We start from the raw sequence: 72,089 nt of genomic DNA, 5'->3' as shown, positions 1-72,089 counted from the left end.
TGGGTACATTGTGAGTTATATTTTTTGATTGCATAACTTAGTTATTAATAAGATTTACACAAGTGTGGGAGAGAAAGTGATTTAAAATATATCGCTTAAAAACTTAATATTCCATCTATAACCGAAAGCACAAAATTTATTCATAAATAATAATTTCTCAGTTTCTTCCTTTTGCACCCATTTCTCGTAGCACATCAAACAGAATCGCGCGTTTTGTACCTACTTAATTATGACAAGAACATCGCTTTGCTTAGCCCTTTTCACTGCAACTGCTGATAAAAAGCTAGGTAGGTACTCGTACTTAAATAAAGTTAATTATATTAATGCTTGGGAAAATGCTTCAGTTGCTGGCAAAGCAATTTTAAAACAGCTCTCCAATCGCTGCTTTTCTAGGTACCTACATTGTAACAGACTCTCCAAACATCCCTAATTCCCCATCTTCTAGGCTGACCCCTGCGCCGCCTTACCCCGGCCTCTAAACGTATACTACGCACTCTGCGACAACATGACCTGGGAGTACAAGACGACCAAGCATATCCGCGACCGCGAGACCGACATCAATGGCTACCTACGGCAACGGCACAAGGAGCTGACGGAGCCGATGCTGTATGTGGCGCTGTTTGATACCGAGAGAAACGAGGCGGCGAAGAAGGGATGGAAGGAACAGGTGAGGCATTACTGCTTACTATACTTTACAGCACGTAAAGATACAAATTCTACAACCAACCTATGGCCAATGATATCTAGATAGCGTGGGGAACGTAGGCCAAATCCTCCATTTCCTCTGATAAATTAGATAAGGTCGTGGTGTTGTACTGAAGACGTGTGGAAGAATGAGCTGAGATGATGATTTTCATAAAAGCTCGGTAAAACCGAATTAAATAGTATTCGTCTGTGAACGCCAATAAACTAAGTAAATACTAACGGCACCTTTAATAGTTCCGTAGTTGGCGTGGATTAGATTTTTTAAGCATCCTGCTAATCATGGTCAATACCTAATATTCTTATATTTGAAGTATGTTTTTCACTAATCACTGGACTAAAATGGTGAACACATTCTCGCGAATCCCAAACCTTTGGTTTTTGGTCAGAATCAAACAGTTTGGTTCAAACTTCTCCATTATCATATTGCCTTTTGCCTGATTCTAGGAAACCCAAAAAGCCGAAGTGACTGAACGAGAGAAGGAGGCCGAAATAGATCCTCTGGCACCGTACCTCGCTCGCATGTTCGGAACTGGCCGCGGCACCGGCGCTCCGCTCACCGTCAAGGAGGCAACCCTGGTCAGGGAGCAGTGCATCAACGACTTTAAGGCCAAACAGCTGGTTCGACAGAACTTGGTGCAGGAGAGGTTTGATAAGGTACGTAACTGCTTTTGTTGGGAAGAACAATAATGTTGCTTAATTCTGTGGTCTTATAGTGTGTTTTTGTGTCTCCCAGTAGTGCGCCTAGTCCTTACTCCCTAAAACACTAAGTAGTCCCTAGAGCCCTAGCCATCGTCAGCCACGATCGTACACAGACAGCACACGATAAACGATAAATACAGTGTGAGTCTTGATAAAGTGCACATATGAAAATAGGTATGTCTAGTTTCACCTATTTTCATATGCGCACTTTATTAAGAATAAGTTAAGTTATTTTCTAGTTTATTCATGGATCATGTTTTCTTTAACCACCTTTCCAAGATACCACGGGCATTTTTCTCACCAGTGGAAGGGTAAAAAGACACGGATGAAAACTTATTCTTAATACTTTCAGCTCAATTCGGAGTACAAGGCGAAGAGGCTGTGGTACCTAGCCAACCAGTTCATACTTACGCCTGAAAAGGAGAGCGCCTACTTCGCGGCCAGGTAATACCTACTTTCATAGCTATAATCAGCTCAACTAGTCAATAAGAATAGCCACTATTATGGTTCAGCGAAACATTCTCCTTGGTTTTGACTGAACGCCTTAAGCTTCAACCACACTTGGTGTGATTGAAGCATTAGTTTGGCTGAAGCTTTAACACGTTTAACGCTGCGCCATGCTTAATTTGATTATTCGCTATTTGTTAGCATTCACTCTCAATTTTTTTGCAGTGCTTATTCTTCTTGTCGTGTTAACAACAAACCTATAAGGTATCAGCCCAAAACTCTGCTACAAAAGTGGCGTTATCAGTTGCATTCTTTAAAATTTCCTGCGTGCAGTTGTTTTGGGCACGCAGGACACGACATTATGTGCCTGCCAGATTGTCAGGATAAGTTAACACACATAATAACGAACAAAATAAAATAAAATAAATAAATATTTTTTTCTTTATCAGTGCCGAACTGGCGTTCAGCGTCCACACGCTAGAGGTGCGGCTGACGAGGCACAAGGACCTGTCAGGCCCCAGGTTCAAGATGCTGGAAGAGTATCTGGACAAGCACCCGTTGCTGCGAGACTACAACCGCATGAGGCACTATTACAAGTACAAATAATTTGTATTGATAGACTGATATAAGCTGGCTTTTGTAAGGACGCCAGCACTTTTCATCAATCGAACCTAAATGTTTAAATTCTATTGGGGAAATTGATCGTATTTTGAACTTAGCTCTTGTAAGTACCTATCCCAAATTTTTTACTAAAAATTCTAGTACGTTATTTAATTATGTAATCACACATAAAATAATATGCTTTATAATTGTGTATTTTGTTAAAACGTGCAATATGATGAGAACATTTTAGAGGTTTAATAATATTGTTATTCTACATTTTATGCTGTTAGTATTAACTATAGCAAAATAAAACTCTTAAAACGTTTTAAATATTTATTTTATTGTTAGTATTTCGTCTTTATTTCTTTGAAATTAAAAGATGTAAAGTACAGTTCCATTAAAAAAAAACTGTTGAAGATCTGTCCCAACGAATTTCATTGCTTTCAATTCTCTGCGGTTTGTGTATATTTTTTTAACACGTCACTTTTCATCTTAACCCTTTCACAGACACAAATGAGATTCAACTTATTACAGCCCGCGAGCTTGTGCTTGGGCAGTGTTGAGGACTACGGATGGTGCCAAGTCGGGAGTTTTTGTTTTAACACTTCTTCAGTTTAAGCCTTTCGTACTGCGGGGCGTACGTGGGGCGTACAAGAGGCTATTGCTTGGGCAGCAGCTAGGAGGATAGAGTCGCAGGAGTAGCAGTATATAGTATATTCACATCACTGCGGGGCGTACGACAGTCCCATACTTCGGGGCGTACGTGGTGCGTGCGACACATGGAGCGCAACAGCTACAGCCTGAAGGACAGTGTCAAAGGAGTCGCAGTTGTATATTGTATTTCACATCACTGCGGGGCGTACGACAGTCCCATACTGTGGGACGTACGTGGGGCGTGCGACACTGGCTAGTGCTTGGTCAGCAGCCGGGGGGCTGCAGGTGGCCAGGAGGCTTTTGTTTATTTTTTTAACACTTCACTTTTCAACCTTTCATCAACCACATTGCAGCCATTATAGTATAATAGCAGTGTCGATGAATTCGCAGTATATTCACATCACGGGGCGTACATAGGTCGTACGTGAGACGTGCGACACAGCAGGCTAGTGCTTGGGAGGCTGCAGGTGGCTACGAGGTTTTTCTTTATTCTTTTAACACTTCACTTTTCAACCTTTCATCCGCCATTGCAGTTTCAAGGATAGTGTCGCAAGAGTAGCAATAAATTGTATATTCACATCACTGTGGGGCGTATTACAGTCCCATATTGCGGGGTGAACGTGGGTCGTACGTGGGGCGTATGACACACGGGCTAGTGCTTGGGCAGCAGCCAGGAGGGCTGCGGGTGGCTGAGGTCGGTGTTCCAGTCGCCGGCGCCGCCCAGCAGGTTGCCGCGCCCGTCGTGCGTGGCCAGCGCCAGCCGCGATAGTTTGTTAGCTAGTCGCCGTTGAGGTGAGTCCGGCCGGGAGAGCGGCGGGAGAGAGATGCTTCCAGAATCTGGAGGACATTAAAATTTAGTCAGAGTTGCCCTTTACGACCTTTGCATCTCATTTTATAAGCAAACCAGACTAGCTATTCAAATTATTTGGATAGTGCTGGAGGAAGAGTCGTCAAAAAGGTCACGAAGCGGCATTCTTAGAATTACCAAGCTATAGTAGAACAATATGTTTCGGTAACACTGATCTAGACTAGTGATAATAAATAAAATTATAGTACTGTCGCAGGTGTAAGTGCCACTGACCTGAGTGATAATCGTAGTTGGCGTGGTCGCTAGGCGTGTCCTGTCCAAGCCGCTTGCGGTACTCGCCCGCGAAGTGCTCGATCAAGGTGTCCATCATTATCGCTTGCTTTGAGAATACCTGCAGTAAAGATAATGTTTTTGTAATATTTTTAAGATATGTGTTAGGAGTACCTAAACAATACTTATTAAATAATAATGAATGAAAATAAGTTAAAAATAAAAAAATATTGAAATGAAATTGTACGGCGCGACGCCCCGCCCGCATCCAAAGTGTTAACAGCGAACACTTGCAATGCATTTGCAGTTGTTGTAATAAATGCTTTGAAACAAATATACTTTCGTGTTATCATACTTAAGGTTCTTCTAAGACTGACCTGTAGAATTTTGGAGACCCTGAGTCCGTTTTCAACAACCATGAACTGAAGGAAGAGGCACGGTAGACAGTCTTCGTTGTCGTCAGACGGCAGTCCGATGTCCCAGGATAACTCCTCGTAGAGCAGTCCCAGTAACACAGTCTGAGGAAAATTTAGGATCTTCCATCATACATTCCATGCTTGCAAACATTAAAATGGCCTTATCGACACTTCAACAGTTAAGATGTTGTCCAACTGTCGGACACGACGCAACGGTACTCTGAACTGTCTCCATATGTTACATGAACCAGAAATGAGGAGATCCGTAAACGAACTAAAGTCGCTAACATAGCCCAACGGATTAGCAAGCTGAAGTGGCAATGGGCAGGGCACATAGTACGCAGAACTAACGGCCGTATGGTTCTGGAGTAGAGGCTACATAACAACGTGGGACGTCCACTCAGAAGGTGGATCGACTTCCTCATAAAGGTAACAAGAAGGCGCTAGATGCAGGCTTCTACCAACTGGGTGATGAGGAAATCATTGAGGCCTGTGTTCAGCAGTGGACGTCCTGTGGCTGAAATGATGATGATGATGGCACTATGGTCACACTCGTGCGTGAATAGGCTGCTGAGACTTCTGGCTGCTCGATGTGTCTAGGAGCCCTGTACTGTGAGTACTGTGACGTCACACTCACGCTCTCGGTGTCGTCGATGACGTAGACANAATTATTATTATTATTATTACTAATAGTCCCGTTAGCCCCTCGTACTAAGCTAAATATGCTTGCTTGTATCTCGAGTGAGCTCACCACAATAGTCGAGCGGCGGCGTCGACCGAACCCGCGTTCCCCGGATCACGAATCGGCCAGTCCGACCCCTTCACCGTTCGGCTATCGTGGCTTCAAATTTCTCTGATCCATGTCCCTTCTCATAGTCAATTCTCCCCCATCTGGGGGTTTACACCACAAAAACGGTACTTCGCGTCGAGCTGTTAACGTTGTTTTGATAACCAGTGACTAAAGAAAAATGTTCATCTACCTACAGGGCATCGACGAGCTCCCCGAGCAAGTGTCATCGCTACTGCGGCTGGCGACGCGAGCGCCACCTATCGCGCGCGCCGCGCTCGCGTGGGGACTTTCCGCGCTTGGAGCGTTACTTATACTCCTAGCGGTCACCTGCCTCATACGGTGAGTAGTTAGTTAGGTTGTTGGTTAATAGATGACGCTAGTTCAAGTGTCTAACTGGACAATAGCACAGAATAAGTAATAGTACAGGTACAGAAGGATTACTCCGCAAGACGATTTAAATAAATGCGAGTCTTGCTACGACGCGATACAGTAGAATTCAGCTCGCACAGCACTACNAGTTTGTTATTGTTTAATAAAGCGAAAATTACTCTTAAAAAAAAAAAAAAAAAAAACTTTTTTTGTAAATACATATATTATACATAGTAACACCCAGCCCCATCACAGAAATTAAATAAAATTCATCATTTCAATTTCTGCCCGTCCGGGAATCGAACCTGGGACCTCTCGGATTAGTAGTCCGTTCCGAACCACTACACCAAACGGCCGACCTCTTTCTTAGAAAGATTACGCACTGTATTCAAATCTGTAAAAGGAACAAATGATATCAATTACATTCTGCTACTTCAGGACATTCTCAGAATTGAACCGGATGTAATACGTAGATGATGTGCTATCTTTTATGGGATTTTCTCGCCTTTTTGGTAGATCCTTTGATGTGGAAAATTTATGAAAAGCTTCTCTATTCTACGCAATCTATGTTGTCCAGTGTGTATATCTTATATCCATGCCTCTATGTAGCTTAATACAACCAAATATCCGCGATAAAAATGTCCGCACACCTAAGAATTACTCACGTTGCCATTAAAAAGGACATAGTACTAACACTGTCGTAAATGGCCGATCGTAAAACGGCCTTTAACATAAAGCCTACATGTGTTATAAATGTCGCAGGCAAATTGTATGACTCCGCATTTTACAAACGGCGTCGTCAGTTCACAAACGCTCGCTGTTCTATGAAATGCCGAAGGCAAAATGTAAATTGCCTTGGCACTTTATAATATGCCACAAAATTTGATAGCCAATTCAATTGCCGTTTACAAAATGCCGTGGCAAATTGAAGTATTTAGTTCTTTTTCTTACCACGCGAGGCGCTGCTTATCAAAACAATAAAAATGGCGTCGAGTAGTGATATTGTGATACAGAAAAAAGTGCAAATTCTACGTATTCAAAGGACTTTTCACAAAAAAGTATTGTTTTAAAGACATTAACTTTAGTGAATTGAGGAAATTTTACGATTCACAAATAGGAGCAGTGAAAAAGCCGTGGACAAATGAAAAAGTTTTTGAGGTTATCTTGCACGTAAAAAACGCTAAGGTGACAATGGAATCTGGTGCGCGGAGGACTGCTGCGGTATAAAAAATATGGTGTTATGGCTTCTTCTAGGTATAATTAAAATGTTTTTTTTTTTATGCTTAACAAGGCAGGTATTTGACCACAATCGCACCTGATGTTAAGTGGGATGCAGTCTTGGACTTTTAAGAACTGATTATCGTAACTTATTTTTAATTTTATGTCATAGTTTTATGTACCTAACTATCCGTTTGTCTTTAATCGAAAGTATCATATTATTCATAAAAGTTGTGTTATTGTTACTTAGGTACGTCATCAATTTAAATTAGTTTAGTGTTGTTTTTGTTACGAAAATATTTAATTTACTTGTAGCACGAATTTTAAGTTTGTTCTATTTGAATACATAGATTTCTGGTTTCTGAAATAAAGTCTAAATTGTCCAACATGTGTTTTATGATGGTCACCCTAATGCAACAATCATAGTCGAAATTTTATCAATTGAACGAGTCGCCAATTTGCCTTCGGCATTTCATAGAACAGCGAGCGTTTGTAAACTGACGACGCCGTTTGTAAAATGCGGAATCATACAATTTGCCTGCGACATAAATACCACGAATAATGATATTTCTGTAATAATAACATCGCATGAGTTCCGTCAATATAGGTAGTACTTTTAAACGAAAAATTGCGTAGGTAGCCTTAGTTTGTTCATTTGCCACAGGTCACAGGTTCTGTTAAAGGTAATATGGAAAATCTAAACAGATACTCAGAACCTAAATTTCATTATAATATCCCTCTATAAAATCCGTCTTATCTTACCCGTATTTTTAAGATACGCACAAGAATATTTGATCTAGTAAGTGAATGAGTGTGTATCAAAATTCAACGAAACTGGGTTTTCGTTTCATCTTACTAGAGCATTTTTGAAACGTCTTTTAGCTCGTTTTCGAGTGTACGTACACAAGCTTGTTTTGTGCTAGCTACACGCTCGTGCCCATGCAAGCGTAGAAGCGTAGACGGTCTAACTAGCTCGTAACGCGCGAACGCCTACGAAGCTACGCCGGATAGTGCTACGCGGAACGCTAATCTGAAAGAGCCTTCTAACTTTGATTCTATTTAACTTTCGAGATTAAAGCCCGTATTGAAACGGATCTAGAAACTTATTTCACATGTAAAAAGCATTAGTTTTGAGTGTGCTTGAATTTTGAATTTGAATATTTTTCAAATGTCTGTATACTTTATTTCCAGCATATAAAAAACCGAATTACGTGAGTGGAGCGGCTGGAATAGGCTATAATAATATCTAAATATTAATTTGAGACACGTATGTGACCAAAACAAGAACGTAATACGTGCTTCATCTGGATAAGAAGTCACAGGCTTCTTCTATCTTCGAGAATGCTATTATTAAATCAAGTCCCATAAGAATAAAATGCTACATTGAGCATTTAAGAAATTATCTTCAATAAAGGCACAATTACATTACGAATCCGACTCGGGGGACCGTGGTAAATTCTTATGCATTATTCTTTTAATGTGTTCAAATTTAAATGCTTAAATAATCTATGAAGATCAAAAATGCTTTGTAGTTACTATGCCTTGCAAATTAATAATAAAATGTAGCCCTATTCTTTACCTTCCACAAGATGATGAATTGCTTAAAGGATTTGAAGTTTACACCTTTTCAATAAGGATCAAAATCAACTGAGATATTAACGTTTGATGTGCAGTGGACTGTACTTGTAAGTGCCTACGTAATTATTGTTCGTAACCGTGACGGCAAACAATAAATACCGTAGGTATAAAGCAGCCATAAAATATAATTTATGATGATGGTTAGTGCCTATTCTATTAAGATGCTGTTCCAAAATCACTCGTAAACAAAATCATTACGAATTCCCAACTGTCTTTACCAGTATTTATTTATAAAACACAAAGATGTTTACGATTTGCGATCCGTTAAAAATGTGCGCTGTAAAATTACTAAACTGAGCTGGTTACTATAATCCCTGTTTAGCGGTCCCATCAATGGGGATTAGCGATTTTTTATTTGAAAGATGATTAAAAATAGATTTTCTCGAAGGTGAACCAGAAGCCATTGAAGTAATATTACTGCGTAGTACATTACTCAATGCCAGAGGCCTTTAGCTTGCGAGCGACTACGATACACTTTGTTGGTATACACAAAATAATCAAGTAAATGTTAATCTGTGGTTAATCTCATTCGATGTTCACTTCATTCATTCAGAGTGAAAGAAGCACATGTATCAATATGTCAATGTCACTACTTTTTTCTCCTTCCTTGGAAGAATACAGTTTTTACTTTCTGAAACGGCTTTTTGTTATTTTCTCAAACCCCATTTCCAATACACTTTGAACTACATTGGAATCATGTCGAAATTTTTACATATTTTTTACATTTCTCTCTATTTGGGATAAAATCAATAACCTAATAGAGATTTGTGAAAGATGAGTTCTTCATTGTGTGAATTGAATCTCACGATGTGATGAGGCACATTAAGCTGCAATAGCTTATAGCGGCTATAATCAAGAGTCAGATTTTTATGACCTGNTGATTAAAAATAGGCTCTCTTTTAAAAATAGGAAGCAAGTCTCATTTGGCATTTGCGATGAAGATTAGTTCTTTACAATTTTGAACTAACCATAAAATAAGTACCTACTAAGTATAATTAATGCCCGCCTCTGTGGGTCCATATCAAGACCGTGTGTCAACGAATACCCTTTACCAAGATAAAGGATACCCAAAGGGTAACCCTTTGATTAAAGATAAAAATGTGTTGATAATTCTGTTAATTTATTGCCTAAAAGTTGTGAGAAGTTTCTTATCATGTAATGTTCTGGCGAAAGAGTATAATGAAGCTGATACAATAACAGCACCCCGATGATATACTCGTAAGTACGGTTTAACACGATAGTTGACCATGTTATCAGGATAAACATTAAAACAACAAGTAATAGCTTAGGCGCATTGACATTTCAGCGTTCGCTAGAGTTGAGCATGGCACTGAAATAATCAAATACCTCTTTCTTAGAAACGCACTTTACGCACTGTATTGAATTCAAATCTGTAAAAGGAACATGATATTACTTACATTCTGCTACTTCAGGACATTCTCAGATTTGAACCGGATATTATATCAATATTGATGGGATATCTTTTATGGGATTTTCTCATTTTTTTGGTAGATCCTTTGATGTGGAAAATTTATGAAAAGCTTCTCTTTTCCACGCAATCTATGTTGCCCAGTGTGTATATCCTATATCCAGCCTCTATGTAGCTTAATACAACCAAGTAACCGTGATAAAAATGTCCGCACACCTAAGAATTACTCACGTTGCCATTAAAAAGGACATAGTACTAACACTGTCGTAAATGGCCGATCGTAAAACGGCCTTTAACCTAAAGCCTACATGTGTTATAAATACCACGAATAATGATATTTTTCTTAATAGTACCATCGCATGAGTTCCTTCAATATAGATTTAAACGAAAAATTGCGTAACCCTAGTTTGTTCATTTGCCACAGGTCACTGGTTCTGTTAAAGGTAATATGGAAAATCTAAACAGATACTCAGAACCTGAATTTCATTATAATGTCCCCCCTCTATAAAATCCGTCTTATCTTACCCGTATTTTTTAAGATACGCACAAGAATATTTGATCTAGTAAGTGAATGAGTGTGTATCAAAATTCAACGAAACTGGGTTTTCGTTTCATCTTACTAGAGCATTTTTGAAACGTCTTTTAGCTCGTTTTCGAGTGTACGTACACAAGCTTGTTTTGTGCTAGCTACACGCTCGTGCCCATGCAAGCGTAGAAGCGTAGACGGTCTAACTAGCTCGTAACGCGCGAGCGCCTACGAAGCTACGCCGGATAGTGCTACGCGGAACGCTAATCTGAAAGAGCCTTCTAACTTTGATTCTATTTAACTTTCAAGATTAAAGCCCGTATTCTGAAACGGAACTAGAAACTTATTTCAAACTAAATGTAAAAGGCTTACATTTTGAATTTGAACATTTTTCAAATATCTTTGTACTTTACTTCCACCATAAAAAAGCGAATTTCAGCGGTGAAATAAGCAACATGAATATCTAAATATTAATTTGAGACACGTATGCGACCAAAACACGAACGTAATACGTGCTTCATCTGGATATGGATAAGAAGTCTCAGGCTTCTTCTATCTCCGAGTAGAATGCCATTATTAAATCAAGTCCCATAAGAATAAAATGCGACGTTGAGCATTTAAGAAATTATCTTCAATAAAGGCACAATTACATTACGAATCTGACTCGGGGGACCGTGGTAAATTCTTATGCATTATTCTTTTAATGTGTTCAAATTGAAATGCTAAAAGAATCTATGAAGATCAAAAAATGCTTTGTAGTTACTCTGCCTTGCAAATTAATAATAAAATGTAGCTCTATTCTTTACCTTCCACAAGATGATGAATTGCTAAAAGGATTTGAAGTTTACACCTTTTCAATAAGGATGATTTTGATCAATTGAGATAGTGACGTTTGATGTGCAATGAACTGTACTTGTAAGTGCCTACGTAATTATTGTTCGTAACCGTGACGACAAACAAAATACCGTAGGTATAAAGCAGCCATAAAATATAATTTATGATGATGGCTAGTGCCTATTTTATTAAGATGCTGTTCCCAAATCACTCGTAAACAAAATCATTACGAATTCCCAACTGTCTTTACCAGTGTTTATTTACAAAACACAAAGATATTTGCGATTTACGATCCGTTAAAAATGTGCGCTGTAAAATTACTAAACTGAGCTGGTTACTATAATCCCTGTTTAGCGGTCCCATCAATGGGGATTAGCGATTTTTTATTTGAAAGATGATTAAAAATAGATTTTCTCGAAGGTGAACCAGAAGCCATTGAAGTAATATTACTGCGTAGTACATTACTCAATGCCAGAGGCCTTTAGCTTGCGAGCGACTACGATAAAATTTCGAACTACATTGGAATCTTGTCGAAATTTTTACATATTTTTTTACATTTTTCTCTATTTGGCATAAAATCAATAACCTAATAGAGATTTGTGGAAGATGTGTTCATTTCATTATGTGAATTGAATCTCTCGATGTGATGAGGCACAATAAGCTGCATTATTATAGCGGCTATTATAATCGAGTCACATTTTTTATGACCTANATGACCTGTGTTTGCAACAAACGCGATCGCGAAGAAAAGGAACTCATACCTACTTGCCTAAGTAAATGTATTCCCATCACATGATGTTATGAATTCCTTGTTGATTTTAATGGGATGCGTGGGCGTATATCGAAAAAATCATACCTTTACGTTCACACACCGTATTTTTGCTATGAATATAAAACAAGCTCAAGTTTTCCGCATACTTAAAACGCAATCGGCTCTTCTTCCGTATTTTCACTCTGAAAGTAAGTTTGGAATCATTTTTCTTTTGTTTTTTATTTCCAATAAGACCCGCCATATGGACTACTCTTAGGCCGAGTTGCACCACCTAACTTTGACCGTAACTATAACGATAACCGGTGTTTATTGTATGGACTTTGAAAGAATTTTGACGTTTGTCAAAGTTAAAGTAAGATAGTGCAATGAAGATCTTAAATTAGTTGTTTAAACTGGTTTACGGCTCTGGCTTTAGCTGCAATTCCATCTCTTGTGTATTGACTAACTCTACATATTTGTATTATTTAACCATTCATGGAATACTACATCATTAGTAGGTACAATAGGTAATAACGTTAAATACACACTGAAAATATAGCTCCACACGTAATTGTAATTCATCAACCATTTTATTATTTTCTCACAAAGGACGGCAATTCCCTGGTGTATAATAAAAATATCTTATCACTGAAAATGTATTTCATTTGTATTTAATCTGCTTTCTGGCTTGAAATTAGGACGAATGATTTCATTAAAAAGCGAAAATCTTCTTTAAGTATAGTCAATTTAGTATATCTTTAATAAATTCCTAGATAATGTTTTATTATTAATATAGCACTTTGAATTAAGTGCTCGCTTAACTAATGATAGGCAAACGGTTAAACAAAGACTTTAAGGGATTTACTAAGTTTAATTTTGATTAAGTGTCACAGAAATACCAAAGATAAGTCCCGAAACATGAAATGTATTATTGTATAAACTTAGCTCTCAATTAAAATCAAATTCTACATAATTAAATTAATCTTAAATTTAAGAAATAATTAATAATGTACCTATAAATAATAAACCTAAGAATTTTCTATCTATCATCTTCTCAAAATAACAAAAAATACATTATAATCCAAGTAATAAAGTGTAATATGACCGGCCTAATCCAATTAGGGCATCGCGAAAATTCCTCAAAGACTTAGCCCTACACTTCTTGGCAGGAACAATTTAAAAGCGATAAATCGCTTTTATCAGTTCAGTCACCCCTACCGTAAGTTATTTCTAATTAAAATTTTACGGCATGAAATTTTTGGACTTAGATGACGTTTTATCTCAGGATGAATTGTTAAGTGGTCTGCAAAATTTTTATCTTCGGATGAAACTTCGCCGTGAAATCGCGGCTTGGAAGTGTCAGATCATCCGAAATATATAATTAATAAAATGAAATAGGTACCTACTAATAATGAAAAAGGCAAATGTAAGAATCAATTATTTTAATAATTTTATGTCATATTAGATTAGTTTGCGGATGATTCGACACCTAACAATTTGAAAGGGAGACAAATCAACCTCGGATGAAATTCCCACGGATGAAACGTCACCTAAGTCAATTTACTTACACCTAACTTAGCATATCGAAATACCTGTAATATAATTAATGCAAAATGAATTCATACCAGATAAAAAGTTTCTGAAGGCCTCTCCATGCTCTTCCCGTAGATGGCGAGAAGTCGCTGCACGTGGAAAGGCGCCCAGCACACGAAGAATGACAGCGCTACTGCCACTGGGGACAAAATAATAACATTAAGGCTGGGTTGCACCATCTTACTTCAACTTTGACAAACGTTAAAAATCTGTCAAAATGCATACAAAAAGCACCGCACATTGTTATTGTTACGGTTAAAATAAGGTGGTGCAACACCGCCTTACACAGTCAAAAAGTCGAAATGAGCCTTTGATTATCACCTGTCATTAATTTAACTTGACAAATTGAACTCCGAATACATAGGTATACCGAATACCTATTCGGAGTTCAATTTGTCAAATTAAATGATAGAATGTCAAGGACAGCTTAGGGACAGTACGCTCTCACGTGCAAAAATCAAGATTATAATGTCTACCAGTCTACACACAAAACCCGCCGACCCACCGTCATGAGTCGTCGACTTTTAACATCTTGTTAAAAGTCTTTAAAGCACAACTCGTTAACATGTCTTTTATGAAATAAAGTCGCCGACACCAACCCTTGTTGTGGTGTGTCGAATCCTTAAACCTTATAGAAAAAGTTAACTAAGAACTATGCGCAGCAATGTATAATTATGTGAGTATGTCACCTCTGTTTGATGGTAACACATTATACACTTAACTTAGTAACTATTAAGTAATCTACGACTTTATGCCCCACGGCCGCGGCATTCAGCCCTTATTTGCTTAAAGTCAAACTTCGAGTTCACGAATTTATGGTACAAATTAAAACAGTTGTTATGACCTCCAGACTTACAGGGAATCCAGACCACTTGCAATTGAATATCTTCAGCATCAAAGTGATGTTTGTTCTTTTGTGTGGTGTAAATAAATACTTATTCGTGCGAAGAAACTTAACTGTAATTAATATGTACGTACATCAGCCCACGCAGATAGAGAGGTCGAACTTTGATGGATTTTGACCTTTGTAATTTGAATATCACTGCAATATTACATGTAGGTAGGCATAAAATAACTTAAGCTGATTTTGGGATGTCTAAAATAAAACGAAGACTTTCGGCTTTGTAGGGTTTTGAAGTTTGGATGCGGGTTCGTAAAATTTAGTTGATACCTATCTACCGCCGTCATGGTTCGTCAAATAGAAGTTTATTATCGTGAACAAATGAAAATACATATTATACGTATTATAACTAATCGTAGGCTGGATATTTTGGTGATTCTAGGCACTAAACGAAATTATGAAATCATCTTCATCTATATATATAAAAATGAAACCCGTTTCGCGTTGTCACGGCATCACGTGTGAACGGCTGAACCGATTTCGATAATTCTTTTTTTTAAATGTTTGTGGAAGTCCAAGGATGGTTCTTACGGAAAAAAATATTAAGAAAATCTCTACGCTAAGGCGGTACGAAGTTCGCCGGGTCAGCTAGTTCAGAATAAAATATAATCTGCTTGAAGATATTTCAATTTTCTTCTTTTTGTTCTTAAAAGGCGTCAGTATAATCATCACTAGTTTCATTTATTGTACCTAAGGGTTAAGGAAGATTTATGTTAATGGAACATCTAGTTCTGTTTGTGTTAAACAATCTTCTTTTAAAACTTTAGGTTTATTTTGTTCTTCGATTATTAACATATTATGAGTTCACAAAAATCCCCTTTTATTAATTCTATTCTTCATATATTATAAACTTACTACGAGTACAATGTGATTCAACTTCTTACATCGCACAATTCGTTTGCAGGGAAATTTCACAGCCCCTTACTGAGATTTCTTTCGTTAAAAGCCTCTGTAATAATAATGAACTGACTACATAAACTAAATATAAACAGCCCCTTTGAAATAAAACTGATCCCATTAGCACCCACAAGTAACTTGGGTAAAGGAATAAAAATAGCTACAACATAATGATGTCATGACGCCAGCGGCTTGTTGATAAACCTGAGGTCTAAATTAAAAAGAGAAATGTTGAGTGAGGTACTACATCTTCCGTCACGATTTTTCCTAAGTATCCACTTTGTAAATCCATTTCCTGAAATTCCGCGGGCTCTAAAGATTCGCAAAAACATAATCGCTGAATTCAGACAATGCTTTGACTTGAAATTTAGATTTTCCTCCGAGATTTCATATGTTCTCTCATTAAAATTTTGTTATAGTAATATTGCATTATAACACACTGTGCAAATACAACCCACACAACGACTGCTGAAACAACTTCTGAACTTAATTTAATCTAAACTACTAGAGTAAGTTTCTCTAGAACTACGGAAATGGTTTTCTGTAGTCACTTCGACATCAGATTGTATGAGATGTATTTTTAGTGTCCGACCGAATGTTCGGTTTCGGTTTCGTTTTCGGTTGAGTTTCGGTAAAAACACGAGTTTCGGTTTAGTTTCGTTTTCGGCGGCAAACTTGCCGAAACTACGACCGAAACCGAATGTGCATTCGGGAGTTTCCGCGCTGTTATCGGTCATGTTCGGCGCGTTGAATAAGTGAATGAATCCGATCAGAGGCCTGAGCGAGCGAATCACGACATTGGCTCTGATTCAGAGCCAATGTCGTGATTCGCTCGCTTGTTTGTTTGCTGTTAGTTTTGTTTTGTTGTGGTGGCGGGTTTTCGAGTGATTTATTTTGAATTTGGTAAGTTTTATCTCGTTTTATGTCGTTATAACATAAGAGCGGGTGTAAACATCAAAAAAATATTCAATATTAAATATCTTAAATTTAAATAAATATCTTTGGACAATCTCACACAGCGCCATCTAGCCCCAAAGTAAGCAATTAATATGCTTGTGTTATGGGTGCTAGCTTAACGGATATACTACTTATATACTTTTTTTTTAAATACATACATATTATACATAGTAACACCCAGACCCGTCACAGAAATTAAAATTCATCATTTCAATTTCTGCCCGGCCGGGAATCGAACCCGGGACCTCTCGGCATAGTAGTCCGTTCTGAACCACTACACCAAACGGCCGACTATGACTGATAAAAGTATAATCAAGTTTAATCTAACCTATTTTTTTTTTGGTTCGCAAATGCTATACGTAAACAAACATTACTTATGTAGTTAGTAATGACGATAGTGCATTTCGTGGTGATAATATTATGGATTCAGAGTTTCAAAGTTAATTTTAGTATTTATCACCAAGGTATCCAAGTGGCAAGTACAGTAGATACTTAGACTTACGTAAGTACATACTACCAATTTTGTTTTGAGAAATTATTAAGGTAAAAGACCCGACCATGGGACGGGTTATGTAGATGTCCTGAATATTGCGAGTGATTAAAAAAAATCTCGACTATAAATCCTTCTTTTTCTTTTTTAATACATAATTTGATACCTTATAGAGTAAAAATGCACACTACACACGAAAACAATAAAGACTGACTTTATTTTTCCCTCAAAATATGAGCCTTGTAAGGAAGTTTCGGTTTCGGTTTCGGTTTCGGCCGAAATAGACACCGTTGCCGAAATTCGTTTTCGGTTTCGGTTTCGGTCGTAAAACTAGTTTCGGTCGGACACTATGTATTTTGTTTAAATATTAATCTTTATAGGTACTATAACTATACAAGATGCTACAGTATTTAGCTTGATATGCCGTGCACGGTGCACTGCACACAGATTGTGTGGTCTGAGGCCGTGCACCATAGATTAAAAAGATTCCAGCTTTTTCTGGAAAAAAGTAGAGACATAGAACCCTGGTTTAAGTTTTTAGTCTTTACCAAACCATCTCTACACCCTGTATGTGACTCATTCATTCACTTCCAACCTTATCAAATTGTCTGGTGGAGTTGACCTTATAGCCTTGGCCGCTTACGCAAAAGAGGCGTGCCATGATATAGGGAAACGGTGACATTTCTGATAGCCCGATTGATTTGCTTGATTTGCCACAGTATAAATAAGAATGAGTCTACGTTACTGTCGCAAGGGCCAATGTAGTAACTTATTAGTAAATCTATGCCCATAGTTTTACGAAAACTCGTGGGTTAGATCTTTTTTCTCTTTATTTTGAGTTGATCTCCTTATTTATCACTTTATTACATAATCAACTGACCTAAGGTAGCAAAGTTTAATTATAAGTTCACATATAAAGTACCTATCTACTATTCCGTTAAACCTATTAACAGTTTTAACTAAAACAAAAACTAATAGATTGAAACTTGGATATTTCCGTTTTACACTAAGGCTGGGTTTGCACCATCTTACTTTAACTTTGACAAACGTCAAAAATCTTTCAAACTCCATACAAAAAACACCGGTTATCGTTTAAGTTACGGTCAAAGTTAGGTGGTGCAACTAAGCCTAATTGTCTCTGGCTTCCGATCTTAAAATGTCAAAATTCTAGTTCAATTTATTCCTTTGTACCTTCAAATACATCTTATGTATATTAATGTAATAATAGGCGTTTCAATGTCCAATCTATGTTAATTACATTGAATACTGCATTCATTTCCTTCTTCAGCAATATTTTTTCAAGAGGGCGATAACGCCTCCTTGCGGGCGCTGGAGGCTTTCACCGAGCGGTAAAAGGCTTTGCCGATATTAGGGAGCGTTAAGGCAATCTAGAGAAACGATGGCAGACAAATCCTATCTTATAAATCCGAGTTTTTATCTCACTGTCATGAAGCCGCAATGTAAGCCCGCAGTATTTTAAATTAAAGTTAAGTTCAGTTTAAGATTCTTATTAAAAATGTTGTAATAAGGTAAAAAAAGTGATAATAAATGTATTATTCAATCACTATGGTTGGTTTTTTAAGTTTTCTCTTGGGAGCCTACTGTTGCTGAAGAGCATTATATCAGTACCTCTAGTAGGAAAAACCTAGGGCGGCTATAATATAGGGGGCGCTGTTTAATTTTTCATACAAAATTTTTCGATGACACTTTGAATACGCAACGAAACGAACTCGAAAGTTTTTCCTACTAGATGTACAGGACGATTTGCGTTACGGAAGTGAAAGAAATGCGACAGTGATGTTAAACGTGTTTTTAGTTAATTTCGCTAAATTAATGCAGAAAGTTTAGGATGCTATTTACTAGCTTTTACTAGCTTTTGGTAGGTACTTCAATTTATTGTGTCTCTATCAGTTTATGTAAAAGATTACAAAGTAATATAATTGTTAACTTAAATTAATTATTCAGAAATTACGTACAAATTCATTTTACCATAAATTATAATTCACATTCATAGCCACAGATTAAATTTCAACCAGTTTTAAATAAATTTAACAGATTAAGCTTTTTGCAGGACAATAACTTTGTTAGAGAGTCTAGACACTCGTTATTAAAATGAATTCAATAAAACATGACAAAGGATATTTTAAATAATGAAAACTCACCTAACATCCTAATGACTCTTCGCTGCGAGGTGCCGCTTCTGTAGCGCGTGCTCATGCTGCATCGCTCGCTGCTCTCCATTGAAAGCTTCTTAATCGGGTGCAAAACCCGCGATGTACGCAACTTAATCCCTATCAACGCATACAACACACAAATCACAGACATAGGCACCACAAAAAATATAAAACTAGATATAATAAACACTTGATGCACTCCCTGACCCTTCACAGTACACACTATAGTTGTTTGCCCGTTGTCTATTTGTGTCACTATGCCAAACTGCATGGCCTGCGGGATCGCGGTGCACAGAGCACACACCCATATCGCGACGATGAAACGGACAGCGCGCGACAGCTTTGACATGGTATGTGACATGAACGGACGACATATGGCGATGTATCGCTCGACGGTGAAGGCCGTGATTGTCAGAACGGTCGCGTTCGCTGACGTTTCTGACGCGAGCCCCAGCGCTATGCAGTGAGCTTCGCCGAGCGGGTATGTGGACGGGTTCCACATTCGGTGGAATTCGATCGGAAGACCACACACGAGGAGTAGGAGGTCCGATATGGCCAGACTGAAGAGGTAGAAGTTTGTGGCGGTGTGCATGGATCGATTCCTTGCAATCACCACGCATGTGCTGATGTTCCCGAGGATACCGGCCACGAAGATGATGATGTAAGTGACGCTGAGCGGGACCAAAAGGTCCAGGGAGTCCGGCTCAGCGTAAGCATAGCTCCGCGAGTCGGATGCATTCGTGACATTTGCCATGAGCATGTCAAACGAGCTGTTCCACTCCATGGCCTTGCTAGGCGGCGCCATCACACCATCTGTGGACAAAATTCATCATGAAACAGTTTTCTAATTAACTTTCATCTCTTCATTAATATTATCTCAATCGCTATTCATTCATTTTGATCGTTTATATTTGCTAAAACAAAGAGCTTTCATGAGATTCGCTTCCTTAATAAACCCATTCTGCTTGCTATGGAAAATACCTTAAGTTGGATCTGATAATTTAATACCCGACCATAATTTAAGGAAGTCGTTTGTTGTGTTAATTTAACAGCCAAAAATCACTTCATTTAATTGGTTTTGGGGAAAACATGTTAATAATTCGACCTACACAAGAGCATTTCAATCTCAAGGGTTACAAAACACGCCTTAACATTTGATGTAATCATGCACCTACAGTCAACATGTAGAGTAACTCATCTGAAGTTTCGATATAATGACGAAAAATGATCCTTAACGCCCGTATTCACAAATGGTGATTGCTTAAGTAAAGCAGCAGATCGAACGCACAGCGTTGAATAGAGCTCCTTGTTTGGTTCGTGTGTCACCATGTGCGTTCATGCGCCCTGTGAGACCTCATAGTAATATTTGTGAACACGGGCGTAAGTCATTTATCTATTTAAAGGCTCTGTCAAGTATTGAAAGCTTTCAAATATTATGATGGTTCTGTTACATAATAATGTTATTTATAGCGAACTCGCAATTTCCGCTGAAGTATGTCACCAATGTCGATTCGATTGCTGTCGAATATCTCATAAAATAAGCGAAGGTAAAAATAGAAACAAAATTTACGATTAAAATGTATCCTTCCTCGACTATTTTCGTCACCATCACAAAAAACGTATTTTTAAATATCAAAGATTATTCGAGGATATATCTTTTTAAATATCAGACATTATTCTCGAACGTACCTAATCTTTCGTTAACTGCGTAGCTTTACGAATCTACACGATATCTTTAACGCACCTCCGGGACTATCAATACATAACAATAGGTGACCATTACATACATTATATCTTCGAATAATTGTCTACGTAACAAATGACTGGGGTGGCAGTTAGCCAGTAGATATGACAATTCCCACAGTCTATTACGCTTGGGAGACACATAATCTGTCATCGGTCGAGTTCAATGACATTGGCTGACAGACTCGATGGACTCGAGTATTGCAGTATTTCGAGCGCGAATATCATTACAGTCGTTAACTAAAATGATGGGTTTCCTGAATTTCAGTGTATTAGAGCCGTTACTTTTTGTTTACAAATCGTTACATCATTCGTACGGTTGAAAAAACTGTATTTTTGTACAAGGCACCTACATGCTCACACCAGCTGGTAAACATAAAATTAAAATTGACAACTTATTTTACTAAAATCTCAGAAGGTACCTATTAAAAGAAAATATCCTGAAGTCTCGCTGTCCCCGTTTGCCGCACCCCAGTACGGGATAACGATGACGTATTTGAGGTAATTTAAATACGAATAAAGATATACATTTTACCTAGGATAGGACCCTGAGGACCTATTTTATTAGTTAAAAGCCTTTTGCCCATTTACGTGGAAGGATAAAATAGTGAACGAAGAAATAAAAATTACAGGGATTTAACTGCTGTATAAGGAAATCAGGAAATTATGGATGAAACGAGACGATTATTTCCTCCATAACATCTCTTATATTCATGCCTGACCCAACATTTAGGGCCTTCGCCCATGGCGACTTTTTGTAGTGAAGCTGTCGCGCGTTAGTCGCATTTGCAACGCACTACAGAAGCGATACAAATGCGCTACTAACGCGCGACAGAAGCGCGACAGTATTGCGTTTGCGTCGCGACAGAAGCGCGTTTATGTGGGCGAGGGCACACAGCTAGCGACCGCACATTTGCGACTGTATCGATGCGAACGCACGACAGAATCGCTACTGCATCGCTACAATAAGTAGCCGTGGGAGAGTGGCCTTAGGTAACGTAAAAACATCGGCAAAACCGTTTGGCGCCCGCCATTACCTTTGCGTTTACCTCAAGCGTGTCAATTTACACTTATCACTCACGTCACGCGTCATGTGCCATCTACGAGTCTATCTAGCATCCAAGTTACATTCGTTTGCTGTCTCTATATGTGATGCTGTCGCTTTAATTGTTTTTTAAATATTGACTCAAATATTACTGTAGTCCCACCAAAATTCATTTAGGTATCCAATTTTATGTTTTATTTTGTTTTATTAGGAGAGAATAAGACGGCATCAAAGTCGACGTGCCATTTCGCCTTCATGCACGTGAGTGCGGGGCATTTTGCGTGGGGAAAGAATAATAAGGCTGGGTTGCACCATCTTACTTTAACTTTGACAAACGTCAAAAATCTGTCAAACTCCATACAAAATGTACCGGTTATCGTCACAGTTACTGTTAAAGTTAGGTGGTGCAACTCAGCCTAAGAGCACAACAAATCATTACAAAAAAGACATTATTTTTTCAATTTAAGAGTTGAAGACTCATTGTAAAATGTTTAATTTGTAATAAATCATTACAAAAACTAGTATAAGAATTTCTAAGAAAAAAACTTTAAAAAGCAATAAACTATTACTGAAATCAAACAGACTGAAAATGACCATTTTTAACAGTTTATGACTAGTTTTTGACCGAATTTGACCAATTTGACCGTTGATGACCGTTAGTCAAATTATTCCAGTCACTTTAGTCATTTTTAACACCAGCCCGACCCCTTCACCGTTCATTTATCATAGCTCTAAGTTAAATAAGTTGTGTATTATGGTCATGACATAATACTAGTGGACCTGGACATCCTGTTAATCTAACTTTGACTTAACAACTTCAGACTTCCCTTTCTGGCTATGAATGCAGGCAGTTCGGAAGCTTAGAAACTTTTACAGGCTTTTTATTTCTTGGTTTAAAAGGTTTTTATGGTGTTCTTGATAGCACTGATAATTCTTTTATAAACCGCTACTATTTCATGTCGATGCATTGTTTTTGATAAGATTGGTAGGGAAATTCTTAATAATTCAGTAGGTAAGCCCCCGTATTATGAAATTATATTCAACAATAAGTCATAAGTGCCACTTGTGGTCTAAACTGAATAAATATTTTTGATTTTGAATAAATCACACTCAATAATTATAATACAATAAACAAAAAAAACTGGCAAGGGGATCATCAACAAAACATAGCATGTAAGCTATGTATTGTTGGATCTCTCTCATTTCACGTTTGGTGGACTGTATCCATTAGCAGACTGCAATCAAACGCCCTTTGAGCTCAAAACTTCCGAAGTTCAATAAACTGTGAGCACATTATTAGGCACATAACCAAAATCATAAAAGTGCCGAAAAAAAAAATTTGGAATCCCATTTTGATCGTCATAAAATATGAATACCTACGAGCCTGAGAAAAATCAAACACAAAACATCAAACATAATTAGTTTAGGTAAAACTTTATGAAGGCCGTTCCTTCGCCCAACAACAGTGTAATACAAGATAACAACAGCTTTCCTTTTCCTGTTTGTATGTGAATGTAAAATTTGCAAATGACAGACTTAACATCTCTTTATTCTGACAAAAACATACACGTCACGTGTCCTTTCTAAACTGTGGCCACGAAGTCAAACGAAACCGGTTTTGGATGACACTGGATATCATTTATGTGTTAGGGTCAGGATTATTTCACTTTTTTCTACAATAAATCAATCACTAAACCAGTCACCACACCACAGTCACGATTTCACTCACGAAAAATCTGAAAATACCTATCTCAAAGTTCAAATTTTCAACGTGCGGCTATGTGCCTCTAAACTGTCAAATAGTTGCAAAAAACGGTTCTGTTTGAATTGACGGCGACGGCATCACGCATCTCTTTTTATCACACAGTGTTGTTGCATGGCATCTCACTCGCTCAGTTCTTTGTTGATCTATTCCGCTAGGTATAATAACTTTATGGGCCACGTGACTTCAGGCTTTACTAGTTTGCTAAGGCTTGCGTTGAAGCAGTTAACAGCACTTCAGGCTACATATTGTTGTCGCAAAATATATCCTATTACAACTACATAAGACTACATAGTCTACCTATTACATAAATACAAAATGTGTCGTCTGTGCCTACTTCATTTCAGACTAAATTACCACCAAGCGAGTGGTAGCCTACTCATACATGTATGAACTCAGTATTCACAAACAATTCGAAAGTGACGTAATTCTGTTGTGTATTAATTTTCCACAATGCAGGAAGTTATAAAGGGTATAAGGGTCAAGCAAACAAAAAATATATTAAAATTCTTTCAGTCGTTCTTGGTAAACTCGCCTCGGTTCCCGAAGGATACTGACGACTTTGTGGCGAACTTATATTTTCAGTAAGAAAGAAAGATGTATTACAATACAGTAAATAAGTATATTTAGCTTTGTTGTACAGTTCGAGTTTCCAATACCTATGTATTTTCTTCCTATTATATTCTATTGGTTTTTTACGGAATCAATTATTGTTTATGTAGAAGCTTATAAATACCTGAAACTAAAATAACACGCCGTTCTTCAGTTTTGTTTTCAAAGTAACATAATTATTACGAGCAAACGGATTTAGGACAGCTCACAGAACGCAATAAATAGGGTTCCCAAGCTCTTATCCTTAATGGGACCATAATCTAACTTTAGTTTGAGTTACGATACAACCTTACTGAAAACAGAAATGGTGGAACTTACTAAAACACCAAACACGGATATAGCAACATTAAACATGTTCAGTACTTTTTTCTCTAATTTTAGGAAGAACTAGCTGAACTTTGTACCTCAACTCATGTTCATCTATACTTATAATAAATCTGTAGAGAGGTCAGTTCTGTACATGAAATATATTTTCAAAATAACTATCAGGGGGTGATTAGTGATCGATACTGATGCCAAAAATGCAATCAGTAAAATTTTTGTCTGTCTGTCTGTATGTTCCTTATAGAAACAAAAACTACTCGACGGATTTTAACGAAACTTGGTACAATTATTCTTCATACTCCTGGGCAGGTTATAGTATACTCAGGAATTCCCACGGGAACGTGAATCAGCGGGAAGATCCTTTTGTAAGAAAAATCTAAACCGCTTAGGTTAGACGCTTGAAATTTGGCATGCAGGTACCTTAGTAAACTTAAAGCTTAGTTACAACAGGATATTGCAAAATTCCCACGGGAACGGGAGTTAGCGGGAAAAAACATTTGTATGAAAAAATCTTAACCGCGTAAGATAGAGGAAGGGGGTAAAACGGGATCTACGCGTACGACGCTAGTTAAAAATAATGTATTATTATAATAGTGAAAGAATTTTTCAAATCGGTTCAGTAGTTTTGGAGCCTATTTAATTCAAACAAACAATAAAACTTTCCTCTTTAAAATATTAGTTTAGTACGTATAGATACTCGTAAATAAGTGAGTGAAGTCATATTCTTTGATGGTTAATTATAGCGAGATTATCGGCTCAAAAGATCTCAAGACCTTTACCTACTCCAAGGAAATAAAGGCGTCAAAAGACTTCGTCCGACAAAAACACTTAAATTGAAAGACATCGAGGAATTACGAAGTTAAAAACCAATTAGGAACAATAATAACCTGTTTAAGTTGAAAACGAATCACACAAAAACGCTGGGAGCCCTTTAGAAAATTTACGACCTTTTAATTAACGCTGAAACGAGAATAGCCCAACGTTTTTCATTTTAAAATATCGTGTGAGCTCCTTCCAATTTCGTCAATTGACAACACGATGACGTGTTGGCGCGAAAAAAGTGGCAATTTTTCATTTGAGCTTTACGTGAAAATTGTTTTCAAATTCGATTATTTTTATCAAAAAACATAGTGAATCACATATGATTTACGAGTAGTATTTGCTTTCATCATTTGATCTGTAACATAGACTTTACAAATCAAAACCTAAAAAAAATTCAGACAATCCGACTGATTTAAGCCTGCTTCACTCGAATTGAAGAATTCAAACAAAGAATAACGAAGCAAAAGATGATTAGGTATTTAATTTAATAGTTTGTCTTTGCTTTAAATTATCTAGAGTATCTAAGTAAGTTTTGTGTAAGAAATAGTCAATTGTACTCTTTTGAAACTTGGAAGGGTTACCAAATGCCATATCAAATGCTAATTGATCGAAATTCGAATGATCGAAGACGATTCGTAAAGTTCGATGCCTTGAATTTTCGTTTGAGGCTCAAAATATCGAATAACTACAAATGAGCGTATCGAAAACCCACTACATCGAATGATTAAAGTGGGTAACGTGATTCGGATTCCGAATGGTCATGGCAATGTACTGTTCATTGCGTAACCTGATAGTTTCCAAATGCCTAGACGTGCTGCAGTTGATTTAAAGCCCCGAAGATTTATGACCCCACCCTCCAATTCCGGGTGTTGTTTCAAAAAAACAATGAGCAATCGTTCGGAAAATACTCACCGATTTAGCGAACCCTCGAAAAATAACTTTGAAATAACGGCCTCAATATTTTAAAACAAATAATTACTTAACGGCCGTTTTAATTACGCTTTAGCGCTGAGAGTACACAGATTACAGAATTAGTAAATAGAAATATTCATTAAGTTGAAGCTGAGGATAAATTATAATAATTTATTATAGAGATTTTTAAAAACATAAATCTCAAAATAGGTTTTCAGTTTTTTTCTCAAGCACTTAGAATTAAGTTTAATTAGTGAATTTAATTTTTCTCTTGGTTGATATTTTATTTGCGTACAAGTGTTACAAAACTGCTTCAGCCTGAATTACGTAACGAAAACAATAAAAGTGTTCTTGTTTTAGAATTGTACAAACACTAACGATATTTTAGAATTGTAAGAGCGTTATTTACAAACATCTACAGAACTTAATAGAGTCTAGATTTAGAATGATTTTTTTGGAATAAGTATTTGTGACTTCGAAGCGCAAATATAGATAAAAGAGTTAGGCAAGTATCATATTTCGTTTCACTTTAACTTCACAATAACTTTGGGTTGAGTTTTTTGCTCTGAAATTAGTAAGTATCTCAAGCCTGGCCTATTTTTTCGCTACAATAAATGAACAAATAATGGCTTTATTTTTACAAGAAAAAGTACGGAAAAGAAGTAACGAAATCAAAGGAATTTTAATAGACTTTGTTGGTCTAAATAATGACAATCTCGTTACGACATCGCAATAAAAAAAGTCGTTTTAATTTGAATAGAGATAAAAATCAGGAAGTACCCAATTATAGAGGATACATTAAAGACTTTTATTCTTATTGGCGGCGGGCCAGCACAAACTCATCCATAACTTACAGAGCTGCCAATGGAGATCAGCTACTTCAAAATAATCCAATGGGAAGTAATCTTATTACGTTTCAAATGTTACGGAAAATATTGCTTTTTAATATTAACATTTTTTTACTGTTAGGCTGAGTTGCACCACCTAACTTTGACCGTAACTATAACGATAACCGGCATTTTTCGTATGAAGTTTGACAGATTTTTGACGTTTGTCAAAGTTAAAGTAAGATGCTGCAACCCAGCCTTAAAGTGTTTGTCACATAATTCCGTTCCAAGATTTTCTAAAAGTCCTGTAAGCTTGTAAATCAATTGTCATAATGATTGGATTTATGAAATATGATCACAATCGATCTGATTTCGAGTAGGTACCTAGGTTACGAATTCATAACCTGCAAAAATGTACCAGCAAGTTATCGGTGACAGCACTTTCTTCTCTTTTCAACCGACTTCAAAAAAGGAGGAGGTTCTCAATTCGACCCGTATGTTTTTTTTTTTTTTCTATGTTTGTTACGCGATAACTCCGCCAATTATGAACCGATTTGAACAAATCTTTTTTCGGCTTATAGGTAATACCTCAAGGGTGGTCCCATTTAAATTTAATAATAGAAAAAACAACCCCCAAGGGTGGAAAATTGGGGATGAACTTTTTTATACGCAATATCTCCGCCGATTATAAATCAATTTGAACGATTATTTTTTTGTTAAATAGGTATTATCAAAAGGGTGGTTTCATGCGAATTTGAAGAAAATATTTCACCCCCAAGGGTGGAAAATTGGGGATGAACTTTTTTATACGCAATATTTTTNTCGTAGTTCATTCATCAGCTTTGTCCGTAGGATAAACTGGACAAAATTAATTAATTGTGTTTAATTATTTACTTGAACATACTTAGACGTTTCCTCTTAACCCATATATGCCCAGAGGCACGAAAACGACCCAATGGTACATGTTCTCTTGCGATGCTAATAAAAAAAAATCTGTACGTTTATTTTCTGTTTTAATGCCATAAATAGAATCTTGAAAGAACTTCCTAGTCAAATATAACAGTTAATAAGTTCGTTCGCCTCCAGTTTTTTTCGAATTTGACATTGAATTTCGTAGATTTTTTTGTTGTTAAAATTAGTGCACCCAGTCTCACAAAACTGTAAGTATTCTTTTATGTATTCTGTTTTGAACGATTATTGCGATTCAAATAATGAAATGAATATATTTCCAAGGTAAATAAGTAAGAAGTGTTGTGAAAATATAAATATGTGCTTTGTTATTTGTTACAAAAGTTCTGTTGGTCGAAAACGACCGCATGGGCATATATGAGACCAGAATGTAGGTTTTTATGAAAACCTACAGTATAAAGTATTTCAAATAAAAGTCGTGTTTTTTATATAATTAATTTATAATTTCATCAAATTATAGTAAATAGTGTAAAATAATAATATTTGGTTACTTTAGGAACTTGTATAATTACACAGTTAGTACAATTTAGCCATGAAATGCTGCAAAACACTTGTTTCATTTTGCATACTGCACAATTTCTACGAATCTGACCGGTTAGGATCAAATGCTCAGCACACATACCGCCTTTTAGTGGTATATTATAGGGCATTGTGCGTGTTGAAGGTCCAGGCTGAGTTCGAGGAGATCCATTTGTTAGAAGCAAATTTCTAGCAATTTACTTTCGAATCTCTAAAGTGTCTACAGATGCTCCAAGTGATCTCGCTATTATGGCAGAGTTATTGATGAGAAGGAAAAAAACGGTTTATGGTATTTTCACATGGTTGATTGATGTCACCATCAATACTAACTCTGGAGTTTCGAAGGTAAATTGCTAGAAATTTGCTTCTAAAATATGGATCTCCTTGAACTCAGTCTGGACCTTCAACACGCCCAGTGCCGTCTAATATACCACTAAGTGTAAGGCGGTATGGTGCTGAGCATTTGATCCTGACCGGTGAGATTCGTAGAAATTATGCAGTATGCAAAAACATTACTGTGAAGAAATGCAGTAAGTGCGGTATAAATCTCCATGAAAATTTTTTTTCAGCATTAATTGTACTGTGTTATTATTCAAGTTCCTAAATAAACCAAATATGATTATTATACACTATTTTCTTTAATCTGTTCAAATTTGTAAACTAATTATATGATGAATACGACTATTATTTGAAAATACATTATACCACGAACATCTATATTCTAGTCTCATATATGCCCAGGCGGTCGTTTTCGACCCACTGAAAAAAATTTAGTTCCAAGTACTGAAATCCAAAAACTCATCGTGGTTCATGATTAGGGGCCTATATAGAGTAAATATACCAAATTACACAAAAATCTGAGACCTAAATAGTTCTGGGCATATATAGGTTAACCAACGTTATGTTATTTTTAATGAAATAAATCAGATATTTCAGTTCTATCCTCAGATACTAGCTTCCGCATTCAGTTTCACTCGCCTGGATTTCTGTTTTTCACAATTTCAAGGGTGTTAATTCTGTATGAAATCAGGACTATTTAAAATAATACTTGCCTGGTTTGTTTCATAGAACATTCGCTATCTACGTACCAAAGAAAGTCCCGTCAAAAGAGGTCTAACAGCTTCAGTGAATAGCGTGACAACCAGACAATCGCTTTTTATGAAGTATCATAATTATACTTTTGGTTATAAGATGTTTTATTAACAGACAGACACTTTCATTTCATTTATTTGCACAGATACCTATTGCTGAATAAAAAATCTTCAGAAATTTAATTATCTGTGGGCAGTAAAACAATGGGAAAGCGACGGAGGGACGACGAGGGACGAGGGACGTGAAGAGGATGTATACCGTATGGGGTTGTTTTAAATACTATTTTTATTTATTTATAACTTGATCTGCTGTCTGTACATAACCATTTATTCCTAATTGTTTCCACGTCTGTGTATTTAGGACGCAAAATAAATAATTCGCACCTCAACTTTTGCTACAACGAGTTGTACACTGAAAAGATATTAGTGAGATTTTTGTTGTACCCACTCAATATTGTTTTGTGAATTAATCTGTGTCTATTTAAAATACCTAAGCTGAGTTGCACCATCTTACTTTAAACTCTATACAAAATACACTGGTTACGGTTGAAGTAAGTTGGTGCAACTCAGCCCTAGTTTTCTACCTAATACGTTAGTTATCTACCTAAATGTCGTTTATAATTTGATTTCAAAACTAATTAATGCAAGGATTCAGTGCATGCTATTTATCTATTACTGTTGTCTGTTAATTAATCATCTAAAATCTGAACAACTGATTCCCGCCTGTATGTTTCACAATAAGGAGTCCTGCTTAGGTTTATCTATTAGATTATCAATAATTTTTGGTTTCATAGATCTTGATCACAAGGCAAATTTGTTAAGACATCTGAAACTTTATCAAGAAGCAGTGAAACTGGCCCTGACATGATGCTATACATTGTATAATATTGTATGTATATGTTGCTATGTGCTGCCTCCCCTTTCTCATCCACAATAAAATATTTAAATGTGTGTTTATATGTATAGTTTATAAAAAGCGTTCTATCAAAATTTACATTTCATTCGAAAATTCTTGACAAAAAATATCGCCGATCGTGAAAATTTTAGTCTGTATTAAACCCCTGAAATATTTTTATTCTATTCAGTATAATGCGAAAACAGAACGTTTTCAACCTCAATCAAAGAGTGATTTGAAATGAAATGTTTGTCAATTGTATGCTAATGTTTGTACAGGCGGGCCTTTGGTTTCTTTTATATCCGGATCAACGTTTGGTGAGCAGACCGTCCAATATTCATGAATTTTAGAATAATATTACAATCAAATTGTTGTTTTGTTACAATTAAGTCGGTGTTTTAAAAAAAGGTACTCAATCAAAATTAAATTACAATTAAAACTAAGAACATAAACAAACGTATCGTCAAAGAAAGAATTGTTGAGGTTAATTGGATGGTAAGTTTATAAAATATTTGACAGCAAAAAAAGCAAACAAATACTTATTTATTGCTTATTTTTTATTCGTAGCTTTTTAAAATAGACTTGTAAAGAAGGCCATATTAGAAACAATACTTGACTTCACTTAATAGATTTATACATTCTACAAAGACTCAACGTAACTAACTAATAAGGAGATAAAGCCGTTAGCATACTTACCTAATTGTTTTAACTACGGGATTAATCTTTTAAAGAAGCTCATTAACTCTTTATATAGTCAACTGAGTCCTTAAGAGGGACGATCTAATGAAGTTTTAAAAGAGTCATTCGATTGTAAGATGTAATTATTATGCAGTCTACACACTAAACCCGCCGACTCGCCGACATGAGTTGTCGACTTTTGAGATGTTGTCATAAGTCATAGAAATTACAAATCGTCGACATTTTTTTTTATATAGCCCCACGCTTGTTGTGTAGAGCCCTTTAAATTGGCCTTATGTAAACAGTTCGTATGCACAAGCAATTTACTCCGCTTAATAAGTAATGTAAGATGTTTTCAAAGGTCTTAACCGCTTAAGCTCTGTGGGGATTTCTCTGTCGGTGTGTCACAGCAAAGCCGCGCGCTGGCTTATACGATAAAAGCAGAAACTATAAATTAGGAGTTACATACAATTCGAGCAAACGAATCAAAGGCTCTGCTGAGAAAAGCGAAATATTTATATGCCTACAACATTTAATCAATAAAAAGCTCACTATTTGTGCTTACATTGGAGAAAAGACGATAGTAAATATGTCAAAGGAAAAACAAATCAAGCAAACAAATAAGGCCAAAGCACATCTGTAATTAAATGTTATGTCTAGTTCATAGTTCTTTCTGAAGCGCAGAAAAGTTTCTGAATGAGCAACCAATTACGTATTTCTTTTTTATTTTCGACTTATTTTCAACTGAATCGTTAACGACTAACTTCATGACACTTTAAATCAATCTGACTCTGTATCATACATTCAAGATTTGATTTCCCATAACACCAGGAGAAATGTAAAAGAGTGCGAGTTGTCATGCAATTTATTAGCAAAATCTCATAATGATTAATTTAATTCCTATGTAGGAAGAGCTATGTCAGCCATGACGCGGATTAGATCATCCCTGAGAAATTGTAATTAGATTTATATCCAGTGTAAAAGTACGGATATGATTCTGGTTATTCATTTGACGTCGACGCTTCGAATTACTTTTGACAGAAACGTTGCTATTTTTGGAAGTGACTGGTAAAAGTAATGTAAATCTAGGCTTTTTTACGTCACTCCCATCCCCCTCAAGCGTTAATCTATAGAATATTAGTAATTTGGTTTTGGAAAATGCTTGAATTTCGAGTGGGTTCACCACAATAGTCAAGCGGCGGCTGGGTTCGAACCAGCGTTCCTGGTTTCGATCGCGAGACACCTTCACCATTGCCTACATACACCATGTTTCAAAAGCCTACTTACATGTTTAGATTTACCGAGTAAGTACCTACTTTTTATGCTGTTAAAACTGAACTGTGTCGTAGTCTGTTTTCTTTATAAAAAGAGGGCGATAACCGTATATAGGGAAAACGATACGACTGACAGTGTGTGAGAGAACTGTGTAATATTTTTGTTTCCCTGTTTTTTGAGTAGCATTTTATATGAAATTGTGTATTCATATAAATACAGAAAAAATATTTCTGAGCATGAGAATTGGTAGGATCTTTATTAGCCTAGACGCAGACTGCAGACTTTTAGTCGGCCGATACCTAATTAGGCCCGATTCGAATTTTGTATGAAGAATAGGCCGATAACAAATCGGTGTAGGTAATGTGCGCACTTTCATACATGTCCATACTGATTAATAGTACCAGCTATCGGCCGGCAAAAAGTCGGTGGTCTGCGGCTAGGCTTAAGGTTAGCGAGTTCAGGTTTATTTCTAGATGCTGCCCTAGTTAAAACGATTTCGTTAATCCTCTTGCCACATCTTGGACCGCAGGAACAAACAGCTGCTGGACCGATCAATGTGGAATTCGGATGGAATTAAAAATAAACCGTGGCCTCGGCTATGGTCCCTGAAATTCTTTGGGCATGTAATGAAATGCTTATTCTTTTACACATGTTTTCGAAGATTCATAAATAGCGATTACAATAAATTACTTTTAGATTAAATTTCAATAAAGCCTGTGTAAGAATTTCCTCATATTATGGAATTCTTTTTCATATTACAGGCTACTTTTTAGTAATTTAGGATTTTTTTTACTTGATTGACGAGGCGATTAATCTAGAGCGCTGACATCTTGTACCTACTTAATTGAATGAAATATACAGAAGTTGCACTTTTTGCATCTTTTTGCATCTCATTGCTTTTGATATGAAAATTTTAATTCACGTGTGTATTTATTAACCATCGAATTTTCAGGATGTTTTTTAAGTGGCTTGAAATGTGGGTGGCTTGTGATGACCGGCCTTCCTGCTACAAACATACAAATATACTGTGCTATATTTATGACGCTTTCTACAATATCTTTGATCATCCATATTATCTAGATTTCGTAAAAAAATAATTTGAGTTGAGTAACGTAAGTTATATGTTGTTTGAATTCACATTCCAAAACAAAATGTTATATTCACACGTGCTTCTATTACACTTGCGTAACGAATTCGATGAAAAATCGGTCTCTCCGTATCGCAGTTCACGTCAGAATATTTAAATAGGGTTCAATCATTCTAGACACAGAGTGCTTTATCAGCCAAATTCTTAATAGTTTTGTTTGATCTCAAATATTCGTCTTTAGTTATATAAATATGTCGAAAAGTTCTTTGACATTAACGAGCTAACATTTTAAAGATAGTTTCTATCAATTTAGTGTTTATTTTCCATTAGTCGAGTAGTTTTTATTTTGTTGGTAAATAATACAAGTTTCTCCTTTTCAACTAAAAATATTTAGTAAAGTACGATTAATTTTTAAAAACAAACCTTGAATCCTCCTGAATTTCCTTCCTTTTTATGTTTCAGAGTAGCCTTCGGGGCGTGGTGTGAGTTTACGTCAAACGCATTCGATGTCTTATAAAAAATATAAGAAGTTCTTGAAACTCTCCGCTAGGGGCGCTGTAGAATCCGTCATACCTACATTTAATGTCACTTTTTTACGTAATCGATATCGAATGCGTTTGACATAAACTCACACTACGCCCCAATGCATAGGTAATGAATATCAATAGATAGGATCCACAGTCACACTAGGTACTTCATTAACCCTNTTAATAAAGGTAGGTACAACGTTTGTAAGATGAATTTGCTATGCGAGGAGGCCTATTCCATTACTATTTCATGTAGTCTTAGTGCACGACTGGCCTAGCTAATCTCGAAAGTCATTAAACTGTATACTCGCGCGGCGTGTGTGGTTAGGGAAGCCACAGTCTTCATCGTTTACTATTAAATTGCAGAACTTTAGATGTCGCGATCTTAGGCTCTTTCCACACTGTGACATAGCAGCGGTTCGGTAGCTTAGTCGCGATATAACGAAGGTAAATTCTTTAGGTGTTTCACAAGTTTTACACACGTGTGTGCATGTAAACCTTTATTATTATTTAAGATTAAACCTAGATACTAAAGACTAGACTAGTAAAAAAAGCTACAAATGCAATGAATACAATGAGCAATTTAAGACTGATGAGTTCCTTTGAAATCATTTTATTACTGAGAATAAAATTACACGCTATTGTACACTCACCTATGCTTCGATATTATCTATACGCGCGATGGCATACATTCAAACATAGGCCTTTGTAAATTCGTAAGTGTGGAACCAGCCTTACATGTAAACAAAGAAAATAATGCTACTATTATCAGTTCATAATAACAAGGAGTTTAAATGATTGTTTGTCTCTTTGTTGCTAGCTATACTAATCTCATACTTAATCTTCAAACGTATTTATTTAATAAGTAGGTAAGTACTTCATAAGTGCTATTATTTATCGTAGCTTTTGAATACTTACTTATTATGTAGGTACTTGTATGTAGGTATGATAGAGTTGAATCTATTTTTAGGCACTTTGTAATAAGCACATACAGAACGTCCCAGATTAGTAATTAACGTTTCGTTTCTCTTGAATTATACAAATAAATGGCTCTGTATTTTAGTAACCTATCATGTTTATATTTGCAAAGGTCTCGGATTAAAACGATATTTATTGGGCCAGAGATATTCAGGATTATGTCCCCATGGCTTGTAAATGCTGTAACCTTACCAAAAATACGGGAACACATAACCTGGGCCCTGAACTGCGCATATTACCCTAAATACTCGTAACACGCGCGTTCATTCGTTTTATGCCCGCCCTTTTTCATTGGGTGCCCTTTCGCTGATTCCAAATGTCACATATTATGAAACAACGAAATGTTACCCTGAGTATGTGTTCTAAAAATAGTTAACGGAAGCCAATTTAATCACAGAGTTAAAATTACCTTACTCCGTTAAATTAATTTTGTAATTAAACACCTACTTGGTTTACGCCTGAATTCGCAAAGTTTTATTAATTAATTACTTAAATCAATATAGCCTTTTTACACAGACTAAATATTTACAAATAAAAAATATGTCCTAAGTAGCTGTCCAAACAACGCGACATGGTGCCCAGAATGCTGGCTGCATTTCCGCGCTGAATGGCTCCTTTAAATCAAAATGAGAATGATCGCCGTGAGCAATTAGACCTCCTAAATTGTGGTGTTCCAAATTGCTTTTTTTCCTATCACATTAACATAGGCTAATTGTTACTTTTTTGATACCCTAGGCCTAGGCAATCTAGGGTGTGTAATTAGTGGCATTATAAATCATGTTTTTAAAACCAACCGCGTCGAGTTTTGTGCGCCTAATCTTCCAACTTTGTCGTATTTATTCAATGATACTCGTAATTTGATCATCTTCTTTTCCTAAGTTTTATTAATAAAATAAAACGTCACCTTCGCCATAACGGCAGAATTGACGGTGCGTTTTCATTGTTTGTCGAGCTCGCAGCTTTGTAGAGATTCTTTTGTTTAAAAAATAAAGTTCTAATTTTACGAAACTGACAGTAAATGTGAGTAAGTTAAGCTCTCAATCGTAGCCGCTGAAAAGTGGTGCCGTGACATGCCTGCAATATGCTTTAATAAACCCATAATTTGGAATAAGAGGGCGCCTTTGTGGCACCCAAATTAATACTACGTTGACGTACGCAGCCACTACGCCACCAAACTTGTGGAAGAACTCTTTCATTTTNTTCTGGCTATGTATAGAATGGAAAGACGCAGCGCCGCGCGAGCCGCGCGCCCGTTTGTTTCGAGAACGGGTCTGCGTTGCCCGCCCCGCTCCAGCGCCGCCGCCGCTCCCGCCCCGCTGCCCGCTAAGTTCGAGGCTGAGGCCTAAGAAACGTGTAGAAACGACCACTCGAACGCGTGTATAAATAAATATAGGCACCTATTGAGTAATGTGTGGTAGGATAGTACACTATTACTACAGTTCTTTTTTAGTCTGTTTCGTACCTAATGGATGAAAGATAGATGGGTGTTCAAGCGTTACAACAACTAGCCATTTTATCTGAATAAAGAAAATAAATGGCAAAGAAAACTGACCGACTATTGAAAAGTATAAAAGAACTGAGCGAAACAGAAAGACGTGGACAGCAATTTCTTTTATACCGAGAGACTCTTTCTTTTTGATTACTTATAGTCGTTTAATAATGTCAGCGAATTTACGGCGTTTTAAAAGTAAGGAGGAATTTTTACACGAAGATTTTTCTTTGTGATCCGTTTATTCTCGGCTCTGATCCACACATTACATTTTTATGTCAAATAAAGTAGCGCCTAATCATTCTATCTTACACGGTCTTTTATAAAAGAATCTAATTTTACAGCAGCCGCTCTTCATATTAATCCAGTAGCATCGGAGGGCTGTCGGTGCCGTGCACAGAGGCCCCATGTTAAGGGGGCCCCGAGACTCTTGACTGGTGGTCTTCGAAACTTATTCAACAAACTAAAAATCCTATCATGTAAATAAAATACGTTGCAACACGTGTTTAATCATAGAAACTCATTTCAAAGATTACTGGGGCCCTATTTTGGCTCATACTGTTACTTTACCCTTAACTTTTTACTGAGAACACGAGGCACAAAACATCTACTCAATTATGTAGAGCAATCACCACCACTGGTGTCTTTTGTGAGATTTATACCCGTTTTCACCATAAATCCCTAATTTTTAAGTGACCCGTATGAAAACAAAATGCCTGTTATGTGTCACCATAGGGGTCACTTAAAAATTAACACTGGTCGTCCTATGGCCGAAATGACGATGATTTTAGTTAGAGCCCCAGTTTTTATCGCACCTTTTGTCACCTAGCTACGCCTCTGATCCCGTATATCCTTTATGTATTCGTTAAGTATCCCCGCCTTATATCTTTTCCGATACACTCAATTACTTCCGTTGGGTTCCTTTTGAACTTGTCCCACTTTCGTAGTTCCCTTAATAATTAGGGATGATAACACAAAAGAATTGTCTGCAACGCCTGAAAAAGATCGTTCGTACCCGTTAGTCAATGAAGTGAATATAGTTTTAGTACATACTAGCGGCCGCCCGCGACTTCGTACGCGTGGATCCCGTTTTACCCCCTTAGGGGTGGAGTTTCGTAAAATCCTTTCTTAGCGGATGCCTTCGTCATAACATCTACCTGCATACGGGACTATTCCCACCTCTCGTTCCCACCACTGCAACTCCTGTGTAGCCAGGATCTACAGCTTGACCGCCACAAAAACCCAACCAATGAAGGTCAAGTTTGTCCCGGGGGAAAGTTAAACTGTAATTGGACCCGCAACGAAATTAATCAGAAGAACATAGGAGGAGTTCGAAATTAAGGTTCGACTTCCCTCCATTGCAAAGCGGATGACAGGTGACAAACAAAGGTTTAAAACCTTTAAGAAAAAGATTATGCACCACGGACAATAAATTAAATTAAGGGGGCCTATCTTATGAGCAATTAGCAACTACCTGCCAATAATATTTTTCACAAAATCGCTTAAAAGCACGGAAATTTTTCCTTGTCGCGACAAGATCGGTGTAATAAATTGCGGAAACAGATGTATGTTGTATTGAATTAAGCATTATATCACGTTCATGTTTCCAAAGATCACACTCCCACAAGATATGATGGGCAGACTGCTCATGACTGACATCATCAGTGGAACACTCGCAAAAAGGAGACTGCGATGGCCAAGTCAATATATTTATGTAAAACGTTAAAGATTTCCTGGCCTGGACTTGGTATTACATGGATCTCACAACTTTTTACCGTAGAACAACTGAGTTGCGAGACTTGGTTTTTTTGACAAGTATTGTTTTTGATGGGTCACTATGTCAGTCAGTCAGTCACCTTTGAGTTATACAGGGTGGAATTTTGTAATGCCACCTGGAGGGAAAGTACTCTTAATACTGCAGATAGAAAATTTGACTGAAAGAAAACATTCCTTTATTTTTGAAAAGAAAGAGAACTGCATTCAAAGATTTTCGAAAAAAATTCGAAAATTACCTACCATACCATACAATTTCCTGTACCTACATAATTAAAATAATTTAAGATTTCATGGTTTTCCTTTCATTTAATTTATCAAGTTTGTTAGAGAGATTTCATCCTTATACTTAACCCTAACGATTGATGCAATAAAAATACAGGGTGTAATTTTTACCAGATTTTAGTTGGTTCGAATTCCGGGTGTGGCAAGCAAATTTTTAGAAATCTTTGAATGCAGTTCTATTTCTTTTCAAAAATAAAGGAATGTTTTCTTTGAGAAAAAATGTCTATCTACAATATTAAGAGTACTTTCCCTCCAGGTGGCATTACAAAATTCCACCTTGTATATATTTAGATATACCATGTGAAACACGTGCAGAGAAACTACAACTTTAAACCTATTATGAAATAATGACCAAAAGACTAAAACTCAAGCATAAAATTCAAGTCGTTGATTTGTCCATAATTTTCAATTCAACCAGTATCTTCTTTGAATCGAGATTCGAGACAGATCACAAAATCTTTCTTTCAGCAAAAAAACTATAACTATTTTTAGATGCAAAGTATATCGAAATCTGCTGTTTTCACAAGAAATCCCTAAGGAAAACAAGGCATATACATTTATAAACATAACCTTCACGCGTCTGTTCAAAGATGTGTTATCCATTTGCTAAAGAATATTAAATTGAATGTTGATTCTGTTGGTATTTTGTGCATCAATATAGGTAGGTACGATCGTCTCTAGATTTATGCTCTGTAGGTGCTCGGTGGAGGGACATTGATCCCTAACTAATTGAGCTCATCAATCTGAGACCCTATAGGTACTTCGACGTATTTGGATATATCTATCTCTATGGCTTTTAATGGAAAGGATGCTCAAACAAAAGCTTTGTGAGACACAAAGCACAGACTGTGTACTTAAGACAAGTAATTGAGGGTTGAGGTCTAACTTGTAAGTATTGATTTATTTACTAATAAATGTCTAAAGATGTGATAGTCGGATCAATGTATTTAATTAGGTAACACACAACAATTTAATAACAAAAAGGATTTCTTGAAATAAATTGAACAGCGTTTCATAATGTCGGCCCTATTGAAATGAAACCTCACACTTACAGCGAAAATAATTTGATGAAAATTGTAAGGTTACTTTTAATAAACAGCTTTACAAATCGAATGAAGTAGGTACCACGTACCTATTGATGAAACAAAATTCTACCTAAAAATATGTTTCGAAGTAAATAACTTAACCTTGACTCTGATAAATGTAATTGCAAAAGAGTATTCCTGAAAGTTTCCAATCTGAAAATATTTTGATATTTGTTCTGACTTCTACCTACCGCCTAGCTCCCAGTTTCCTTCAGACTAGCCGTATCAGCGAAAAGAAAACCAAAAAGTTTCATAAATAATTTGGGAACTTTTCCAAAATATTCGACACCTGCCCAAAGTTTGGGAGAATTGATCTTCGGTACCTCGAAATTATTCTAATTTTATATTTTTATCCGATAAAGCGATTTCTTTCTTTAGAAGTAATTGCGTTAATATTTTTTCCTTGAAATTCTTTTGGTATGTAAAACTAAATACATACTTATCCTCAACCAACTTTTTTCCCTGTAATTATTTTTCATTTGATAATGTAAGTACATTACTGGAATAGGTACACTAAATATTGCAGATTCGGGACTCGCCCAAAATTGAAACAAATCATTCATAAAAGGTTTTATCCCTGTCCCATGTTAAATGAATATTAATACCGTGTAAAACTGTTTAATCTGACTAATCCAGCTAAAAACTTCAAATAATTTCAACGGATTCGGATAAGTCCAGTCGAAGGGAAACGGCCCGAAAAATTATTTTTTTTAATAACATTTACTAATTGAAATTTGTATTTAATGGAGATCACTTCTGTTCTTCTTGAGCACTAGGTAATTAAATGATCTTGAACGTTTAAGTGCGGGTTAAAAGCCGACATTAATGTATTTGTAAGACACTTGATAAGTTGATAGCCTAGTTACTAATGAAAGGCTAAGCAACTGGAACGAACATTTAAAATGTTTTGCATACTGTATTTTTTTTTCCATAACGAGGAACCTCTTGGCTTAGTTCAACGAAGATGGATAACTTAGCCTAGGCGCAGACCATCGACTTTTAGTTGACCGATAATTTGTATGAAGAATCAACCGATACCAAATCGGTGTAATGTGCGCACTTTCATACATGTCCATACTGATTAACAGCCTTTTTTTTACGGGGAAAAAATGGCATACCTACCCTACGGGGACAGGGTAGGTTATGTGGGGCTCACCAAGTCAGAAGGACGAGGCATACACACTAAAAAGACCCCGGTGCTCCGTCACTCGCCATAAGTGGGAGGAGACTGTGGGTTTCCGGACAAAGCCTTCTCTACCACAGCCCCTCCTGGCGATTGCCCGCCTGCACGGCGGGCAAACTGATTAACAGCCTGACCCAACTATCGGCCAACTAAACGTCGCTGGTCTGCGCCTAAGCTATAGTTTTATTCGGGATTGTAGAACGTGACAAGAAGAATTATGTTATGTGCACTAGCCCTAAAGTCGAATCATGATTGAAACGAATGGCAGAAGCAATAGGCAGGACACGTATGCCGTGTAGACAAAAGGCATCGCTTCGTTTATTCTCCAATTTTCCTCCAAATATTTTATTTGGGTTGACAATAAAAGAAACATTTTCGCATTTTCCTTATATTCCGAAACAATAGTTACGTAGTGTTAGGGAGGGTGTTCAATGTTCATTATTCAATCGTGCCGTAACAGCTGAATATCTAATACACAATCACAGTAAGGAAAACCATTACCTAGATTAATATTTCATAGTTACAGCCTTTTCATTATTTTATGTGCCAATAAAAACATGAATCTCATTGAGTATTTGCTGAGCAATAAAGCTTTTTACGAATCGTTGTGTGAACGGATCAAAAGTAATTCATGATAAGTTAAATATGTAATCAGAAAGATTTACACGTTAGTCAACTAATCTAATGTAAATATTAGTGGAATCTTCAATGTCAAGTACATTTTCTAGCCTTCAACTGAATACACTTTCCAGTATGAAAACTAGTTAGACAACCGATAGGTACACTTATTAATAGGTACAGTCGCGGAATGAAAAGGTTCGTCAGTTTTCAAATTGATTCCTTCAACGAATCGCGAGCACATATTACCTTTTGAAACTATGTTACAGAATAATCTCGAGTTAGAGAAAATAATCTTTAACTGTTCGTTAGTAAAGTTCAAAATTATTCAGATCAAAGTTGTTTGACGATTTATCTTGTCAAGAAGATTATTATGATTGATAAACTAAAACCTTCTTGTTGGTTCAACCTGCCATTATTATTTCTATTAAATAAAAAAAACTATTGTCAATTGGTCAATGTCATCATTACATTGCACTGATGCTCGACAAAAGTCGCCATCAAGGATTTTCACAGATACCGATCCTTCGCTGCCCGCATCCAAGTACTTCTCGCGACCCTCACCAGTTCGTCGGTCCCCCTATTGGGAGACCTGCCCACACTACGTCTTCCGGCTCGTGGTCGCCATTCGAAAACTTTTCTACCCCAGTTCTACGAGCTATATATGCAGAACTTCTTTAGTGAATACAAAGCTTTAGTAACAAATATTCCTTTTTAATCGCGCCACCCCTTAACACTATTTTTTTGTTTTATATAAGCAACAAAACTCCAGAACAAATAACAAAATGTCGTTAAGTCCACACAATAGTTTTACAATCTATCTCGTTAAACTGTAGCTTAAATGCACAAAGAAAGAACTTGGCTAAGCGGCATTAAGCCCTCAAAGTAATGAACTAAACGCAGTTTTGCCTGAAACTTTGCAGACGATGCACGATCCCGTATTTACGTACTGTAGTCTGTACACTGTAGTCATTGAGGCCATTATTGACTTACTAAAGTCAGGACATTATTAAAAGCTTTTACACAATTATTCGGAATAATCAGAGCGTATCGTAATGTTAAATACACACATTTATCTCGTTAAGGTTTACCTACGCTGATTACGATGACCAACAATCGATATTTGGAGGTTCAATTTTTCTTCTGTTTACTTGAAAAGCATAGATTCTGTGACTATTAAGTATTTTGCGTAGAGCTTCAACCACACCAACGCGTGCAAATCGTCATCACCGGCGCGATCATAGGCCAATGACAGGTCGCGGGAACTGTCGTGGGTCGCGCACCTGTCATTCATTGGCCTATGATCGCGCCGGCGATGGCGATCTGCACGCGTTGGTGTGGTTGAAGCTTTACACATACCATAATTGCTATTAGAAACTAAACTAAACTAACCTTTATTATTTTATTAACAATATCTAACACTATTACCCAACAAGTATCAAAAAGTTTTGATTATATTAGAAACCTAAGCCCACAAAACTAAATTACGTAGCCAGCTAGTGATATTATCTTTGCAATTACGTCATTGTACATATTTTACGGAATATCCCCGCGAAGACTGGCCGCCCATAAAACTTAATGACTCAAAAGATGCTACCCCAGAGTAATTCCGTTGTCATTATCCCTTCTCTGAAATCTGACCTTAATGTTAAAGGGTGTATTACTTTTTAACGGAGCAATCCTAATAGTTGCTTCGGACGTGGCCACATATCACGCGTTGTGTTTTTTTTTCAGGAATTTCAGAAAATAGAGAGGTACATACCTACTAATATAAAAATCGTAATATGTAGCTTCTACTGCATTACCTATAATTGACATAATAAATGCTTTATTGATTGATTGATTCTATTCTATTCTATTGCAGTACCTATAGCACAAGACGTCATAAGGTACTTGATACAAATAAGGCCTACGTTCTAATAAGGCCTATACATCAGAAAACACAGATAAATAAATCCTACCGGGATAATACTTCAAGGACACGTACTCATATGCCCTATAACCCAGTAGAGAGCAAGAGGGTCCCGATCCACGATCCCAGCACCAATTGGCATGCGTTCTTCTAAGATGGTGGGTGATTTCGTGCTCCCTTATAAAAATCCGGCGATTTCATCTTAAGTTTTTGGTAAAATGACGCTGTTTTAGATTAAGCTTTTCTTAGTAATAGTTTCTAAATATTTCTTACTAGCTAATAATTACCTTAATTTGTACTACTGGCTATAGATGCATTATTTGTAAATTTTTAAAGACAACAAGAGCGAGATATCTAATAAGGCCTAGGCCTTATTTCAGCATGGTAGGCCATATTAGATACGTATGTCAACACCTGATTACGGACAAATTCATTAAACTAAATGAGTCAAAGAGTAACAAAATATTCATTTAATAAGAATGTTACTAACAACACAGAAAAGAAAAAGAAAACAGTATCAAAAAACATAACAAAACCTGTAAAAAAACAAACAAAATACAAAACCAATAAAAAATAAGAAAAAAAATTCGTATGTATAAATCTAAAGGAAAGCAGAATAAAAGCTGGTATTATCATGCCTGTCTCGAAGACAAAGTAGCAGATATGCGACCATAAAGGACTGCTTTAGGTGGTATCACAAATATTGTGTAGGAGTTCGTAAAGATGATTCAGAAGCCTTTTTATGCCCTGGTTCTAACAAAAAATTAGATCTCATTTTGTTTACAAAAATTCAAGACTAAATGATGTTCCAAAACTGATTTATTTGAAAGGTTTTATGTGTAGGCCTTATTCGAACACGGTGTTTTAATAAGCCCTATGCAAAAAAAAAATGTTTGTTTTTGATATTTTTTTTGATAATATATGTAAGGAATCATTACTTTGTTACTATGAATATTTAATTTTATCTATAATTTATGTATAATTCTTAATAAGTGGAATTTAAGTTTATCTAGAGATGTAGAGTATATTTCTGTTTACTTGGTATGTAAAATTTTGGTAACGCAAACAAATCGACGTGGTTAATGTTATGAGACCGCATTTTGTTTAATACAATCACAATTTTAAGGTCTACAGGCATTTGAATCATATAGGCCTTATTCCGTGTAGGTGATTTAATAGAGCCAAAATCAGTGGTTTCGTAATTTGCTTATTTTGAATAGATTTAGTTAAAAATTGTGTTATTTTTTGTAATATTGCTAAAATTAAAGGATGGAAGAAGTTAATTAACCTTGATTTTGTTGATTAGCGTTAATATTTATTGAAGTATAAGCATTTAAAGTTAGGTAGGCCTTATTTGTATCAAGTACCTTATTACCTATTTCGTTTATTTAGTCGCCCGATCAGTTTGACACATTTTCTAAATCTAGAAAATTCAACTGAAAAATGAAAACATCATTGAAATATTCGATAACGTGCTCTGACTTTCCGCCTCAACTATAATAATCTACTTACTTATAATAGAGACGTCACCTGAAAAACATTTATGCCAGAAATAATGTGAATTCGCTCAGCCGCTAACCATGTCATCGCAACGCATTTCAGACATGACGCACAATGGGTGTAGACAGTAGAGTATGCAGCGCCAACGCATCATGTGTCCACAGCTTTATAGTAGGTACCAATAATTATTTATCTTATATCCAAAGGTTTCGCTCAAGGACACAATAAAAATTAATAAATAACCTGTTACCTTTCTCGTAATAAGTATCACAGTGAAAATAATAAGAATGCCACCCACTCATATCACGGATATCATCTATTATTAATATCCACACATCATTACGTACGGGTTATTCGCGTTTCAATAATATGAGTTTTACTCACAAACATGATACCTACATAATTTTCCGCCTGTCAACACAACATGTTCATGAGTGAACAAAACCAATTCCCAGCATGCAATGCTGTTTTATAAATAGCATTTGTTTTGATCTTTTATTCACGTATATAAAATTGTAATTTAAATGAACCCAGGAGTATGAAAACTGATAAATATTTCTTCGCCTGCCATTTTGTATGCCTAACGTACAATAATTTCACCAAAATATTTTAGTAGGTACCTAGGTAAAAAATGTTTCGTTAAAAACTGCACCAGTATTGAATAAACAAAGTTTCTTTTCATTTGGTTCAAAAAATTCTAGATAAAGATTTGAAGTTATGAATAAGATCACTCATTGCCACGTTTCATGTCGCAAAGTTCACAAATCACGTTATTCATTACTATTCGATCAATAAGACCTATCGGAAGTTTTTAGTTTTAAAGAACATGTCTGAACATCATAGCAATTAGCATTTTACATCACATGTATCATTATAATGCTAACGAACTCCAGAACATATCCAAGGCTTAACTTATCTACTCAATGGCGTGAAAACCGCGTGAGTTTAAAACTTACCTAGTGTTAGCCGACTTAAAAAAAGATGATTAAAGAAGGTAAAGGTCAACAAAAGCGAAATTATTTAAACCTTGTACCTAGTACGATTATTTCTAGGATTATTGGAATATCTCACGTCTATAAGACTAATTACAAGTTAAATTAGATTACTTGTCTTTCTACAGATATTCTAGAGCATCAGCACCGGCCTATTCTAGAGCATCAGCATCCATGTATCATTACTAGAACTGCTTTGATAAATATTAGCTGAATTTGTTTTATATTAACGTATTAGGTTTTCTTCTTTGAAATTATTAACCTTGACCTTCATAGATCTAGCTAATTATTAGTTTGCTTGGAATATCAAAGTTTAGGTACTTTCTGAGACTAGTATTTTTGATAGGGAAAGATAAATCATGTATCTTATCTCACATTACATCTTCTGCGTTTATCATCCAAAAGTAGGTCTAGCGTGAATCGTTTATCATTTCAAAATCATTAGCTATCAGTAAAAATCGACACATAATCTTATACGTTTGATACAAAAAAACTACACGACAAGACAATCGTGAGACAATGTCTGAAAAATAAGGATTGACGCAAATCTAATCCTTCGTCTGTCTATTTAAACATCCTTTAAACACACGTTTCCTTTTCTTGTACCGTGTTACGTGTAGTCAACCGGAAGTCGGCGATTTGAATACACGGGGGCAAGCGTCATATGTGCGGATATTGTGCGGCTACCGACCTGATCCGCGATATGAAACAGTTTTATGTGTTTTAAATGGCACAGAAGGCATATGCGACATACAAAGCTCGGAAACGCAATCAAGTCGCGTATAGAAATAACGGTGATATTAGAGTTGGCAAATCAAATTCTTCTTGAAAAGCCGAGTTGATTGCTGAAAAAGGGGAGGGAAACAAAAGTGACACTGCCCTTCTTTTTTTTAATTGACTATCCCGCTGAAGCGCGTACACGACAGCGACACGCAGTGATATTGGTTTTTTAAGAACAAAAGATCAAGTATGATCAGAAGAAATTAATAACGCTCTCAAAAAAAATCATGAATGTGTGTTTTTAATATCATACAGTCAAATCATAAAAACTGATTAATATGTGACCGCCACCGCAGTCTACGAAAAATCTACGCGCCAATCTGATGCAATGCGTAGTAGTGAAAAGTGTTGATTAAAATTTACGAAATCATGAACTAAAATATCTTCCACATAAATCAATTTTTTGCTAAGCAAACTGCAGATTGTTCAGCCACAATCTGAAAAGTTTGAAAAGAACATGTAAACGATTGTTGTACAAGTTTGTTGGACTTGTTGTCGAACTTTTATCTTGTATAATTTACGATATTTATACTCTTATTGTTCGCGAGAATTTCCGCGGGATACGTTACTATCGCTCAATAGTTCACAGAAACAAAATATTTACTTCGCGTTGCGTATTCAAGTATAGAGCTACGAGACGGTGAGAAAATGTTGTAAATCCAAAATGAATAACCAATTTGTTTCAAAAATATAAAAGGTAATTCAAGTCATATCTAACTTCAAACTGCGAAGCTTAGAGTACCTAGACACTGACGGGCTTTGTACTTGAGAAGTACATAGGCGGCTAGATAACGTAAAATCATAATTATCAAACGTACTTAATAAGTATTTTCATAAGTACACAAAATGTCAAATAAACATATACTATAGTGTAAGTAAGTAACTCATAACGTATGATAATTTTTTGTTATGTGTCATCACACTGCTAGATCTTTTTCGCCCATGTTAGAATGATTTCAACTTTTATTTTCCTAGAAATCTTGACCTAGAAATGTAAACAAGTCGCGAACACGCAGTTACGCAGTTCGAGACTTCTGACTGTAAATAAAATGTTTACAAACAATTTGTTGAGATGTTTTTACGTTTCAGTCTTCAAACTTTATAAATCTTCGGTCCAAGAATTACAATACAATTATATACTTTACAGACGGATAAACTTTACGCTATTGTGTTTCAACAATCAACACAAAATAGCAACATTTATTATTTCTCTAACATTAAAAAATATTTTCTAATATTTTTTTAGCGGAAACTGAAAGAAAACCTTGAGACATAACGAATTTTTCGAGGAAGTACATTGTATGGGTTTTCCTAAAAAACTTCAGTAAGTTTTAAACTAAAATTGCAGTCAACTACTAGGTACAATGATACTATTAACATTGACTCCTGATAAATATCAATTTCCTGATTCTATTATTGCTACGCGAAGTGTTAACCCTAGTTAGCCGCCCCAAAATGGCCGCCATAGATCATCCAGTTCACCCATACATTGTTATCATCCGGACTTATTCACCGCCAATGTGTCGTAGATCCTTAGATCCTTTCCTATTCATAATATATTTCCGTGTGTGATTTATGTTATTGCAATAAATGTTTATGTACCCCAAGCGAGAGTTTTCGTGAGTTAAAATAAATTCTGATTGAAACTGATTTGCCTCACTAACACAAGTATAGCTAGAAACATTTTTAGGAACTAAACCGAAGGCCCTTTCCCTAAGGAATATCTTGAGTATTCTTCACTAATCTGTCTGAACCATCCCTAATATCTCTTTCAATATTTTTTCAAAGAGATTATGTTTCAATAGAAAATTTATCTTTACTTTGATATAGGTAGCTCCTTGATATCTACTTGGAACGATTTAATAGGAAAAATAATTGTTTACAAAATTCACTAGCATAGATTTTCATAAAAGCTAAAGCTAACTATCAGATAACTTATTAAAGCATAGAGTTTACTTTTCGTATTTAACTTTTAATTCTTTTTGAACTTTAAATTGATAGGTACCTACTAATATTTTTTCAGTTTCTGTGTCTTCACTAGGGAACGTACTATAAAGCATAATATGAATGCAGTGCCATATCAAGAATTCATGGAAAAAAAATCAAGCAATTTGTCAAACACCTGCAAAAAACAGGATGCAGCAGGAATTTTACATCCGAGTCTGATGCGCCGTAGGTGATGTGGCGAATAGCAATGCATGCAATTTATATGTTAATTGCTTACTAGTTTGTATAGCATTTTTTTTTTGGTTTTGCATATTTTTTAAAATCAACTCATAATTTTATATTGCTCTAATGTGTAGTAATGGAATCTCTATTATGCCAATAAATGTTTAATATCAAAGATCCTAAAATTAGGGATTTCAATACTTTAGCGTAATATGCGTGGTGCCAAATGAAAGGTATGCCAATAAATTGTAGGCATATATTTCTTTCGGCGAAAATATAATAGTGTGAAAGTAACTGTTAGGCTAAACAATTAGTGCGTTAAAAGTTTCGGCTAATGCGGTTCGGCCAAATTGAATTAGGAATTTAGAACTAACAATTTTAAGCGTTCCAAAGGGCACCCGTAGTTATGCTCTTATAAAACGACATAGTATACCTACCATTCATTCTCCTTCCCGTTGACAGCATCACGTAGGTATTCAAATTACCTACAAAGTGTCTAAAGGTAGTTTTGTAGCTTAGAATGTGTTAGCTTAGTTTTGTAGCAAGTTTATGTGGTGCTTAGAATTTAGAAACACTCGGCACGTGCCCAATAACCTTTGGATGAAAAAGCGACCAATGATAATATAATATTATGAATAAGCAATAAGGCGTTTATTTCTCGGTCTGTTTATCCTACGAGAGGTGTCAGTCGAATCGCGCTGGAGCATAATGCGCGTTCATGCACAAGATTTTACGCGCGACGTGAAATGCACGGTAGAGTGTATACGTTTGATTTCAGACAGTGCTTAGGATTTCGCACTGGTTCCAAAAATGGGAGCATTTGTGTACCCTAAATATGTATATTGTTATGTAGTACCAAACAAACGTTTTTCATTCGTGAGTTCGTCTTGAATATATGTCAATGTTTATTAAGACCTTAATCCTTACCTTTACCGTTAGTATCCTACTATTGCTACATGTGTGTATGGTCAATTATCAATATATTCAGGGTTCCACGTGCCCATATAAAGATCCGCATTTTCCGAGACTTTTTCCTAAATACATAAACAGTTAAGTATATTGTAAAGGAATTGCCTATATGTAGGCTAAGGGCTCGATTAAATTACGTATTTACGTAACTGTTAGAAGGATACTAATCCCCATGGATGCGAGATGGATAGTCTTTGTGTAACAAATCGAAACCCAGCCGAGCGAATCAAAAAGGTTGGAATGTGATTATAAATATATTTGCTTAGGTATATAAACTACAAAAGGACTTAGGCAACATAGAGAATATTTTATCGAGATTTGTTAATTAATAATTAGCCTCCGTTTGCCAGAAAATTTAATGTTTTTCTGGCAAACTCAAAGTGAAATCAAAGTGTAAAACTAGACTGCTACTTTTATTTTACAGAATGGCAAAGGCAACTGTTAACTCGCAACACTACCACGAATTCAACAACAATTTTCCGGTAGTAAAATAATTATTTTTACTTTATTACTTTTTTATCGGCCAGAGTGACATAATATAAATATCTAGAGCGTGTATGAGATCACCAATCATATTAATATTTAGTATTCCGAATTCAAGGTGTTGTAAGGTCACAAACTTATTTTGATTATTATAAAAATAATTATACCTGCCTACTTAGTTTACGAAGAAAACTAACAATACCTACATCGTTTTTCTATTCAACGCATGAATTGACAGTATTTGTTTATGCATCACAGACATCTAAGGAATTCGTTTAAAATAATACATTTATTAGCTAAAACATAAAAAAACATCATAACTTTATTATTTATGCACATTAATGTCATATTGATAGATATAACTGTACTCACGCGCTGGAACACAAAGTAATATTACTCATCTAATGGAGTGAAAAGTGACTGGTTTTTTGAGTTCTTAGAAAAGGAAAAGTTATTGATGGGTGTGTTTACAAAAACAAACGTATACAGTCGACAGTACTTCAGACTACATTTTCGTTGCAAAATCACACCTATTAGATCTAACATACATGTGTTTTCCTTGATTCTACACCGTTTGTACGTGGCGTTGTTTATTTTGGCATAATTAGAATAAATTTTTGGCAAGTTTAAAGGTATATCCACATTGCAGTGGGGTGTGCGATAGTTATATGAGACCGTACAGAGAACAGGCCATGCATCGGGTCTTGTCTCATAAAGTGACCCGCACACGCCGCGAAGCAAAGCCTTACTGAGTTAAGGCTACTTTCCAGTAAAGATGTGCGATATCATCATCATCATTTCAGCCATAGGACGTCCACTGCTGAACATAGGCCTCCCCAAATAATTTTCATGTTGACCGGTTGGTAGAGGCAGGCGTGCGTCCATGATTTATGATGTCGTCGATCCACTTTCTTTACGAGATGTACGATATATCCACGAGTAAAATGCGTGAGAATGCATAGCGGACGTGTGTATTACTATTACTTAATTATTTATTACACTTCATCATCACCTCACCTGCCTGCCTGGGCTGGGAGATAGTTACTAACAATGCCAGTGACATCTCTCTGTAATCTACAATGATATAGGTATACATATCATTAAGCATAGCTTTGCTACTTCGCATAGCTTGAAGTGGAAGCACAGACTAAAGGTCATAGCAGTCTTATCGACTCGGAAAGGGATTAACACCGTACCTATCGCCCTTCACGAGCTGTCATCGACTTTAGCGCGGTTCACCGCGAGGCGAGGCGTTTACGTTACGGTGCCGATAAGTGTGCGTTGCATTATGGAGTTTCATACAAAGAATACTGACCACCTTACGTACGAAGTTGATACGGTTACGATCCCTTTCCGGGTTGACAAGTGTGCTACGTCCTTTAAACCTACACACGCGCTGCTCCATCCACGATGAAAATGTACAAATTCAACGTGTAAAACAAAAAATAGTAAGTACATTACAAATCCAGTTTTTTTATAAACCTGGCTTTTTTATTTAGTAAAGAATTCTGCTCTGAAACAACGAAAAACAAAGCTATTCACCGTGTGATGTACCTAATACAAAACATCAAAGAATGGCCAACTGAAAAATCGTGATTTTTGTGGCCAACAGAAAAATAATATCTAACTTCCATTTACGAAATGTATTAATTTTGCACCACGTTTCATCCTGAAAACACTACGCGGTACAAACCCTTTCTGCAGTCGTAAAGCTTTAATTAAACAACTGCCGAGGGACGCCTAAAAGCTCTTGTTACTACTCATATTTTTGTTTTATTTTACGCCTGCAAACACTTACAAAATTTATCGGCTAAATGTCAGCCTAAAAGTCTGGCTCGCCGCATTCCGCCGTTTTAGCCACGGACATAAATAATTCCAGAAAACAATTTGCTTGTTTTACTAAATTAAACATAATTGAGTAATGTTTTGTCTCTAATTTGAGAACATTTGTTTTATTCTTAGCGAAAAAGATTTTTACCCCCGTATTCACAAACATTACTAAGAGCTCTCTCAGTGCGCGTGGACGCACAGGGTGCCACACAAACCAATCACATAGGTAGCTCTATTCAACGCTGTGCGTTCAATTTGCTGCTTCACTTAAGTACTTAAGCATCATTTGTGAATACGGGCCTTAGTATTTGTCTAAAGTCTATTCCATGCTATCTTTGCTACAACATTTAACATTTAGTCTTATACTGGTACAATCTAGGTAACTACCTAGACAGTAAATAAATAATGAAAATAAAAGATAAAAAACCAATAACACTGATGAAAGCGCTGAAAAAATAAGTGGCTTGCATTCATCGGGCATAAAGTCGCGATATAAAAAAGCGAGTCCATGTTAGTTCAGGAAGAACGTGAGCAGAAAACAAAACAGGCACTATCAAGAAAATCCTCGTACAGCTTGTACAAAATAGAAAAACTTTTGCGTCCCTGAGTTTGATATAACATTAGGCGTTTAATCTGTGATGTTAACAGTACACCCACGAATGTAATATGAATTCAGAGAAGGAATTTTAAATTCAATTAGGCTTATAGTTTATTTTATCTATTATTTATCACATAAAGTTTACTTTACTTCTACTAATTGACAATTTACATAAGAAAAAGTTTTTCTCTAAAAGTTCACATCGAAGTTTGGGTTGGTTACTATGTACAAAACATATATGTATAATATTATCTCCATTGTTGTTTGTTTTCTAGCACCTAGTCTAGCCTAAAGTAATCACTCACTTTTTTAAATCACCCTATAGTATCTTTAATTTATAGGTAGGTATTATTTTGTAACTTAAAAATTACAAAAAAAGTTAATGATGAAATCCAAATCCGAATTTATGAAACATCAAATCTAAAATTAGTTTCAGACAATGGTTCCAAAATAGTAAACCGAGTTGAATACTTATTTAATTTTGTGCTTTGTGGTTTAAATGTAGACAAAGTGACCGCTAGCATCTCTCCCATTAGTGACCTGACTGCGGCATGGCTTTAGTCAAATGAAGCCAATACGCGTGGGTGCATATTGCACTTCTCTGAACCTTGCCCGCCTTCCATTTTCTCCCTCATTACGCTATATTTCTCACTACGCTATCTAGCCGTGACACTCATTGCTTTCCAATAAACGTTTTAGAGCCACACTAATAGACCGCTCTCGTGAGAGCAATTTCCTTGGTTCGTCTACCTAAATAACATTCATTTATTATAAAAACAAGTAGGTAACATACGCATGATTGTTATTGATTGATTGCAATGAATAACATATTCGTAATTTGGGTTCGCGTTGTTTTTATAGCATTTGGTTAAAAATATACGTCAACAACTGACCCAATTAACCTTCCTGCCACCTTAGGATACCTACCGAGACCGACGTATTTATTTTTATTACACGGCATAACTTGTTCTAAGGGAAAAGAGCAAATTATAAGTATTACAATACAACGCATATAAATTGGTCTTATACTTCGGTCTTCTATTTTCATCAAGGTTTTTCAAGAAATATGTAGAATAAGTATAACGTGTTCACTGTTAAAACCATTCTAAACATAGCTGGAAAAACTTACACATAATGGTAGAAGAACCGCTACGCAGAATTCCTACAGTTTTTCGCAGAAATATCAGCGAGCTGTATTTGCATAGTACTGCGATATTGCACCAGATTATTCAAATTTAAATGTAGCGAAAATAACGCGCAATTTTCGAGGAAAAATTACAAACTCAATGGGGAAAAACGGTCTGAAGCCACATTTTACTGAAATGTCTGTTACCATCTATATATATAAAAATGAAACCCGTTTTCCGTTGTCACGACATAACATGAAAACGGCTTGACCGATTTGGCTGAATTTTTTTTTGTAGTTTTCTAATACTCTGTACAAGGTTTTTACGGAAAAAAATATAAAGAAAATCTCTACGCTAAGGCGGTACGAAGTTCGCCGGGTCAGCTAGTTAATTATAAAATTAATTAGTAGGTACTATATAGAGTATCTCGGTAAAAGGAAAATGAATGAATCAGTAATGGCACATAATTATATTATTTGCTCTATGATTACACCAGAGGGCAAAGACAAATTGCTTACCAAAACGTAAAATGAAATCAAAAAGTATGGAAGTGATAGAAGAAATAATGAGTATCAAAATATAGAGCAACGTGACTAATGAATTCATATGTTGTTTAAGCTAGGCTCTCTGGTAAATATTTTATTTTAATGTAAGTGGTTGCAAGTATTTCGTGTGTTCCATAGTCTATGGCATATTTTGTAGTACATAAAGATGCACACAGAAACTTATATTGTAGTAATTATAAGTCATCCAAGTTCACTCTACGACAACTACAAGAATCACGCTTCGCTTCCTTTACTACTTAGTTTACGCAATTTCAATGGTTTATTGTCAAAGGCACTTCAAGTTTACAGCCTCAATAAATTATATGGTTTATGCTGATGCGTCCATCAAACGTCAATTAATTTTTTTATTCCGTTTTACAGCATACTTACAACCATTGTGTAACTTTGCTGACATACATTACAGTAGTTGCTTTTATAGTAATTTTATATGCGATCTTGTTAATAAATACAAGAAACATTATTTGTCTCGAAATCGAACAATTTGGTATATTAATTTAGTTCCCAGGAAGATGTATAAATGCCACACAATGGCATTGTGGAGTTAACCTACTTGCAAGAATTTATATGGGGTCTGCCTAGTTTGAAGTTAACTGGCTTTTGCTTTTATGTATAAGTCGTATAGCTGTATAATTCTTATTAACACGCATAAAAGCACATGTTATGGTATTGAAACCTCTTTTTTATGATATGGTAAATTTTATTGCTATTTTAAATATGTAATTGTTTAGTAGTGGCGTTACGATCGCCCTCTGTTTTTTCTTTGATCAGCTAGGTTATTAGTTATCTATAATGATCGCATGTTTTAATTTCATTCATTTTTATTCAATTGTAGGTACGATAGTCAATTATAGGTATACGAGAATATTAAATAGGTACATGGGCGTAGTAGACCTTGGTATTTGATATTAATTTCACATTGTTGCCTCTACAGGTTCCTCAGAAAAAGGGTCGAGGCAAATAGACAGACATTGAAACGATCCTATAATATTCTCGTTTCTCGTTATGGAACCCAAAGAGGTTAAAAATCATTAGATAAACTAGTTAATATTCAATACATTCATAATATTAATTCCACTTCCATCGAGTTCAAGCAGTTCATGAATTGTTACAAAAATAGTAGTTTGTTTACGAGAATTCGCACTCGTGCATAAATTACCAACCGGTAACCAGACATTGACATAAATAGCCTGCATTAATTAAGGAATATTGGTGTAGCCGTTCATTTGCTTCTCATAAAATACTCATAAAAAGCGCTTTTAATTACTTATTAGAAGAAATCCAATATTGGGCTGCCTGGTGTGGTAGTTTGTAATCCGGACCAAAAAACAAAATACTAATTTCTGGCCAAATGCAAATGCTCTTGGAACAAATGAAAGTGTGATGAACACGAGTATTTATACCAAGTACTCGGTTAGTAGGTATCATGGTCATCATGGTCACTTATATGTATCTATAAATGCAGGTATGTCCAGTCGCCCTCATACAAGGTCTACTTTTTATGTAATCAATCAAAATTAAGTTTATTTTTAAATCCGACGTAGATGTATTTCTCTGGAAACGACTCGAACTTCACCGGTTTTACTTTTGCCTCTACAATCAATAGCTTCAGCTTAAGTTGTCAATATACAGTGTTATTTTTCAATTTGATTAATGAATAATTGATCCACCACCTTTTTCTGAATGTTCCTATTGTATTGCAGAGAACAGTCAAAGTTGATTTTAATTTTAATTATTCTGTGTCCCTTTGAACTTTGTAGAGACAATGACGCAAATTCCATATAGCCCGTGTTCTTTCACCCACCTATCTCTCTTTGTTCTATGAATTTCTTTTTTAAACAAACATTTAATCACGTAGTTTTATTTGCTCAGATTGCCTCCAAGATAAACTGGGGCGAAAGAGTTCAACTTTGTACCGACTCTTTTTTCTGGATTTGAATCAATTCATTTCCTGTCCTCCTTTGAATAAATAAACAGATACAAGATTTATGTTTTACCTATCTAAATAAATCTAAAAGAGCTTTGGCAGCGAGTTCATTCTTTCAAAAATTCCCTGACTTATTTCATTTCTCGTAACTTAGTCTATGGCTTCATATTAAGTTTATGCTACGAGTAAAAAGTTGTAAAGTTAAATCAAAATTCATGCAGTATCTTTTTCAAAAGAGACTACAAAGATCCTTATAAACTTTTGCGTTTATAATATTAGGACAGCACGCTAAGCTAAACATTATGTATATCCAAAATAAAATAGTTGTAAAAGGAACTTTTATGCAACAAAAATACAAAGTCTAGTGTTATCACTATAGCTATAAAAAATAATATACCTACGCTACGTAGACACCAAATAGTAGGTACATACAAAATTATCTACGTGCCAATAGCCTACAGGCCCACACTAATTCTCACGTAGGTATCCGAGCTACTTGATAATTGGCAATCACAATATGCAGCCGGTTGCAATCTGTCTTTGATATTAGATTCAGCCAGCCTACGATCACATTAGGCTTGTGCTACACATCCGAAGCGTTTCAATGTAGAGATCTGAAAATTTATCGATAGGTATCACGATAATTTGTTACGATAAAATCTATAGGTAATAATATTTTGTATCAGCTGTTACTTTTCACATTCTTTATTAGTACATAATAATATAGTAGGTATTTATAGTTTTGATTTGACCTTAACCTATGTAATTAAAAGTGATTAAAGGGAAATTTATTTCAAGTTTGTATTAATGAAATTTACAATAAACGTAGATAGTCAATTATTGTGCTCGTCTTTGGGGGAGACCTTTTTCCAGCAGTTACGCCTCATAAATTTTAAATAACGCCTTATATGGAGTTGGGAGGAGGAGTTAAAAAATAATAACATTTAAAGAAAGAAGCAATATTAAAGAATTTCGGACTTAAATGTTCCAACATAATACATTTGATGTTGTACTTGTAGATACTGGAAGACAGTTTACTTTAGTTACGATGCTATTCGTAAAGTATCGATACTTCTATTTCACATTGGCATCCCTATGTTCAGGCAATGAAATTTCAACGCACACTGGCTACTGGGCAGTTAGTGAAACAGTTATTGACAGTTTTGAGAACGTCGCCGGCTTTTCCATTTTTACACAAAGGCACGGCTCGGCCATTGATATGTTACCACTTGCAAAACGAACCTTTTCCATTTCGGCATCCATCCGGCTACAAATCGAAATTGTTTGACAGAAATTATATTTATAAATTGAAGTTTACAATCGAATACACATACGGGCTTAATATCATCGCTCTATTATGACTCTGTTTGAGTACCTATCATGTCATAAAACTAGCATCTAACCGTTATAAAATGTTAAGGCTGAGTTGCACCATCTTACATTATCTTGACAAACGTCACAAATATGTCAAACTCCATACAAAAAGCACCGGTTATTGTTACGGTTAAAATAAGGTGGTGCAACTCAGCCTAAGAGACCACCTTTTTCCTTCTGCCATTAATATCAAAAAGTCAATGATTTTTCTCGATGTAATAAATATTTCTTACTTGCACAAATGAATACACTTATGAAGAAAACGAGCTACATTTATGAAGTTACGATTTTTATATCGCTGAATATAAGAGTCTGAACGCACCGTATTACTGCAGTTGTATTGAATTTGTAACTGCTTCATATTGCATGGAGTTTAAATCGAATGGAAAATAGTAAACTATCAGAACAAATGTTGTAGTGAGATCGGAAAAGATTTTTCAAACAAGCCTCTTCGTTGCCCGTCTGACCAGCAAAACGGCAACGACAGTTTATTGTCTGATCAGCGAGTTGGCAACGATGTTTCGATACTTTGTTACCTTAACAGCAAAAATGTCGTAGCCACTATCTTTTAAGAGACAAGGTTCAGTTTCACCTGTATCAGAATACACTACCCTTAACGAAACTTGTTAATAAAAAGTTATAGATTAACTATATATTATGACGACAGACAAGGTTCTAATAAGTAGTCTATCAGGAATATCTATTTATAAACAAGTGGTAAATAAGCTCAAAGACATTCCATTGCACTAAATATTGAATTCGACCAATCATAAGCTCAAATCAATGGTTAAGTTTGGACCGAGTTGTGAGCTTCGTTTCAGTGTGCGCTTACAAAGTTTACCGGGAAGCGTGAAACTGGATGTGGGCGGACAAATTGAAGCTTGAAAATTTATCAAACGTTCACGAACATGATGCTTTCAGCGGCACTTGTTTGATTTCACGCGGATGTTTAAGTAAGATATCGTCCTATAATTTTATTCATGCTTCTATTGATTCATTCTATTTATAACTAGCGGCCGCCCGCGACTTCGTACGCGTGGATCCCGTCTTACCCCCTTAGGGGTAGAGTTTCGTAAAATCCTTTCTTAGCGGACGCCTACGTCATAACATCTACCTGCATGCCAAATTTCAGCCCGATTCGGCCAGTGGTTTGGACTGTGCGTTGATAGATCACTTTGTCAGTCAGTCAGATGTATACACAAAACCAATACTTAATGACTTAATTTAATATGAAAGCAGTATTTATTTAAATTGTAAATTTATCCAGCTGGCACAATATCGAAATTATTTAACAGATACGCAACGCAATGATTTCATCTCAGTGATTTTAATTTGCAGTAAGCAAGCAAATATTACATTTTGATGAATTTGCTTAGGGTCAGGCTGCCCTTTTTGATTAATACAATATTAAATATTTACTTGACTGAAGGAAAATTATACCAATTTGTTACTAGATTTAAACCTAATGATTACACTGCTTTCAAACTAAAAGCCAATATTATGAAATATTTTCTAATAATGTTGCTTGTATAAAAGAATTTTCTCTTTTCTTCTGATGAAAAGTTAACATCAATATAGAGACAATAATATCTTAGCATCTTGTAATTAATGGAGACTAGAACAACCCTAGAATGACCTCATTTTATGTGCTGTAAAGTTTTACTCATAAAACTAAAGTTCAAAGATAAGAAAATGCAAAAAGAGAAGAAGAAAAGAAACTAGACGCTATTTCTACAAAGAACAAGTCGTTCAATTTCATCTGAAAATGACAACTTACATCTAAAACCGATAAAATACGATCAAAGCGCACGCAACCGGATGCGAAATTTCCGAGTGTATCTCGCAATTGACCTTTGTTGTTGGAAATGGGTTTTAAATGCAGTCGGTTCTACAAACAGTTCTATTTTCCCGCATCCAAACAATGTTGCAGGAATTTGAACACCATAATCTACTGCATAAATTGGTTCTATCTTTGTTATTACAAGCGAAGCCGATAAAGCTATTGCCTATGAGTGATTTGGACCAAACTGAAAACATAACAGAATCTTCCTAAATCTTACTACGTCACTAAAACAAGCTTACTAAAATATTGTTTCATAAAATGTTTCATAATCTTCTCTGTCTCTTCGCTTCTTCTTCGCTTAGTAAAGCTAAAGCTATTTACATGAAATGTTTATTACTAAATAGTTAGTTTAGGTCCAGACATTTAGGCGGAACATTCAACGGAATTCCTATGATTCTTAGAATAGATATTTATTGGACTATTTTATTTATTGCTGACTTTATTTTCACTTTATTCCGTCCAATAATTTTACTACTAATTTGTCCTTGGCATCAGACTTTATAAGTCTTAGAGACAGTCTGAAAAAGCTCGAAAAGCTCCCACGTTGCAAGCAATAAACGGTTGTAAATGTAGGAAGCCACAACTTATTTTTTATATTTCAAGTGCCATTGCCTCCATAAACCTTTTAAATCCGATTCTTTTGAAGTAGAAGCTCCCAAATGTTCTTCTTAATGCACCCTGAGGGCTCAAAGAATTTAATTCGTTCTTCCAAAGCTTCAGACGAGCATTATCTGTCAGTTACAAAAACGTTTCACTGCGTTTGAATCGGAGTTAATTTATTTTCAGTTTGTTCAGAAATCTAAGTACCTATAAATATTGTGTGTTAAATTAATAATTAGTATAGCTTTTGCCCTCGGCTTCCCCCGCGTGAGTTTTGATCTGTTAAAGAAAGAAACAAAGTCTTTATTGCCGTGTACCTATCCCTTTCAGAAACCAGGATAAATACTATCCTCGTTTCTCTGAGACTCACGTCCGTATATTCACAAACATTACTATGATGTCTCACAGTACTCGTGGACGCACAGGGTCACACACGAATCAATCACAGAGCTCTATTCAACGCTGTGCGTTCGATTTGCTGCTTCACTTAAGCAAGCATCGTTTGTGAATACGGGCGTAAATCTTTTTAGCTAATTTATCTAAATTGATTCAATGGTTTGAGCATGAAGGGGTAACAGACAAGCAGAGTTATCGAATTTATAATATTAGTACGGATTTAAACACTAATAATATCAATATTATCCATAAAAGGTTACCCTTATGACAAACATTTAATTATAAACAAAGAGCATGTTTGTTGTAGATCAGGTTTTCTTAAATTAAGACGATATAAGCCTTCCGACCACTTAACGAGCAACGGGAGGCGAATGATCGCTAATTTATTGGGCCCGTGTGAATAGAAGAGTTAATAAGGTTCCTGTCTTGGATGCTATTTGGAGCTATTATAACTATGGTATTAGTGTAATTTCTGAAAAATATCTTGTATATTTCCCAGGTGAGATAGTAATTATAGATGAGCACGAAACTGAAGGTAATAGTTTCAAGTAATAATACCATGGAGCAGCAAGATTCTGGAGTATAGGCCACGTACCGGAAAACGCAGCGTGGGACGTTCACCCACAAGGTGGACCGACGACATCATAAAGGTAGCAGGAAGGCGCTGGATGCAGGCCGCTACCAACCGGGCAACATGGAGAGCATTGGGGGAGGCCTATGTTCAGCAGTGGACGTCCTATGGTTGAGATGATGATGATGATGATGATGATGATGATGATGATGATGATGATGATGATGATGATGATGATGATGATGATGATGATGATTAATAATACCATGAACGCCTTCCAAAAGGACCGGCCTCCGCGCCGTGTTATCCACGGGAGATATACAAATAATACTAACCCTTTATTGCACACCACAACAAGAACAAATAAAAAAAACACACGGACAAATTCAAATAGGCAGTCGTATCGCTATGAAGCGATCTCTTCCAGACAACCAAAATAAGGTTAAAGTTGGATTCCTATGCATTTTTATAAGTAGGGAAAATGCGTTCAAATGATCTCGTCACGCTTCCCGACAAAACTTTAAGCTCCTATTGCTCGCAAATGAAATGCTCTTCAACCCGCATTATACTATAATAGGTAAACACGTCCTATTTTTCTCTAGAAACCTTGAAATTATTCTTCATCATCAACAGCCCTTTACAGTCCACTGCTGGACTATGAGCCTCCTCCACTATGGTGGAGGGATTTGCCATAATCTCCACGCTTGGCAGGCGGGTTGGAGATCGCAGTTTAAAAGATTGATGTTTTTCAGAGAGCGCTGCTGCCCATTCTCTGTTTGTTGTGTAGTCCCTAAGTCGCCTCTTACGACACCCGCGGGAAGAGTAGGGGTTAGTGACAAATGTATTCTACTCTGCCGTCACCACACGGCGACGATTATTCTTACATTACAATTTTTGAAACTTATTCGTGTTTGCAATACATTATAGACTATCTTTTGTAAAATTAATTAGTTTTAAAAATAAAAAGCTAAAAGCTCTGATGCTTTTAGAAACACAATTCCAAAATGCGTAAATTATATCTGGCATTTATACCACTAAAGTAAGACAAATCTAAATTGTTATATTTAATTTGTATTAATTACTGCGGGCACCAATTTCAGTAGACCTAGGCATATTACGCAATTCGATTAATATTTTGATTTTCTCGGCCTATCTGTCACTCTTGCTTAAACTATGCTTCTGTAGAGAAGAAAAGAGATGAATAGAGCCAAACAAAATACAAGTTACAAAGTAATTCCGCGGAAATCAAAGCTGCGTAACCAAAATACTTATGATAACTGACAGTTCTTGTTGCTAACTCGTACTTTACCGCTATATCTTGTTTTATTAATTTATGCAGGTACTATACAAATAACTTAAAACCGGATTCGTGTATCAACACATCGAGTTCAGCATACTAGACAGCATCGTACTCGACCAAGTGTTAATTATGAATCCGATTTTTGCATAGATTTGCTAATAGATTTATTTTGTGGGACAGGAGGCAAACAAGCAGACGGATCCTGATAGTAAATGATTACCTCCGCTCATAGACACCCGCAACCCCGGGGGAGTTACAAGATGATAGATATTGCGGAATACGGTATTTGTATAGGTATTTAGACTATGTACCAATAACGAAATAGGTACATACTACATTTTAAAAATAAGCTTTCCTAATAGGATCCATTATTCGACACTCTCATCAGCTCTATTGCGCTAAATTATAGCAAAAACGTGTTATTTGACGATTATAACTAAAATTTCGTTGCTGAAATTCAGCTCACGCAAACCCCAAAAACAAGGTCAAGTTCGTCTTGGAAGATTCGATTACCCGCAGACAGAAACGGACATTACAAATAAATGCTAATCAAAGATAAAAAACCAAGTGATCCGTGCCGAGAATTAAACGGGCCTACTTTGACGTAATCAGGAGCTTTCTAGTCTGAAACCAGCTATTAAGCATTCTGTGAAACACAGCCTTACCTTCGAAATTGGATTCTCATGTTTCTCACATTACGAGTACGACCACATGTCATTCCTTCAGGCATTATCCCTTTAAATCTTTAACTCCGCACATTGGTAAAAATCTAATTGTACGCGTGTAGTTGAAAGTAAAATAAAAAAAAACAATAATGCCACATTTGCAAACTCAGAAACACCGTGAACACGAATAAAGGGGAAAAACTTCAAATTTCAACACAATAAAAACACGTACAATACATTGGAATTTACTACGATAAAGTAAACAAATATAAAAGCATTCCTAAAATAGTCGCGTGAAGGGTATTAGAATTGCAACACTCACTCGAAAACACGCGACCACATGCAACCAAAAGGGGTTAAACTGAAATCCGAATACCTTGAACATTTATCGCTGAAAAGTAACTCCCACTCCTACTAGTCCCACGTATTCTAAGTTATCAGAATTGTGATCCAGAATTGACGTCCAACACGACTTAATAGGCACTTGGCTTTGACCACAGCTTTGACATACTTCGATACAATCAACAATCAACTCCTAATTGTAGCCTGTGATCTCCAAAACATTTTTTTAATCTTAGAACAAGCATAATATCAATCATTCTTTTCCACTATTATGTAGAACTCTCTAATTTGATTATTACAAAATGCACACAGATTCAAAGAAACTATCTACATACGTACTTCTAATACACAGTTGAATTACAGTTGTAGTAAATTAAGAAGTTTCTAACCGATGATGTATTTTTTGTGATCAACCGAATTCCATACATGAATGAAGATATTAATGATTCGAGTAAGTAATTGCTTTTACTGGTTTGTTTTTGTTTCGTTACGTCTAGCACTAGAGATCCTTCCAGATCATACGACCATTCATACATCTTTGCACGATAAATACAAATAAAATAATGATGTACCTGAGTGTGATAAAATACAACGATCACGACACTGCGTCTAATATCAACACAATTACTTAATTAATAAACATAGGAAAAATTGTCGGGTTTTTATGTTCACAAAAACTGGATCACGTGCATAAAAAACTAACATGACTCAAAATTCCCAAAAAATTATAAACATTTTTTGCTTGAATAATTAAAATTAGTTGTCGATTTTTAGTTATTTGCGGACGATGTTATTGTGTAATTGCTATAAAAAGATCCAATATTTGTACGAATAACACTTGATGTGCAAATAAGAACACAGAATGTTGAATCTTTTTTACCATTGGAGTAATCACGACATCATTTAGTGCTCAACTCTTTTTTATAGCAGGCAGTAAAACATTTCCAGTTAACCTCTAAATGTTTAGAAGTTAAGAGTTCAATGTTTATGATGATAATTTTTTTGCAAAAATTACTAAGTATTTTAAAATATTGACCTCCTCTTTTTAGTCGGTTAAAAACCGGAAAAACAGATAAAATATTTCGACTACTACCTGTTTAAATAAATTACTTAGCTTATTTTCAATTTGCGTATATTTATATTTGAAACGTATGGAATAGTAGTTTCAATATACAAAAGAGTGTTTTGATAGAGTTTTCTGAAGTTATATTACTAAACACAGCCATGGCATCTTAAATACTTACAATACTTAGTAGTCTTATGCCCGTTTTCACCATCAATCCCTAATTTTTAAGTGACCCCTATGAAAACATAATTCCTGTTATGTTTTACCATAGGAGTCACTTAAAAATTAGGAATTGATGGTGAAAACGGGCATTAAATTCTTAAATATAAGCCTAATCTAAGCCTAATTAACTGAATAAAGAATTAAAGGCACGTGTGTGCTATGTTTGTAGAGCTGATTAGTAAGCCCTAACTTTGTACCCTAAATGCTAATGCTCTCCGAGACACCTGTCCCAGAATTTGTATTCCACACCCCGTTCCTCTTTATACTGCGGTCAGATATGGCCTAAACGATTCTGATTCAGCCATTGCGCGACTTGGGTGCAAATGGGTGTCCTGAAAAAAAATACGCTGAGAGTTCCGCATTTTACTTACCTATCATAGTTGGTACTTTTAATTTTACCATACTTGATAAGACGATTGTGGTTATTTCCTTTACTTTTTTATTGTGTCATATAATCTTGCTTTTACGTAAAACACACGTCTTGCTACATTAACGGCTCTACAAGTAGGTTAGGTAAGTACCTTAAAGTTTTATGAGTCGTTACACAATTATTCAAACATTATAACATTAATGATCATATCTTTTAATTGAATCGCAGCTTAAGCTGAGGACCGTAAACTTTTAACGTTTGATATAATTTTAGCTTAGCACTTGTTTCCGATAAAAAGGCATTTTATAATAAAGATTAAAGACTGGCAACAAAGTCTTCCTAAAGGGCTCTTAACCGATTGATAAACTCGAAAAGGGCACACTCGCGCGTTCGTCACGCCCGACTGTTAGTCTAACAGGCCCTCAAAAGGTTATCGCTCATCTCGGTTTTCGACTCAAAACAGATATTGAATGAAACGTAGGACGCCTCAAACCGTGAACCCTTATCAAGCAAACCTCGTTTCTTTGTGAAAGCCAATATCTTAGAAAGACTATAATGTGGACGTCCGACCACTCATCACGTACTGTTTGTGTATAGAGTTTACTATCAATCAAATCCGTCTTTCATCGCCCATTCGCTGGACCTTCTTCAACAAATAGGACACCAACAATAAAACTCGGAATCGCTCGGACTTGAACACGATGTAACATTTATTCTATTGATTAAATACTTTCGTTTATCGAACAAAACCCAATTTTTTTTTTATGTAGTAGATAAATAAAATATTCTGTAAGCACAAACTTGATATTGCTTTTAACGTCTTTTCACAATATGATAAGAAATTATTAGCCGCTTGACGCAGATAGTCAAAAAATAAAACACACAATATTTATAAGTAGTCAAGCGGACAGACTTTTTTCATAACCTCTCAACATCAAAGGGTTCAGGTTCAGATTTCCAAAGAAACAATTAACCTACTTGTGTGCAGAATGTGGAAACTTAATTACCACGCAAACTTTACTTACAAAGGATGCTCATCGAAAACGAAACTTCGAAACATATTGAAAGTGTAATCTGTGGTTTAGCAGAGAAAATGTTATTCTAAAAACCCAGGGGATTCAGAATAACATTATCTGAGACTGTGGAATCTTATGTAAAAATTTGACCACACAAATGGATTTTTACCATAAAACAATATATGTACCTAAATACTTTTCCAAACTATTATCTCAAACAAACAAAACATTGAGTTTGATATGAGATTTATATGTGAAAAATAATTAATTTACCATTCCATATTTTTAACAACTTTTCCAAGCGAATCAAAGATTTTTGGATTAAACTGTACCTGTCAACATAAAATATAATAATGTAATGTCACTTTCACAATATTATAATGGTTTCCCGAAAAATCAGGCACCACCCACTCGAAATTCCAATTCCTTTAAAGATTTCCTGGAAGATGTTTATTCTGTTTCTGAGCAATAAAGTCTTAAATAAACAGACCATTATCGCTTTTTGGGAGACCATTGTTTTCGTCAAACCAATAAATGAATACCTTTACCCACTGTTTTTGAATAGATACTTGAAGTTAATCAATAATTTACTCATAATTATGGTCTGAAACAATATGACAATAACACTAATATTATATTGGAGTTGTATCTAATAATATGTTCCATACTTGGCTAAACTGTAGTGTCTTTACATAATTCTGAAATAACTTTAATTAATGAAATATTTTTTCAAATAGGTGAAGTGAATCTCCGTAAGATTACAAAATCCTCTAGCCCTCTACAATTATTTAGTAGGTATCTTCATCTTTGGATACATACAACATGGTTAACAATACGTTATGAAAACCACCGGTTATCACTATAGTTACGGTCAAAGTTACGTACGAGTAGGTGGTGCAACTCAGCCTCATAGTGTAATTGAAACCATTAACCGGAATTCCTAAGGCACAAGTCCTAAACAAACTGATCTAAAATAGCCCTGGAACTCAATCAGTTTTCAATTAACTGTAAAATAAGATTTCAAATTGCTTTGAAACCAATAAATTGTCAATCAAGTTGAAGGAGTTAAGTCAAAGATTCCTTTATCTGCACAAAATCTTTTAGAGGACCACGGTTGGACAGTTCACAAAAGTAGGTCTATCGATTGATGGTGTAATCTTTTCAATTGTAAGGCTTTGGTTTTTAAGCCTTTTAATAATAGTCGTACATTAATTGACAGTTAATGAAATATTTATCTGCATCACCAAGTCAATCAGACTCATAATTAGTTATTTGGCATCGGGAAAACATAATTAATTTGTAAATCGAATATGCTATCAGAACATTTCACGTACATATTCATTAAATACGTTTATATTAAGGCTGAGTTGCAGCAACTTACTTTGACCGTAACTTTAACAATAACCAGTGCTTTTTGTATGGAATTTAACAGATTTTTGACGTTTGTTAAAGTCAAAATAAGATGGTGCAACTCAGCCTAAGAAGCAATTATTTTTGACACTTACTAAACAAAGAAGAAGTCAGTAAAGTGCCCATTGTAACTGCAAGTTCTTATTAGTTTTCCAGACTTATATTTTTCGGGCAGTTTAGGACACCTTATTGCGTCATTAAAACTTTTTCCGATAACTTTTCCAATAAAATATTTTACATCCCATCTACTTTAGTCTACAAACAGGAATATTTTCTGAGAAATACTTTTTATTCATCAATCACTTGCGTAAATGGTAGGAACATCGATAAAACGAGCGCAGGTAGCGCATAACAATGCTCTTTCATCCGTCGTTTATAGTTTATGGTGACATTTATTGCTTACAGATAGTTACAATATTATTTTCCATTAGTCGGTCAGTGATTACGACCGTCATTGCATCGTCAGTTTTACGGTGGACTGTAAAAATGGCATTTCGTGTATAAAGAAAATACACAATTTTACAAGTTTTTTTGTTTCCGAACTCAAAATTAGAGTTTCCGCAGTTTCGTGTTTAAAATTTTAAAAATCTACAAAACCTGTTTAAAAAATAAAGCTTGTAATAAACTTACATAAAAATTGTGGTGTTTCCAATCGATCAACATTTCACAAAAATCCAGTTTGTGCACATAAGAACAATAATCACGAGTCGCAAACTTTTGCCGGTTCGTCACACTCACGTCCGCACGGCAGCGCTGCGGGGCTGCGGGCCAAAGACTGGCGGCCGCGCCGTCATCGCGGCCTAAGGTCATTGCCAATCTAACCACCTCACTATAAGTAAACAAACATATTAACACTTGCACACTCATCAACTTTTTAACATTTAAGTTTGGATCATTAGGGTTGTACACTAGCTGTGCCCGCGACTTCGGGCGCGTGAAAAACGACCTCTCATTTAAGTACGCTAAGATAATGTGCTGATTGGAAGATCTACTTCATAAATCGAGACAGCAACTAAGTGGTAAAGAAAAATAATTATACCCAGCTTCGTAATTTTTATGAATTATCTATACTTACTCGTAAATACTTGCACGGTAGTAATTAAACTCAATTGAATAATTATTGTACCACAATATTTCTGTCTGAATGTAAAGCTTTATAATATACTTTACATAAAGTTGTTGAAAATACGCTGGCTCACACAAAAGATCAGCTGAAGTTTCGAAAGGTTTGCCAAGTCTGTGTAGTTCAGCGGTCAGAGCCAGTCAGAGGAGTCCTGAGGCAATCATTTGACCTGAGGCGAATTTTTCGAGTAAAAATTTTTTTTGAGTTTGAAAGTTTTGGTTAGGATCAATCAAGTGCCGTTGACACAAAATAATTATGAAGTTTTCAATTATTAGGTAATTTACAAAAATTGCTAGTAATCTTTTTAAAAAAAAATCTAAAAGATAGACTTGGAGTTGGAACTAGAATATTATAACAAAAACCAAGGATTTAAAATACTGTCTGAAGAAAAAACCATCTCGGACATAACAAAAAAATAATGACATACCTACTTTGATGTCATGGTCGTCTATTTTTAAACAGTGGTTAATTAACTTCGCCAATATTTTTGTAATTTAATACTGCTTCCGCCTTAGTTAAATGTTAATGACACGTTTTTCTAATTTCTTGTTTATTCTGTTAACATATTTTCAGTTGCTTATTTTAGTATAAAACCATTTTAATCATTTTTATTCATGTCAATCATGTTATTAAATTATTACAAAATAACACCAAGTAACCAGCCCCAAACTAAGAAAAGCTTTAAATCTTTGGAGGTTCGATTAGATATCACCTACTCAGTTCTACGATACACCAAGGAATATTGAAATGTTAAATACTCAGTACCTACCTATTCCAAAATTGACTCTAACAATAAATCGTGCAAAGTCAATAACCCAACTGCTAGTTACAATATTATTATATTCAAGACGAAAATAAAACAGTTTTATTTATTTTGGCTTCAATAACTCTCTGTGCTGTGTCTTAACTACGAAACAATAAACAAACTATATCCACCCAATGAACGGAGTGCCAAAACTCTTCCATTACATCTGTTTATCCAAATTTAAGTAGGCGTGTATTAAAATTATGATTTGCCACTTGTCTAAACAATGTTAATTATTTGAAACATTTGCTTTTCTTGTTGTAATATTAAGATTTTCTTCAGTGTGCTTACCACGAGTTCACGTTAGGTGTGCTCGCTAGCGAGTACGTCAAAAAAATCTATAAAGATTTTATTTCTTGAAAGTAGCCACTAGGGGCGCTGCACAATATGTCATACGTTTAATGTAATTTTTTACAGTCGCTAGCGAGCACACCTAACGTAAACTCATGGTAAGCACACAGAGCACGGAACCCACTGACCGGAAAACATAGGCCGGCCTCCCACTCGGTGAATCGACGTTCTGGTGAAGGATGCGGGAAGCACCTGGATGCGGGCAGCAAAGGACCTGTCTTGTAGAAATCCATTGTCTCAGCTATCTTTAAAACTTCTGTGAATGAGTACGAATATTTAAGACAGTAAGTAAGTAACGACTCTACAACTAACATGTCGAAATATTATGTGCCCAAAGCGAAATCGGATTAAACAAATGAAAGTTTTATCTGCTGTTCAAATTATTCAGAGCAGGTGGTTTTCTTTATTTTTCTTTTCCGATGAGCAGGAAAAATGAAGAAACATTAATTTTAGATCTACATGAATCGGGCGTATATTAATTTATTCATAAGTTAATAAATATACCTACTTTGTTCTTAAAATAATAAGAAAATAAAGAAGAAGCATTAAGACAACCTTTTTTTCGCTAGCCACTTATTGCATTCGGTAACATTGCTTGAAGATCATAAGTGCCTCTTTGGAACAAATAAACGATAATTTGATTTTGAATAATTGCCATTGATTCCGGCAATTATATTAAACATTTTCCTCGTGTCAATCGGGGAGCTTGTTTCCAAATATGGAGATCAAACTCGGAAAAACTCCTGATCTTAATTGTCATTATTGATCATTTATCAGACGATTAAATGTACTGGATAACGCCTATTGTATCTATCGATGGAGACAGTTTAATGATTAATGTTTTAATTGCAATCAGTTGAGTCATTGACTCTTATATACACCTCTTCAGACACACTCATAACTCTTTTTTAGCATTGTAAATTCTGTAACTTATTATTTTTAATCGTGACTGTCAATACGAATCATTGTGGTAGGTATTATTGATTTAGAGATGTGTATTTGTCGTCTCAAATCGATATTATACCTACTTGATGAGATTTTATCGAGACGCCGATGCTTAAATCTTTCGTCGCAAGACCGATTTTCCGATTCTAAATTCGATGGGTCCGAAACCAATGACCAATTAAAAGGAGTCGCCAAATTGAAATTTTCACGGCGTCTATTCTCAAACCCCTCTCAACTCGATGAACTTGTCGCCGCATCACTATCGAAGCTTAACTTTCCCTTTTAGCCAAACTTCGTTGTTTAGGTTTAATTGGCGGTTCTGAATTTCGACATAGGACTTCAGATAGTACAGCAGTGCTAACAGGTATTTAGTATGAGACCATAGAGAAAAGTTGTAGAAAGCCCAATTTTCATGGATTCATCTCGCATCTACTAACTCCAGTTTTCTCGTGTGATTTCGGTTTCACAATCATTTTATATAAAAAAAAATTGTTTAAATTTTTCATTTTAGTAATTCCTGNAATTCCTGTTTATGAAACCTAAATAATGCTTGAAAATCTCATCAAAATCAAAACTTATGAAAATCTCATAAAAATCTGTGCAACTGTTTTGGACAATAATTAATTAGCATTAACTTAGACAAGCAAGGATTTTTGAATAGATAAAATTAAACTTATTAAGGAATGGAGGCCGCGTACCAGAAAACGCAGCGTGGGACGTCCACCTACAAGGTGGACCCACGACAACGTAAAGGTAGCAGGGAAGCGCTGGACGCAGGCCGCTACCAATCGATCAACGTGAAAAGCATTAGGGGAGGCCTATGTTCAGCAGTGGACGTCCTATGGCTGAAATGATGATGATGAAACTTATTAGGTCCCGTACACATTCACAATATTATGTAACCAGTAAAACATGTTACTTAGGTATAGCAAAGTGCAAGTGCAAAATTCAATCACGTACAATGGCTCGCGCGTCGAAATACCTTCTAAACTCATAGATTCTAGATTCTACTAATTCTTTTGCTCATCGAATGCGTTCAGTACAGCTTAAGGCGCAAACTTGCACAAACTTTCAATTGATTTACTTTATTATACGAGTCTCAGTATTAGGCTGAGTTGCACCATCTTACTTTGACTTTGACGAACGTCAAAAAGCTGTCAAACTTCATACAA

At 35.7% G+C, this 72,089-nt stretch overlaps 3 protein-coding genes across 5 annotated transcripts in view; 1 reads left to right on the top strand and 2 right to left on the bottom strand.

The window, feature by feature from the left end:
* LOC114363448 (dynein regulatory complex subunit 7-like) overlaps nt 1-2,747 on the top strand; it is an 11,625-nt gene extending 8,878 nt beyond the window's left edge. Inside the window, exons 8-12 of one of the 3 annotated variants that reach the window (XM_028319165.1) lie at nt 1-10; nt 446-667; nt 1,150-1,359; nt 1,757-1,848; nt 2,301-2,747. The exon at nt 1-10 is cut by the window's left edge and continues 267 nt beyond it. In XM_028319165.1, the coding sequence (XP_028174966.1) occupies nt 1-10; nt 446-667; nt 1,150-1,359; nt 1,757-1,848; nt 2,301-2,457 (691 nt within the window). In that variant the 3' untranslated portion in view covers nt 2,458-2,747. The remainder of the gene's footprint in view (nt 11-445; nt 668-1,149; nt 1,360-1,756; nt 1,849-2,300) is intronic. The other 2 variants (XM_028319168.1, XM_028319166.1) reach the window with 2 other exon arrangements.
* A 176-nt stretch (nt 2,748-2,923) lies between these two features.
* On the bottom strand, nt 2,924-5,260 carry LOC114363450 (uncharacterized). Its single transcript, XM_028319170.1, has 4 exons — nt 5,240-5,260; nt 4,564-4,704; nt 4,190-4,307; nt 2,924-3,945 (listed from the first exon to the last, which is right to left on the bottom strand). Exons 2-4 carry the CDS (start codon nt 4,603-4,605, stop codon nt 3,761-3,763), a joined length of 345 nt encoding a protein of 114 aa, XP_028174971.1. The 5' UTR covers nt 4,606-4,704; nt 5,240-5,260; the 3' UTR covers nt 2,924-3,760.
* Nucleotides 5,261-13,776: 8,516 nt separating this feature from the next.
* On the bottom strand, nt 13,777-68,453 carry Pbanr (pheromone biosynthesis activating neuropeptide receptor). The gene is made up of 3 exons (XM_028319164.1): nt 68,324-68,453; nt 19,158-19,982; nt 13,777-13,889 (listed from the first exon to the last, which is right to left on the bottom strand). The coding sequence occupies exons 2-3, from the start codon at nt 19,972-19,974 to the stop codon at nt 13,777-13,779; spliced, it is 930 nt and encodes a 309-aa protein (XP_028174965.1). The 5' UTR covers nt 19,975-19,982; nt 68,324-68,453.
* Nucleotides 68,454-72,089: the final 3,636 nt, after the last annotated feature.

Source organism: Ostrinia furnacalis, unplaced genomic scaffold (assembly GCF_004193835.3).
Source record: "Ostrinia furnacalis isolate ACB-3 unplaced genomic scaffold, ASM419383v2 OfSCF7120, whole genome shotgun sequence".
Classification (NCBI taxonomy): domain Eukaryota; kingdom Metazoa; phylum Arthropoda; class Insecta; order Lepidoptera; family Crambidae; genus Ostrinia; species Ostrinia furnacalis.
Note: the sequence above shows the minus strand (reverse complement) of the source record. Positions and strands in the feature narration are given on the sequence as shown.

What these genes read in the sequence shown, in the direction of transcription:
- LOC114363450 (XM_028319170.1), bottom strand. Translation starts at nt 4,605, where the DNA reads ATGGTTGTTGAAAACGGACTCAGGGTCTCCAAAATTCTACAG. An exon ending in GGGTCTCCAAAATTCTACAG is followed by an intron (nt 4,308 to 4,563) that starts GTCAGTCTTAGA and finishes TCTTTACTGCAG; the next exon opens with GTATTCTCAAAGCAAGCGAT. An exon ending in CAACTACGATTATCACTCAG is followed by an intron (nt 3,946 to 4,189) that starts GTCAGTGGCACT and finishes AATGTCCTCCAG; the next exon opens with ATTCTGGAAGCATCTCTCTC.
- Pbanr (XM_028319164.1), bottom strand. Translation starts at nt 19,974, where the DNA reads ATGGCGCCGCCTAGCAAGGCCATGGAGTGGAACAGCTCGTTTGACATG. An exon ending in AAGAGTCATTAGGATGTTAG is followed by an intron (nt 13,890 to 19,157) that starts GTGAGTTTTCAT and finishes TTTTGTCCCCAG; the next exon opens with TGGCAGTAGCGCTGTCATTC.